Source organism: Glycine soja, chromosome 15, assembly GCF_004193775.1.
Source record: "Glycine soja cultivar W05 chromosome 15, ASM419377v2, whole genome shotgun sequence".
NCBI classification, from domain to species: Eukaryota; Viridiplantae; Streptophyta; class Magnoliopsida; order Fabales; family Fabaceae; genus Glycine; species Glycine soja.
Window position 1 is genome coordinate 34,258,647 of NC_041016.1, and position 72,089 is coordinate 34,330,735.

Consider the following 72,089-nt stretch of genomic DNA (forward strand, 5'->3'; position numbering starts at 1 on the left):
TCATAATACAAGCTTTAGTTAGGAGAGACCAACTACAAAAGAGAAGAAAAGAAGATCTCCTCTAAATTTTTTAAAGTATAGATGGATCAAATGATAGTTCTAGAGAATCCATAGGTGATGAAGTGATTCTCATGTCCATAAAGTTCAAGCAAATGATGAAAGAGGAAGGAGAGTTCTAGCATTCCTCAAGAAGGAAGGACATAAGATTCAAGAAGAAGTACAAGGAGGAAAGCAACGAGATCACCTGCTTTGAATGTGGGAAACCTGGACATATCAAGGATAAGTGTCCCCAACTGAAGAAAATTGATGCTCTAGTTACAAGAAAAAAGAAAAGTCTGATGGTCACCTAGGACGACTCAAACAATGAGAAAAGTAGTAACTCAAACAATGAGCAAGTCAAGATCTGTCTTATGGAAGATACAAACAAAAAAGTTGTTCTGAATCTAATACCTTTTATAGTGCTTCATTAGATGATGAAAAAGATATGCTTTATAATGTTCTTCTTCAAAACTGTCATATGATTTCTTTTTAGTGCAAAAAATACAAAGAAAAATATAAAAAATTTATTCTTTAAAACACTGAGATGAAGAAATCAAATAAAGATCTAAAAAAGAATATCCAAACTCTAGTAGAGAGTTTGAGTAAGGCTAGTAAGACAAATGAATCCTTTATAATTGAAAACTAAGAAAGGAAGTAACATGTCTTAAAAAAGACATTGGGAAGTTTTCAGAAATTCCAAATACCTTAACTATGCTTTTAAAATTCCATCAACATCCCCATGATAAGTCTAACCTAGGCTTAGAAAAACTGGCATCATCCTCCAAGTCACAGTCTAATCCAGACAAATGTGACTTTTATGGTAAGTCTGGACATTCTAAGTTCAGATCCATTCATAAGAAGAAGTATATGTCTAAGGGTACAAATTCTACTAGACCCAAAATGATTTGGGTACCAAAATCTCATATTGTTCCTATTTCAAATATCCTTGGTAGGAAAAGGCTAGGGTTTAAGCTGGTATTTGGATAGTGGCTGCTTACAATACATGACATGGGAAAGATCTATGTTCCTCGACCTAAAGTCATTTGAAGGAGGAAATGTTGTCTTTGGAGGCCATGTATGGTAAAAAAACAAGCACCTCATGCTTGTATGGTATACTGAGTTCTTTTCTTTTAGAAACTAGTTTTATGAGAGACAAAGTAGATATAAGTCTTTTCAGAAGAGAAGTTGGCAAGGATTTCATTATAGTTTAAATATATGTAGATGATATTATTTTTGGAGCTACTAGAATTTTGTTCAAGGATTTCTCTTATCTGATGAAGAGTGCATTTGAAATAAGCATAATAGGAGAACTCAAGTTCTTTCTAGGGCTTCAGGTCAAGCAAGATAGCAAAGGTATATTCATCAACAGAAATACACTAAAGAACCATTGAAGAAGTTCAAGACGGAAGGTGCTAAACCAATGAAAACACCTATGCATGCTTCCAAACACTTGAGCAAAGCCGAATTAGGTGAGCTAGTAGATCAAACGATCTACAAAGGTATGATTGGCTCACTTTTGTATTTGATTGCTAGTAGACATGATATTATGTATAATGTATGTCTATGTGCTAGAGTTTTTGTCTAATCCTCGAGAGTCACATCTCAAAGTTATTAAGAGGATCTTATGTTATCTAGTAGGATATTGTGATGCAGATTTTGTAGGAGATAGAGTTGAATGAAAAAGAACAAGTGGTGGATGTCATTATATTGGACCTTGTTTGATATCTTGGGCAAGAAAAAAACATAACTCCATCCCTCTATCTACAACAAAGGATGAGTATGTGTTTGCTACAAGTTGTTGCTCACAATTGCTGTGGGTAAAGTATCAATTAGAAGATTACTATAGTTTTGAGAACAACATACAAAAATATTGTGACAACATTAGTGCAATCAATCTGTCCAAAAATCTCATACAACATTCAAAGGCTAAGAATATTGAGATAAGATATCATTTCATTCATGATTATATGAAAAAAGTGTTTTTGATACAAAGTTTGTAGACACTATGACACCCTCTACCCCATACATATATGTACTAATAATAAAAGAAATAAAAATTCAAATATTAATTAACAATATTTAAAACATTTTTAAATACAAGTCTTTCAAAAAGGGTAAAAGGCTCACATTCACCTTTCTAATATCATAATAAAACTTGTCCAAATAAATAATAAATACAAACTTTGGCTCAAAACAAGGTTGTCCAAAACTTCATACAATTAATATAGAACCTATACCCTAATGTCACATCCTATCAGAGCATTGTGTTCCCGTGTCCTCTAACATCATGTTCTTCATAGTCATCCACCTATTCATCTGCTCCCACGAACACAAGGTTCGAGATCATCACAGGATCCAAACACAAATAGCACACCGGGAGTGAGTTATCACATTCATAGCTAATGAAGAGTAACGAGACAACATGTAGGCATAAATATCATAAAAACAAAATAAAACTTACTTAAACATAGCTCACATCATTTCACCACTTTGTCACCCAACAGCACATCATAACACAACACATCTCATTCATTTTCACAACATTCACGTACTCGAGGATCAACACAAAATATCACCAAGTCAATCAATATTGATCAATACACAAGCGTTATGCAACACATACACTAAGACTCAATCCTATATGCAATGTGGTACCAAGTCAATGAAAAATCATGTTGGGTGCCTAGGAGTACATGACAAGACAAACCACACACTAGCAAGTCAGGTCACTCTCACTAGGTAAGATCATAGGGAGACCAGTCAAGGACACCGTGTTTTGCGAGAATGCTCCAACCATATGGGATCAACATAGGCTTAAAGCAGCACTCAAACCGGGTGACCTCCAAGGCCTACACTCCAAAGAGTCTGTCAAGGCCTCTTCCTCCTGATTCAGGTCCAACCCTGAAAATATTTTAACACACAGACTCTATTTATGAACTGTACAAAACACAAAGTAACTTAACATTAACTCATCTCCTTTAAAGGGTCTTATAGTCGTGTGATTGTACAATTCATAGTTCATAACTCAATGCACACAACATCTCAATGCACATATATATCTCAATCACATACATACTCAATTTATCACATACACTCGATCTCAATCACAATGGTATAATCTCAATTTAACATGTCATCACACTTCATGAATCATATACACTTTACCTATGAACTATGCAATACACACAACTACTCAATTGCTTAAGGCTTGGATAGTTACAATTTGTGTTTGCTTATGCTCAATTATCTTGAATAAAACAATTCAAGAGAGCTTAAGACTTATTTTGATTCACAAATCCAGCCACAACTCAGCACCACAACTCAACTTCATCATAGGCATCATGTAGGAAACTTAGAAAACAAAAAAAAGTTCAACAACAAGACTACTTCTAGGAATTGATTTAGAACATGTTATGAACTAAATAACATGCATGAATTAGACTTAAAATTCAAAAGATAGGCTAAGAATGACAAGAATACATGAACAAATGTATCTAGAATTCAATCAAAACAATAAAAATTCAACACAAACTTAGAACATAATGTGACAATTACTATGACTAAACATGACTCTAAGACAACATGGATTAAGTGATTTACACTTAGATTTTTGTGTTTTTTTTCTAATCAATTATTTGGAAGAAAATTTAGATCTAAGGTTCAGCACAAGAATATTATGAATGAAAAATGATAGAACCTAAAATCAACACAAAAACATGATTCAAGAGTAAATCTAAAAATTTGAACCATAGATATGCAAGAACAAGTGTAGATCTGAGATTTAATCGGTTTATTTTTTTTAATCTACTCTAAACAACACCAAACCACAAGACAATGGAGGATATACATGGAAAATAAGATGACGAACAAGGAATTAAAGAGAATTCACCGAACAAAAAGATAAAGGAAGCAAAAGAACATTACCTAGATGAAGATGCTCTTGATACCACATGATGTAGCTCCATTGGAGCTTGTAGGCCTCTGATCTTCTTCATCAATGAAGTCCTTTGCTTCTTGAATTTTAATGGCAGCGGAATGGAGAAGAAGAATAGTTGAGAGGAGACGCCACTTCAAGGAGAAGATGAGTCTAGAAGAAGCTCACCACCATAGGAAGCCATGGATAAGAGCTTGAAGGTAAGAGAAGATGAATGAAGACAGAGGAAGAGAAGAGCACGAAATTTAGTGCCTCTAAAGAAGTCCAAACTTTGAAGTTTAATTCTCAAATTATCAAAGTTGAAAAAAATGCACACACATGACCTATATTTATAGCCTAAGTGTCACACAATTGGAGGGAAATTTGAATTTCTATTCAAATTTCACTTGGATTTGAAATTGAAGTTGTGGAGTCAAAATTTCACTAATTATGATTAGTAAATTTTAGTTATGGTTCAGCCCACTAATCCAAGATCAAGTCCAAGATTCTCTACAAAGTTTGCTTAGGTGTCATGAGGCATGTAAAGCGTGAAGGACATGCACAAAGTGTGACTATATGATGTGGTAATGGGGTATAACAAGCAAATGCTCACCCCCATCTAAAATTTAATTGGATTGGGCTTCTTCAAATTCAATTAAATTTATTTTTCAACACACACATCAAATATTCACTTAATGCATGTGAAATTAAAAAACTAACCCTAATACAAAAACTAGTCTAGGTGCCCTAAAATATAAGGGCTGAAAAATCATACATTTCTAGGATACCCTACCTATATTATGGAGCCCTAAATACAAGGCCCAAAAATAATGAAACCTTAATCTAATATGTACAAAGATAAGTGGGCTCATACTTAGCCCATGGGCCCGAAATCTGCCCTAAGGCTCATGAGAACCCTAGAGCCTTCTGTTGCATCTCTGGCCCAATCTACTTGGAGTCTTCTATCCAATGCCCTTGTGGGGTAGGATTGCATCACGCCACTTCTAGTGAAGGAAGATAAGTCAGGGTAGACACCACAAGGATTACCTTGATAAGTCTAAAATTGGTTCAACAAGAAACCCAAAGAGAAGCTCTCACAAAATTTTATCAAATGCCAAAAATGATTCTATTGAAAATGAAATCCATACATATAGTGTATCTGAATGAAAAAATAGAAATAGACATGGGCCTTCAAAACAGTTTGGGCCAAAATTACAATGAAAAAATTATAAATAAAAAAAGAACATATTTGGCGTGGGACTTCAAATTAGTCTTGGCCTTCAGCAACAATTGATATTCTTAGTAGTGTCTCTGCCTTTGAGCTTTCATCGTTCTCCATTTGAGCCTCGTTAAGTATTTCTGCTACCATTTGTTGGAGGGTATTCACTGACTGTTTGGTCCTACTCCTGGTCATAGGTCTCTGTATTTGGGTAGTTTTAGGATTCTCATCAAACTTGCACTCTAACTTCTTTAATTTCCACATCTCATGAAACTTTACTCCCACTAATTTCATAATTTTCAATGAACCTTGCATTTTCAATTTCGACAATTCTCATACTATGATTAGGACAATAAAACATATACCCCTTTGACTTTTATGGATAACAAATGAAATATCCATTGATTGTTCTTACATCCAATTTTCTTTCTTGTGGATTAAAAATCCTTATTTCTAACTGACAACCCCAAACATGTAAGGGCCTTATACTATGATGCAATCCTACCTCCCAAGGGCATTAGATAGAAGACTCCAAGAAGATTGGGCTAGAGATGCAAGAGAAGGTCATAGGGTTCTCATGAGCCTTAGGGTAGATTTTGGACCCATGTGCTAAGTATAAACCCACTTATATTTGTACATATTAGATTAGGATTTCATTATTTTTGGGCCTTTTATTTAGGGCTCCATAATGTAGGTAGGGTACCCTAGAAATGTAGAATTTTTCAGCCCTTGTATTTAGGGCACCTAGACTAGTTTTTGTATTAGGGGCAGTTTTGTAATTTCACATGCATTAAGTGAATATTTGATGTGTGTGTTGAGAAATAAATTTAATTGAATTGTGAGAAGCCCAATCCAATTAAATTTTAGAGGGGGGGAGGTGAGCATTTGCTTGCTACACCCCATTGGCACATCATATAGTCACACTTTGTGCATGTCCTTCATGTTTTACATGTCTCATGACACCTAAGCACACTTAGTGGAGAATCTTGGAATTGATCTTGGATAAGTGGGTTGAACCATAGCTAAAATTCACTAATCATAATTAGTAAAATTTTGGCTCCAAAATTTGGCTCTACAAATTCAATTTCAAATTCAAGTGAAATTTGAATAGAAATTCAAATTTTCCTCTAATTTTGTGTGACACTTAGAGGCTATAAATAGAGGTCATGTGAGTGCATTTTTTCAACTTTGATCATTTAAGAATTACACTTCAAAATTCAGACCTCATTTGATGCATAAAACTTCGTGCTCCTTCTCTCCTTCTCCCTCCACTCATCTTCTCCTACCTTCAAGCTCTTATCTATGGCTTCGTATGGTGGTGAGCTTGTTCTTGACTCATCTTCTCCTTGAAGTGGCATCTCCAATCATCTTTCTTCCTTCTCCATTTTGTTGTCATTGATCTTTAAGAAGAAAAAGACTTCATTAATGAAGAAGATCCAAGGCCTACAAGCTCCACAAGGAGCTACATCATACTAGGTGCCCTATTCATCCACAGTTCAAAAGGTGTCTTTGGAACTGCTTTACTAGGAACCCTATTCAGTAAAACATGGCATTTTTCAAGGCATACATCCACAAAGATACAGGTAATGTTGAATTGCTTATCATAGTTCTAACCATATCGATTAAAGTTCTACTGTGTCTTTCCAATACACCATTTTGTTGTGGTGTACTGAGCATTGTGTATTGCGCACAAATGCCACGTTTTTGAAGAGTATAGCAAATGAACTTGGGTGTTGCCCAATTTCATTGTATCTTTTGTAATACTCTAACAAATTTCATATTTTTGTCTAATTGTCTTTCTACTTCATTCATGTAAATTTCTAAGGCATCCATTGCTTGAGATTTCTCATACAATAAGTACACATAAACCTAACATGAATAGTCATCAATGAATTAACATCAAAAGGTTCACAAATATTAGTATGCATAATTTCAAGAAGTTGAATGCTTATTGTAGCTTCTTTCTTTGTATATTTTGTTTGTTTTCCCTAAATACAATCCACACAAACATTTAGATCCATAAAATCTAGATTAGGAAGAATTTCATTCTTTGTTAATCTTTCCATTTTTTTCTCTAGAAATGTGACCTAAATGTTTATGCCAAAAGAAAGCTGATCGTTCATTCACTAAACTACGTTTAATGCCAACATTATGATGTGGAGTTCAAAGGCGTCAATATACAAACCATCTAATTTCAATTTATATAAATCATCACAAAGAACACATGTACCAATGAGATTATTATGCTTAAATAAATTGAAACATCCATTACTAAAACTAAAAGAGTATCCAATAATATCAAGTTTAGATAATGAAACTAAATTCCTTGATAAACTAGGTACATAAAGAGTTTCCAGTAAATCTAAATGTTCAGTGTTGAGTTTTAAACGATAAATCTCGACTGCTTCCGCTGGAGCTTTCACTCTATTCCCCATGAAGATGAACTTCTCGTTTGGGCTTATGGTTTGGATTGTAAGGAATTCCTGCATAATATTAGAAACATGAGTCATACATCCAGAATCAATCCACCATGTATTATGGGGAGCTATAGTTAAGTTTGATTCAAAACATACAAGAGCATTAAACTCACTTTTCTTTTCGAACCAAGACTTACACTTTAGGCAATCCTTATGGAAGTGTCCAGATTTCTCACAAAAATTGGCAATTATTGCCCTTTGGTATCTTCTTCTGGATTTGCAAAGAGTTATTTTTTTTATCTTTAATGAACCTTTGGCCTTTATCATGCTTCTTCATAAATTTCTTTTCAGCTCCTTGATTCCCTTGGTAGCTTACATAATGAACTGAGTGACTTCCTTGATTCTTAAGCCCTGTTTCTTCCTGAACTAACTCACTATGCAATTCATGCTCATTCCATTTATCTTTCATGATATTATAGCTTATTTGGAATAGGTCATACTCAGACGATAATGAGTTCAAAATAAATTGAACAAGGAAGTTTTCATTCACAGTCATTTCCAAGGTTTTAAGTCTTGCTACAATGTTTATCGTCTCATTAATATCCCAGCAAGAGACTTAGCAGTTGTTTGATAGCGCTCTCCCACTAACCCCATAAACTCTTTAGCATTATCGGTCTTGGAAGAGTTATCTTAATATTGTATGCTATAGTCATTCTCATGAACATTAGGTTGAGTCTATTAGATCTTTTCTAAGCTTTATAATGGAATTTCTCTTCATAATAAAATCCACATAAGTGTTTTGAGACATAAAACACATGTATATTGATGCTCTCCTTTGGGTGATACACCAACACACAACATACAAACATGATGATACTAATAAAAATCTTAGCATTATTTGGCAATTAAATATGCACCAATTAGTAGTACCTATTATCTTTGGGTATATAAATAAAACAAATGATATACATAAATCGCTTATAATTATATTCATTAATTACAAGAACAACTAATCAACCTTTGGACGATCCATAAATGCCTTATAACAATGAATTTCAATTATCCATAAATTAATAATCATATAATTTAACATTCATTATTTATGAGTAATTGAAATAATCATTAATTTAGAATTAAATTATAAATTTGGCCACTTTGATGACTAACAAATTTACCATACATTTAATTTCAACCAAATATATGGTCTACACATACTTATTGTTATTAACAATTCATAATCACTTTATTAATTTCATTCCAGACCATAAAATAATATTCATATTTATTTGTCTTTTTCATTCAAGCACGTTCAAACAAATATGTAGCATATACATATTTATTGTTACTGAAAATTTCAAAGCATTCACGTTAATTTAATTCCAAGACATAAACTTTCAATCATTTAATGACATTCAACGATAATATTCAAAATAAATGAGCATGTGGGATTGAGAATAACAAAAAGGGGTTGGAATAGCAATTCCAAGAATTCCTAAAACTAACGTGTTGCTTCGGCTTTCTTTCAATTACCATAAAATGCAGGGCACTACTACGCAGACCCAACAAAATTGATGGTACACCCAACAATTTCGCAAATTTCCCATTTTGCCCTTTTGTAAAAGGATGCGGAACAACTAATCTGTAAGCCTTATACGGATCAGCCGATCCGTATAAGCCCAATCCGAAAGTTTTTTTTTAATTTTTTTTCAAAAATATGTGTTACTAATTAATTTAAAATTAATGGTCCGAGCAAGAATCGGACCTATAACTTTCAGGTTATTAGCACAACACTCTAACTAACTGAGCTAATAAGCCAATTATGATGGATTCCATATATGCAGCAGAAATTGGTGAGGCAATTTTAACAATAATAAAATTTCATACTTGTAGCAGAAAAAAAAAATCGATAAATTTATAATTAGGGTTTATGCATAATTGGGAGAAAATAAATCGTTCTTGGATAATCATAAATTTCATAACACATGCTCTGATACTATGTGTAAAATTTTAAGGGTTTCCTAGATTAACAATTATAGGAAACCATCAGGATCTTGAAACCTATGATTCTCACAAATAATAAATAAACAAGGCGTACCTTTCTCTATAATGGGGTTTTTCTCTTATGTACTTTAATTTCTTGGAAGAGGAGAGAAACAAGATTTCACTTCCTTGACTATTCTTTCTATCTCTCTATGTTTGTGATGGCTAGAGATTAGAGTGAATATTTTTCTATCAGGAATGAGACCTTATTTAATATTATTGGGTATTAACCCCTTTTATAACCACTACTCTTATCAAATAGTAATTACTTTTAGAAACTTCTCTTATTCTAACCTCATCCGCAACCTCATGTTATCACTCTTCTTCTTCGCCTTCGTCAATGCACTATTGCTGACAGTGACAATGAGACGCGACAATGAGACAATTGTTGTCGTTAGAAAGGTTGCAAGGGAGACAAAAGTGAGGGCAAGACAACGTTCTTTTTGGGTCGGTGATGGAAGGAGAAAGGGCCCTTATCCATTATGATTGAGAATAATTGGTGAATGAAATTATTATCATTATTAAATGATTAAATTGAGTGAAGAGAATAATAATAATAATAATAATAATAATAATAATAATAATAATAATAATAATAATAATAATAATAATAATAATAATAATAATAATAATAATAATAAGAGAATGAAGGTTGTTGTTGTTCATGGTTTCAAATTCATCTTTTCTTCATTTACTTAATGATTTTATTTTTTAAATAAAAAAGATAGTGACGGTCTTTAGGTGCATCTATGTTAACTATACTATTTTGAAATTTAAAACACTAGCGGACACTAACATTTCTAACAAAAAATTGAAAAAAGGACCAAAAAGATATGTTTCAATAACATAAAGGATTATAATGAAATTTTTAAAATATAATATACCAAAGTGAAACAACTGCGAAACACAATGCACAAAAAATGACAACAAACAATTTTAAAATTTAGAAGTTAACAAAACACTAATGTTTCTGACGGAAAATTGAAAAAATGATCAAAATGATACATTTAAAAAATATAAAGGATCAGAGTGAAACGAAACAACTGTAAAACTTAATGAAATAAAAGTATCATTAAACTTAAATTTATTGTAATCAGTGAATTAATCCAAATCTTAATTGTAATAAATTTTCTTACTAACTCCGTCTAACCTAAGACCATAGATAATTATTTTGCTTTCAGTTTTAATATTTATATTATTGTACAATAAAATGAATAAATCAAACCTTGAACCACAATAATAAATTATCTTCGTTCTGTCAAAAAATAAATAAATTATCATCGTTAGATTAAAAATATCATATATTATCTCCATTCTTATTTATAAAGCCCAACTTTAAAGTGGTGCTTGTTCTTTTTTATAAGACTTAATCTATTATGTCTCTTTCATTAATTATTTTTAGACTAAAATATCCTTAACTAAATAAGAGAAGGATTATATTGACATGCATTTCATTTACAAGAGAGAAAAATATTAATGACAATGATATTTTTTTAAAAAAAATATAAATTTAAGACAAATTTATTGATAAAAACTAAATTAACTATTTTTCTTAATTTTGTTGAATAATTAGATAATTGAGTCTTACAAATAGAAACAGAGGTAATAATACATGCATGTGCTCGGTTGTAGGAGTCATATCTTTTAAGTTTTAACTGTGAACCAAGCAAACAATACTTTCTCTAGTCCTTGTTACAAGGACCAATTAACTAATTTATTAGGATAAGAAAAATTAATTATTTAGTTGAGAGCATTAAATTTTTCTCTAATTAGGTTTTTTTTTTCAAAACTACTCTCATATTCTCACGAACAAAACTAACAAACATAATGTATTGTGTTTCTCTCACTACCACACCATTATGGGAATAATGACTTTAAGAACATTTTTGTGGGGGAAAAAATTAATGCAATGGGTATTTTAAATTAAACCTTATAAATGGACCAAGCCTTTGACCTTATAAAAAGAACTAAATCACATTTTAATGTAGCCCTTATAATGGGGATAATATATAGATTTAACTACTCTTTTGGTTCATAAGGTTACAACAACTTTTCCCTTGCGGATTTTCTTCCTGCACTCAGTATTTTTCCAATACACCTAACCGTGAGATAGAAAAACCAACAATACCCTTACATATAACCTCATACGAATTGTCAATCCGTATGACTTATATTATATTACAAATATGTTTTACAAAATAATTTAAAATTAATGTCTCATGCAAGTCTCAAACCTGTGACTTTAACATTATTAACACAATGTTTTAACCAGTTGAGTTAATAAATCAATTGTGTTGAAAAATAATTAATGCTACTACATATAACACTAAAATTTGTAATGTATATCTAATACACATATAAGTTTATATAATAAATTTTGTAATAATAAGTTTTAATTTAATAATGTATTTTTTACATATATAAATTTTCATTAAACCTATAATTTTTATTTAAAATTTATATATGTAAAAAAACATTATTAGATCAAAAATAATTGTTACAAAATTTATTATGTAAATTAAATATACATTAAAAATTTTAATGTTATATATAGCGACGCTAATTATTTTTTAACATAATTGACCTATTCATTGAGTTGATTAGAGTGTTATGATAATAACATGAAAGTCACACAGGTTTGAGACCTGTATGGATCATTAATTTTAAATTATTTTCTAAAACATATTTTTAACAATCCGTATAAGTCATAAAGACTAACCTTACGGATTGTCAATCAGTGTAAGCTTTACGAAGGGAAAAAAAAGGAAGGAAGAAGTAAAAAGGATAAAATTGATTTTCTTTTATAAATATGTTAGGTGTAGAAGAAATTTGAATGGTGTAGGAAGAATAACCCTCCCCTTTAGTCTCCTATAGTTCAAAATACCCCATTGTGGTTCCTATAGTTGCAATTTTTTTTTACCCTTTTGGTTCTAGTTGTCTAAAATTGTCTAATGTCATTATATCTAGATGTTTTAAAACTGCTACAAAATTGAAATATTCGAAATTTTTTGGTGGCTTTTCACTACTAGTTTCATATTTGTAACGATTTTAAAGGATCTGGATGCAACAGTATTAAGTGATTTTAGACAACGAGTGTCAAGAGTTAAAAAAATTGCAACGATTTAAGAAAAAAGTTTATGCAACTATAATCTACGAGGGATCAAAAGCTAATTAAACCTACAACATATACACCATGACAGAGATACTATAACACAACAAGGATACTTCTCCATTTAATAAGTTTGAAAAAAGGTATGGGTATTTACTAGCTAAGATATATGGGAATATATGAAGATAGATACTACCTTCGGCTGTATGTAAGAAATAAACACAAGTTTTAAGTATTTTCAGCATTTTAACAGCTAATTTGATTTTTAAAAAACTGAGTCAAATACAAATTATAACGCTCTTTATTTGATCATTAGGTGCGCAAATAGTCACACATGACCATTGCCCTCTTAATATGCATCGTTAAAGTTATCCGAAAAATCATAAAACCTTAACAATATAAACCCTATTGAAGTTTAACCACTTGTCTACTGTAGTAGTTAGTACATAAAGTTTCCCTTCTTATGAACTACACTACTACACATCCCATATAACGCGAATATAGCTGCGTTAGTTAAGTCAAACACCATTTTAACAATTAGCTGAACATGAAAACTTAACTGTGCTGTTGTGCACGGAATATGAAAACAAGTTTTCTGAAGCTATGTAAAAATAATTAAATATGTTCTAAGTAGTAAATGTAGAATACTTCAAAAACCTTGTTCTAAAACATATCAATATCTTGCTCCACCAGAAAAATTGAAGCAAAAGGGACATACAAGATAGCCGTTCAAAGGTTCTGTGCTTAGCATTAGGATATAGTGACACCAATAATCATCTCCTGTCATGTCCACGTTCTTCCCTTCTATGTCTGTAATCTCCATCATCCCTTCTGCGTTTGTAATCTGCATCCTCCCTTCTACGTTTGTAGCCATCATCCGCTTCAATATCTTGGCTTTTATGCACACGTTCTTCCTTTCTATTTCTGTAATCCTCATCCTTCATTTTACGTTCGTAATCCTCATGATCCCTTCCATTTTTGTAATCCTCATCACCTGGACTTCCTTTTCTTTGTCCGGAGTCAATCTTCATATCTTGCGTTCCACTGTCTTCAGGTTTCTTCCTATAATCTCTGCTATTCCTTCTCTCCAAATGGCTAGAATCTGTGTTTCTCCTATCATATCGACTAGTTTGTATTTCTCTATACTCATCATCTTCATCTCTTTTTCTTGAGTCTCGCTTGTCTTTCCACTTGTAGACATAATCTTCGTCTCTTTTTCTGGAATCATGCTCATCCTTCCGCTTGTAATCATCATCTCCATGTCTTCCCATGTGCCTATCTCTGTCTTTCTTATCAGCATTGGAATCCAAATCTATTACACCTCTTTCAGACCGTGCTTTGTTCTCACCATTTCCCCCATGCCCTCTGCTTCTATCACCATACCTATCTCTGTTGTTTGAGTCTATCATATCCTGATCTCTGCGGCTTCTATGATCTTTTCTTTCGACTGGGTCATCCCTGTCATGCCTTTGGTGTTTTACATCTTGCCTTGGATGTTGTGAATTATCTTCATCAAACACCATTTCATATCTGCACCATGAAATTGCCATCACTCACTTATACAGACATAATCAGACAGAAAGTAAAAGACAGGTACACACAATCAGAAGTTCATACCTCGCACTATCTCCACCACGTTGGACATTATCATCCTTTAAGATGTATTTTGCTTGTGGTTGTTTCATTGTAGCCTCTCCCGTACAATCCTTAGCAATATGATCTGTAGAACCACATTTGAAGCAACCACCACCTGCGGCAATAAAATTATTGTATTTAAGATTACAGAGGCAAGGTAGCAACTGTTTACAACCAAACGTGGGCTTTCAGCACAATGCTGTAAAAATGAAACAAGTATAAAACAATTGCTTATAGGTTGTGACAATAATAAGAACCTTGGGAGAACCACACCACAAATGTTAGCTGTTGCAGTTGGAGATCACAAGGTTTTAGAAACCTCACAATAGAATCTCATATTTCCAATGTGAGACTCAAGTCATACCTAGCTCTTAAATCCTAATAGATATCTTTATCCTTACCTTTACCCTTTTGATCTTTCTGCCTGTATTGTGACCACAGTTTTGCCACACTTTGACTAAAATCCACGTGTATCCTTCGATCATCAATCAAAGCATTATCCATCTGCATTTCAGGGGGCAATAAAAGAGAAAAAGTACAGGATGTGTTTTCTTTTCATACCAAAGCAATTTTTTTATGTATATAGACTTATAAATGCTTGTCTAAACTCAGAATTGCAAAAGAAAATAACAACTTTGCAACCCAGTACATCAAAAAGTCCAACAAAAATTGAAACAGAGGATAACACATAAGCAAATAAAACAGGTAAGCAAGCACTTGAAACAATAATAAAATCATTATCAATATCTTTTTTGTAGATAAAATGCAAGACTCCGTAATATAACAGACACCCTCCAGCAGCTGCACCTAGTGTATCTTTAGTATATTTAAGCCAACCAAGGATACAAGGAAAAAATAAATAAATAAACAAAAAGAAACACAATGCCCATTAGCAAAAGATCATTTACTGCCCAGAAAAAGAAACACAATGCCCATTAGCAAAAGATGCTTCAAAACCTTCATCATACCTTAAAATATGCCTGCTCACATGACCGTTTGTCCTCAAACTCTGTCAAAACAAGTAAATATAAGATACCATTAATTATATCAACACAAAAAGAGACCATTCATTTTCCAATTACAAAGTGGAATTTTACAATATCAACTAAAAACTAACCATCCTTAATATTAGCAATTACCACTTATAAATAAATTTGATAATGTGTTTGAAGGAAACCAATAAGAAATCTTGATAATGATTTCTCAAAAGGTCAGAAGCACAATTTCAATTGTACAAAAACATGTTTCTATTTATTCATTAGAAGCTACAAGTTGAATCTTCTCCAAAGCTCAAGCCTTTTTTTTGTTCAGATAATGGAACATAACATGATCGAAACTAATGATAGGTTAAATCTTCAGTATTCACACTAAACAAAGCTCCCTAAAAGTTTGCTTTTATGGCTGAGAAAGAGTTGCTTACTTGTACTTGATAGGAATAAATTGATTGGAGTTTTTAATGAATTTCTGGATACGATTTTAAATTTGGAAGAATTCTTAATGATTAATTTTACAGGTTTACGAAGGTATAAGAAAGGAAAGATATATGGTTAGCTGTTTCAGCAGTTCTTTAGTGTATTGGATGGAGTGGAATTTTGTCCCGGGCTTCTTAAGGGGACACCATTATCAATGTGCAAAGAGAATGGGTAGAGATACCTAAATCATCTGTTTTATTTTTTATTTTTTACTTATTCATTCCTAAGCAGAATTTTTTACCCTTCATTTTTTTGGTCCTTTTCTAATAATTTGTTATCAAGAAATAATTCATGTTAATAATAAACCACCATTTCTTTCCAAATACGCATACGTGGGCTATGTATGCATTTAGCCAATAAATGTCTAAACTGCTGACACTGAATATCAACCAGACACCAACAAAAACTGATTAAATAGGATTTAAGTGGATCAGAAGAGCTTGACATAATTTTTAGAAATGGTCCTAAGATGCCTTAGAAAAGATAAACAGTCAATAACTAAACTATTATTTATATAACCAAATAGAAGCTAAATACCTAATCTTATCCAAAGCCAAGTGTTGTGCAATGGGAGGTACACTCCAGCCAAAAGCACCATATTACCAAAGTGTTGCACCAATCTATTAGATTTCATATAATATGTTTGTGTTTGCATGTGTATATATACAAACACACAAAAAGGGACAATGAAAAAGAAACAAGGAAATATTTACAGACACAAGGAAACTTTGGTTCAGAAACAGAAGTTTTATTTGTTGAACACATGTTAAGCATATTGACAATTTAGAAATAGGAAAAAAAATTCAGGATGTCTATATTATAGCATTTTCAACCAGGAATGACACGAGAATAAAAGGAAGATTATAGATAGATAAAAATAAGAACCACTTAAACGCAAATAAAGATGCACAAATTTTACACAAATGACAAAGTGGATATGCATACTGACCTATGAAAGCATAGCATAAACTGTCACCGGTCTTTTGATCACGGATGATTTCAGCCCTATCATTAAAAATATTAGGCGAGAACAGTATATACAAAATGATATCACTATTAGTAAATGTCCGGAAAAGTCGACTGTTTAATAATACTCACATTGATACAGTTCCAAAGCGTGAAAATATTGTATGCAAGTCCTCATCCTAAAATTTAAAGAAAAAAATTACTAACAGCTATGGGGGGGGGGGGGGGGGGGGGGTGACGACATGATACTTACACAGATCCATAAACCACAGAGAAAAGGATTACTCACCTCAGTAACTGGGTTCAATTTACAGACAAACAATACATTGTCTGGAGGCTTAATCTCAGCATCAGGAATATCCCCAATCTAAAACAGGAAAGAAACAGGAGTTCGCATGGGATCACATTCACAAATGAAGTACTAAAATTTTTATGTATCATACTTACACTCTCAAGTACAACTGCTCTAGAATGTGCTTCCTTTGATCTAATAACCTCCTCAAGTTCTGCCGGATTTAATTGTTCATCCATGGGAACCCAATCATCTTCAAGTCGCACTTCATCATCAACCTAGTAAAATTGTATTAAGTCGTGACTTAGAAGTTTGACAAGCATGCTTACTGAAGACTGTATAATTGAATTTTTTATTATAATGCTTGAATTTATTTGTAAAGTCACAATAATCCAATCATCCATCTATAGCCATACAGTTACAGCCAGAAACTTCTTTTTTACCATGAATGCGGAACAAATATACTAATGCATGACAAGTAAAATCCAATATAATCATCCATCTCTAGCCATAGAGTCACAGCCAGAAAATAAAATCAATTTGTAAAATCACAAGAATTAAATCATCAGGTAATCAATTTTTTTATTCATTGTTATAACTTACAAAAAGTAGGAAGCAAATCTCAGTCTTCACCCCACTCACTTTCATAGAAAAATAAATTTTATATAGGAAAAACCACAAAAAATAGCGGATGAGATATTCTACTGGACTAAGAGAGAGAGAGAGAAATAAAGCACTGAAATTTTTTAGAATTTGGGTTTGAATCTAACTCAACCCTAAAAAATTGGTTTTTAAGGTGAGGGTTGTCCCCCACTTATATACTTTTCTTGGTACTATCAAGCCTATAATTCTGCAACTTCTTCTCTCCTTGGCTGTCACCTATCACTGGCCAATTCAGCAACTTGATGTCACCAATGCCTTTCTTAATGGCATCTTGGAGGAAGAGGTCTATGTAGGAATTAATAGAAGATATTGCAGTTTCCTATATTAGATGAATCAGAGATTTGATTTCCTTTGTTTTAAAATAAGATCTTTATCATTATTAGCTATTATTTGTTTCCTTTATTATTCCTTGAATCAAGGAATAGACTTTATTGTAATATTTCTATATAAGCAGTACTTTTACTGCTTGAATAAAATAAGAAAGTCTTCCCTTTTACTTTCTACATGGCATCAGAGCTCTAGGTTTACCAATCTAGGGTTTTTCTGTCTCTTCCATGTTGAACAAGCCAACCCTTGTTTTAGAAGCACAAGGTTCTGCCCTTGCTGCAAAGAACCTAAGAAGAAGGGAAAAGAGATGAAAAAAAATCTGACAGACCATGGTGCAATCATTGCAAGCGCCCATGTCATACACGCGAAACTTGTTGGGAGATTAATGCGAAGCCTCCAAACTGGAGAAAGAAAGGAGGAAGTGACGGCCGTGCACTTCAAGCTAGTACGTCTAACCAAGAGAAGCAATCTCCCTCAAGTCCACTTCCTTTCACTAAGGAACAACTCGACCAACTGTACAAACTTCTTGAGTCTCAAACCTCTTCTTGCTCTGTAGCTCAAAAGGGTAGCTTTTTAACATCTGCTTTCCTTAGTGTCAATTCCAATTATACTTGGATTGTTGATTCCGGTGCTTCCGATCATATGACGGGAGAGTCCAGCTTCTTTGTTTCATATAGTCGTTGTGAAGGTAACCAAAAAATTAAGATTGCAGATGGCTCTTTTTCAGCCATTGCAGGAAAAGGCTGTGTTGTCATATCCCCAACACTCATTCTCCAAAATGTCTTGCATGTTCCTAACTTATCTTGTAACCTATTGTATGTGAGTAAATTAGTACAAGATAAAAATTATCAAGCTAATTTCTTTCATTCTCATTGTGTGTTTAAGGATTTGAACTCGGGGAGGACGATTGACAGTGCTAAGGAGAGTGGGGGACTCTACCTCCTTGAAGATGTAAGTGGATCAAGACAACAATCATAATCAATGAGTTCCTGTTTTGAATCTGTTTTTGTTTCAAATAATAATAAGGATTTCATGTTATGGCATTTTCGGTTAGGCCACCCAAGTTTTAGATATTTAAACACCTATTTCCCAAGTTGTTTGTTAATAAAGAACCTTCAATGCTTCATTGTGTAATCTGCGAATTTGCAAAGCATCATCGTACTTCTTTTCCCGTGCAGTCTTATAATCCATCAAAACCACTTGCTATTATTTACAGTGATGTTTGGGGGTCCAAATAAAATAAGGACACTTTCCAACAAAAAATGGTTCATCACTTTTACAGATGAGCACACTAGACTTTGTCGGGTGTACTTATTAAAAGAAAAATCTGAAGTTGAACAAGCTGTCAGAAATTTCTTTAAAATGGTGCAAAATCAAATTTCAAACTAATATACAAGTCTTCATAAGTGATAATGGGAGAGAATATTTTAACACAATCCTAGGAAATTTTTTTCTTCAAAATGGAATTGTCCATCATAGTTCTTGTGCTAATACACCCCAACAAAATGGGATTGCAGAGAGAAAAAATAAACACCTTTTAGAGGTGGCCAGGGCTTTACTCTTTTCTACTAAAGTTCCCAAATATCTATGGGGTGAGGCTGTTTTGACTGTTGCATATTTAATTAATCGCATGCCTTCCAAAGTTTTACAATTTCAAACTCCTTTGCATGTTTTTAAAGAGTATTTCCCTATGGCACGCATTTCAACTGATTTACCATTAAAAATATTAGGTTGTCCTGCTTTTGTTCATGAACATAAGCAGATCGGAAAACTTGACCCACGTGCTATAAAGTGTATTTTCATTGGTTACTCTCCTACCCAAAAAGGATATAAATGTTTTGATCCAAAATCAAAAGCTTTTTTTTGTAAGTATTGATGTTACTTTCTTTGAGAATCAATCATCTTGGGGGGGGGGGGGGGAGATCAAAGGAAGATTATTTTGAAAATATAATTCTTTCAAATGATGTCCTAATTTCACAAGATTTTGAAACTTGCATTTGTAATACCCTATTTTTTGTAAAATAAATTAAAAATAATTTTTATTTAAAAATAAATAGAGTTTTAGAAAAATAATGAGATTTTTATAATTAAATAAATAAAGAGAAATAAATTTATTAGTTAAAATAATGGTTTGAAAAAAAATAAAAAAGATATTTTATTTATTCATTTGATAGCAAATAAAATAAAGTTCTTTTTATATAAAACAAATAAATAGAGTAAATAATAGATTAAGAGTACCCTAACTATAAATAGAGACATATTAGGTCAATTTTCAGACTAACGATACATCTCTACGCTTTCTCTTACTCTCAAATTCGTTTTCCCTTTTCCCCCTCCCAAAATCCTCACTTTTCCCGCATACACCCAAACCTGTCTCAATAAAACGACGATCTCGGACTCGTTAACCGTTGGATTGTTGTTAAATTTGAACACGAGGTTTGAAACTTATTTCCGCACACACCCACCATTGGGATTTTGAAGATAATGTCTGTGGTGGAAGAAATGTCTCTCGCACTGAGCTTTCTCTTTTCCCGCATACACCTAAACCTGTTCCAGTAAAACTACGATCTCGGACGCATTAACCGTTGAATCGTCGTGAAATTTGGACACCACCTTCGTAATTAATTTTCAAGCAGTCTCACCATTAGGATTTGGAAAATAATGTTCTTAGAGAGAGAAATTAGTCTCGCACGTTGACAGTGAAATGGAGGCTACAATCTCTTTCTCTTCTCTCTATCGCAATTGGGATTAGAATGAACATATGTAGAGATTTTTAGAGGATTAAATTGGAGTTTATTTTGAAATGTTTATTGAATTATAATTTTCCTTTACGATTATAAATACAATATTGTTGTGTTTGACGGACCAATTGATGTTCTGATGCGAATTGGTTGATGAACTTGAGTGCTCTTGGTGTTTTCATATTTTTGACCTATGATTTTGATTTATTGATTTTAATATGATTGTGTGAAATTGTTTGAGGGGTCTTACTCCCCATGCTATGAGAAACATTTTGTATAAATTGTTATATTGAGATTATGAAATGGTGATTCAAATTGTGAGTAAGCATCAAACTGAACCTGTGATGAATGGTGAGATACATGTGTATTGAGATGTTGTATTGAGTTGTGAATTATGAACTATGCAATCACACAATTGTAAAACCCTTTTAAGGGCAACGAGTTTTTGCGCGACGAGTATTATGATGGGATCCACTGTGGGAACCCGACGAGTTGAATATCTTTGAGGCGCGACGAGTTAAAATGATTTTGAAAACAATTGAGTAGTTGTGTGTATTGCATAGTTCATAGGTAAATTATATATTGATTCATGAGATGTGATAACATGTTAAATTGGGATTATGTCATTGTGATTGAGACCGAGTATATCTGATAAATTGAGTATGTATTAAATTGTAATATATATGTGCATTGAGATGTTTGCATTCATAGCGGGCAGACATATGATGCACAGTGTAATCATAGCTAATGAGGTGGTCGAAGAGGCTCACTGAAATTAGAAGCCATGCCTGATTTTCAAAGTGGATTATGAGAAGGCTTATGATTCAGCATCGTGGAATTTCCTGATATACATGTTGAGGCGCATGGGATTCTGTTCCAGATGGATACAATGGATCGAGGGGTGCTTAAGATCTTCCTCTGTATCAGTGTTGGTGAATGGTAGTCCCACGACGGAGTTCATTCCCCAAAGAGGGCTCAGACAGGGGGACTCACTGGCCCCTCTCCTGTATAATATTATGGCTGAAGGTTTGAATGGCCTGATGCGAGCAGCTACTCAGAAAAATCTGTTTAGAGGTGTTCAGGTGGGTGCCAATAGAGTGGAAATCAGCATTTTACAATATGCTGATGACACAATATTTTTTGGTGAGGCGACAATGGAGAATGTCAAGGCAATCAAGGTCATTCTAAGGAGCTTTGAACTCGTTGCGAGTCTCAAAATAAATTTTGCGAAGAGTAGTGTTACTGCAATTCGAATGCCTGATCAATGGAGCCAACAAGCTGCTTCCCTCTTGAATTGTAGTCTGCTATCTATTCCTTTTGTTTACTTGGGTATACCAATTGGGGCAAACCCAAGGTGATGCCAGCTATGGGATCCTATTATCAGCAAGTGTGAGAGAAAGTTATCAAAGTGGAAACAAAAACACTTGTCATTTGGGGGGAGGGTCACACTGATACAGTCCATCTTAACATCTATTCCTATTTATCTTTTCTCTTTTTTCAAGGTCCCTAGCAAAGTGGTGGACAAGCTGGTTAGATTACAAAGACGATTCTTATGGGGTGGCGAAGCTGATCATAATAAGATTGCTTGGATCAAGTGGGAAACAGTGTGCCGTTCAAAGGATGAAGGGGGACTGGGCATCAAAGATATCAGAAACTTCAATCTTGCACTGTTGGGAAAATGGAAATGGAGCCTATTCTACCACAATGGAGATATATGGGCAAAGGTGCTAGAGTCAAAATATGGAGGTTGGAGGAGCCTAAATGTAGCATATTGGGACCATACTGATTCCATTTGGTGGCGGGACCTAAAACAGGCCCTCCACCACCAACAGCTTGCAAGCACTTTTCAGAATGGATTATCGTGGAGGGTTGGCTGCGGTGATAAGATAAAATTTTGGGAGGATATTTGGATTAATGATGACATATCTCTAGTAGCAAAGTATCCAAGACTATATTCTATTTCCAATCAGCAAAACCATCTTATACAGCAAGTGGGAGCGCACACGGATTCTGGGTGGGAATGGGACTTTAGGTGGAGGAGATCATTATTTGACAGTGAGGTTATCATTGCTGACAGCTTTTTAAATGATATTGAGGGCAAGACAGTTCACCCATGTAGAAGAGATGAGTGGGTTTGGAAAGCGGAGCCCAGCGGCATCTATTCGACACAAAGTGCGTATAATCTGCAGCAAGGGGAAATCATAGAGGCCAGCGATGATGGAGTTTTTGCGGAGCTATGGAAATTAAAGGTCTCAAAGAAAATTTCAGTTTTTGCTTGGAGATTAATTCGAGATAGATTGCCAACAAAGACGAATCTGAGAAGACGATAGGTTGAAATGAGTGATTGCTTGTGCCCATTCTGCAGGACCAGTGAGGAAACTGCAGGGCACTTATTCTTCCAGTGCAATAAAATTATTCATATTTGGTGGGAGTCATTATCTTGGGTTGACACCATCGCGGCTCTACCAGAAAATCCCAGGATACATTTCCTTCAACATACACTTGGCAGGGCTGCTAGAATAGGGGCTACTAGATGGAGGTGTTGGTGGCTGGCTTTGACTTGGACAATTTGGAAGCAGAGGAACAACTTACTTTTCTCTAATGGCACACTCAATGCCAACAAATTGTTGGACGATGCACTGTTTCTGTTGTGGTCATGGCTCAGAAATTTCAAGCCACATTTTGTAATACATTATAATCAATGGTCTTCTAATCTTAGAGTATGCTTTCGATAGGATATAGTATATCTATGGCTGTCAATTCATGGCCATTTACTCAGTTTGGTTCCCTTTCAGACCGTCTTTAGTCTGATTTGGAACCATATGCTTGACAACTCTTACTTGTAATGTTTGTACCTCTGATACTTCTTTATATATATATAATTATCTTTGTTGATAAAAAAAAATATATATATATATATATATATATATATATATATATATATAAGGAGTACCAGTGGTCCAAATAGTACAATATGTTAGGAGCCAGCTGGTTCCTAAGGTTATTACCAGGACCCGAGTCAGCTCCACAGCACTCTGCTACATAACACCCTGCTACAAAAATCCAGCCCCTATCCTCCCAAGCTAGTTACAGAAACCTACTCTTAGATTAGTAGCCCAATGGTTAAAATGTACTGCAAAATCTTTCTCGTTGGATTTAAGCCATGTCCAAATTAGTAGTACTGCATCATCCATCACTTTGCTGCTATTGAAACATTGATTTTGAAAAACTATCTTATTTCTTTGTTGCCAAATGGTCCACGTTACTGCAACCCACCAGCATTTCCACCTTGTAGACTTTGTATCACCAACAATCTGATATCCATGCTGCATAAAGTGTTCCCTAGGATTTTGTAGGAGTGCAGTCACTATGCCGATCCAAGATAATGACTCTCACTATATAGGTAGGATTTTGCTGCATTTGAAGAACAAGTGGACAGCGCCCTCCTCGTAATTACAGCAGAATGGGCATAGCGTGTCACTCACCTCCACTTGTCTCCTTCTGAGATTCAGCTTTGTTGGTAATCTATCCTTGATTAGCCGCCATGCAAACACAGATGTTTTAGGTGAAATTTTGAGTTTCCATAGATCCTTAAAAACAGCCTCCTGATTTGCCCCCGTTAGTTCTCCCCATAGCAGTCCATACACACTTTTTGATGAGTATTGTCCTCCTAGGTCAGGTTTCCAACAGCAGGAATCAGATCTATGGGGAAGGATTTCTTTCTATGCTATCTCCCCGATAAAATCATCAGCCATTGCAATCTCACAGTCGAACAAAGGTCTCCTCCAATTGAGCTGCTAGTCCCATACTGCACCTAAATTGCTCCCCATCTGCATAATAGTCTACTGTTGCTAACATGATATCTGGTATAACCTTGGGTATTTTAACATTAATGGTACGTCATTGTCAACCCAACGGTCCTTCCAAAACCAACACTTGTCGCCGCGTCCCAACCTCCATTTAGTTTCCCTTTTAAGTGCAGTATTGTCTTGCAGGTTGTGAGTGCTAATCAGGTCCTTCCACCAGGGAATCATGGCGACCTCTTTTTCCTTCTTCCAAAGACCTCCAGCCACCGTATTTAGAGTCTAATATCTTGGCCCACGGTTCCCCAGACTGCTGGAACAGGTCCCACCTACATTTTCCTAACAAAGCTGTGTTGAAGGTCTTGATATCTTTTATACCGAGGCCCCCTTTGTCTTTTGGTAAGCACACCGTTTTCCATTTAACCCATGCAATCTTCCTTTTCTCTAATCCACCACCCCAGAACCTACGTTGAATGGTGACCAGTTTATCAACTACTTTTGAGGGTACCCTGAAAAAAAAGAGAAAATATATAGGAATAGATGTTAGGACTGCATTAATGAGTGTCACTCTCCCCCCAAAGGATATGTGTCTCTATTTCCATCTAGCTAATTTTCTCTTACATTTCCTAACTATAGGATCCCAGACCTCGCTGAGCCTTGGATTTGCCCCAATGGGGATACCCAGATACAAAAATGGCATGGACAACATATTACAATTAAGGTATTCAGCCGCCTCCTTCTGCCAAAGTTCTGATTTCCCAATTGCTCCAAAGCAGCTTTTAGCAATTGGTCATAGCGATAGTGACAATGAGAAGCTACGTGACCGTACTTCAAACAAACTTGACATTGAAAATTAGCAAACTGTCTGCCACAGCTGCAACCACCACCATGTCGACCACTGCGATTGAAGTTACCTCCGCGACCAAAACCACCACGAGAGTTAGACAAAAAATTCTCAGAATTAGGTTGCGATGCTTTGTTTGGCACATTGTAGCCATCATATCCATGTGCAGACGAAAAAACTAGGATTAGCCTACATGTAGTTGATTGACAATGAGTCAAAGAAAGCATGCTTTTGAAACCTTTGAAGACGAGCTTCATGAGCTAAGAGCAACACTTCAACGTCTTCAATCGGAAGAGGTCCAAACTTGCTTTCAATAACAGAAATCAGAGTGATAATCTTGAGGAAGACCTTTGACGATCGCATTGATGTGCTCCTTAGGAAAGATCGAACTTCCAATAGAGGCTAGAGAATCAGAAATAGTCTTGATTTTGAGAAGAAATTCGCACATCAGCTTGTCCGCAAGCACTGTTGCGCGTAGTTCAGTTCGCAATTGACGAGCTCTTGCTCGTGATTGTTAGTGAAAATAGTCATGGATTTTCTCCCAGACTTGATAAGAGAAAATGCCTCCAAGCAGTCGAGAAAGGATCGACTTCGAAAGAGTCAACTGCAGCCATGTGAGCAGCACCTGATCCTGCTGCTCCCAATCTTCATATGCAGGATTTTCACGTCTGATTGAACAATCTTAATTAGAGAGGAACCTCGGAGGAATTATCGATTTGCTACAAACCGTTGAAGATGATGAGATTTGATCACCAGTTCCACCTGTTGTTGCCACATCAAAAAATTGGAATCATCGAGCTTTTCAGCAATGGTTTTGGAAATGCGGAAGAGGAGGAGAACGAATTGTTCGAAGAAGACATAGTCGATTGCACTAGGCTCTAGATACCATAATAGAATTTGAGAGAAGATATTTTGATAACAGAAAAGAAAGAGGAGAGAAACTTTAGTTTCACTAACCCAAAGCTGTTAGTTATGAAAGCTGTAATTAGTTGTCGCTAACTAACTAACTATCTTAGTGAACTAACTCACTAAGACTTAGCTAATCTTAACTACCCGTGACTGCAGTTGAATAACTGCAGTTCTCTTACAATACTCCAATAATGGAAGTTCTCTTACAATACTCCAATACACTGATATGCTCTAGTTGAGAAAAATAAGGTCAATGAAATAGCTTCATTTTTTTATCAATTCGACTAATTTTTATATTAAATAGTTTTAAGATAAAGGACCATAGCAATGCTAACATATATCTGATGACAATTTTTTGTAGTTTCAAGTAATGAAATTTAGTGTTGCAAAAAACCATTACCTCATCTTTAGGTTTTCCTTCTGGAGAAGCATCAGGAATGAAATCAGATAGCTGAGAAGGATCATCGTAAGGATCCTCCAGGATGTATGTGTGCTTGATTCTACTCAAGTAATTCAAAAAGAATACATTTTATTTATCTCAAAAAGACATTCAAAAACATCATTTTTAATCCACATTTTGCAGTAGAGAAGAATGACTATAAACCTTATATTTTTATAGGGTCTTCCTTTCTCATCCACATAAGCCTCATTTATTCTAGTTAAAGTCTCGAATCCTTCAGCTAGCTCACCAAAAACCTGTAACAAGGAACAAATCTCAGAAAACAACGAAGTAATTTCCACGGTATAAAAGTCAAATGTGAGTAAATATTTATAGTAGCATTTCCATATCAATGTCTATGTCTAATAGAATTAGGTAATACTTCCTGCTTGATAACCTCGTCAAACTGGGGGTTTGCAAAAAAAAGCCGAACTGAATTATGAAAAATGAACTGAACCACTTTAAATATTTACTCGTCAAACCCATATATGTGTGAAATGGATAAACAAATTGAACTGAACTGGAAAAAAAATAGTAAAAAAACTGAACCAATCCACTTTACAAAAACGGTTCAGTTAACCAAACCATGGGTCAAATTTTTTAAAAATCCAAACCAATTCAGTCTTGCCTCAGACTCTTGACAATTTCTTTTCTTTCATTTTGCTTTCTCTTGGCCTAGAAAACGCACCAAGCTTTTTAAATAACCATTAGCTAGAAAAAGAACAGAACTAAAATGCTTTCCATCGTCATCACACACATTAGTCCCTCCTCCCAACCCACAGAAAAAACTGACAATGCCTCAGATCTTTTTATTCAAAAAGCAATAAGGATCATAACAGTCAATCCTGAATAGTAGTGCATAGCAACTGCTACCAAAAATGCAATAATGGTATACCAAATAGCAGAGTGCCTGCTATACAAAAGATAGATGAATGCAAATAATTTATATAATGCACTCACATAAATGCTCATAACTAAAAAATGTTCAATGTTAAAGGCATATATGACTGTGTTGTTGATGACCTACTTTAAACTTAGCTGCGAGACAAAACCTATCTCCTCTACTCATAGTTGTCACAACACGACAATACCTATGTCCTATACTCATAGTTGTACAGCTTGGACCACTCAACTGATTCAAACAGATAACCTGTGAACCAACTTGTTGGCTGGTCGAATCAGGAGATTAATGTTTCTTTTAATCAAAAAAACTCAAACCTGGTATGACCCACTCAGATTTCAGTGACCCAGTCTGGTGTAAAAAATTGAGCACCAAAAGAATAACAAAAAAATAGACAGTATGCAGGCTTTAGATAGTAAAGAGTTAAGCGTGCCATCCACTTTTGACCTGTTATCATTTATTTTGGCTGCTTTTCTTTCTTTGGAATGAAGCCATCTTCTGTCAATATTATTATCTCGTCTTTGTACATATCCAAATTAAGTAAAGGGGAAAATGCAAAATAATCACCTTGAATGGATGAAGAATGAAAAGTGAAGAATGAAAAGTGAAGAATAACCAGTTAAAAGGAAAGGAAAACCAGAGGATGTAAGGGTGAAACTATGAATCACTCAAGCTTGAAAACCATTGACTGGTCCTTTAGATGGTCCAAAATCAGGGCTGTTATTTCAATGCCAATGCCACACCTAAAATATTTTATGAGAACTTCAAGATTCCAGGCCATCTAAAATCTAATTGCATTAATCAATTAATAAAGAACAAACAGACAATCCAGTGCTTGACTTGCAACACAACAAAGGAAACAGGTCCAGAACACCTTGCTAAGCACCAATAACAAAGTGAGCAACAGGGGGGACTCTGGGCAACAAGGAAATAGATGAAAGAATTACCTTGTTCTCCAGATACCTGACTGAGCAAAAAATTGGAGACAGGGAACATGGCTTGGATATGGTCTGAAATTTGGGAGATAGAGGGGAGGCAAAAAATGAGGTAGTATCAGGGGAAAGCACTGATGGCTCTTCTGATTACTTTGGCTATGAAGTTTGAATGAAGAGGAAGAAATACAATCCTAAAAGCTGAATACAATGCGGTGGAATCCTATTTTCTCTCTCATTAACCAAACAATACGTCAATTTTAGTGGCTGCTATGATGTCATAGTTGTCAATACCGGCGTAGCAGAGCGTTGCGGCCGACCCCAAAAGTGGGATAGCGGTATAACGGATAGCGGGATGACCGCTATTCTAATGTTTTTTTTATATATGTTAAATAATTAATAATATGTATATATATAAGTTCAAAAACAGAAAATAACTGAGTTACTTAAACAAAAGTTACAAAACATAAAGTAGAAAGTTAAGTAAATAAAGGGCTTAAAGCCTTAATCCCTTTAAGCTAAAGCCTAAAGTAACTATAAATCTATAATGATAGAGAGCACGGCAACCAAATAAAAAATTACATTCTCTTTCCTGCACTCAATTATCACAAAAGTCCAAAAAAAAAAAATCATTCGTGATTGTATGATAGAGAGCTCATTTTATCATCTAAAGTAACCAATTAAATACAAAAAAAGCTCCTGTCATTTTATCATCTAACTTAACCAATTAAAATGAATAAAAATTGAAACCAACAAAAATTGAAAAATTAAACAAAAGTTCCTATATTCATCAGAACTAGGTACAAAAAGATTAAATGGACCACATACCCTAGAATGGTAATGACATACCCATTTCATCCCAGAAAACAAATAACACACCATCGAAAAATAATAATAATACACAAATACTTCGTTATTTTAAATGCTTCAACATTTCATATTTCTTTTTATCTTTTTTTATCACATTATAAATCCTATCCTATTTATATTTTTCTCATTTTTCTGTTCTGTTTAGGTGTCAACTAGCTCATAGGATATTCATATAACATTTTTCAAAAAACAAAAAAAAAAAAAATCACACGCATTAATGCAGGCTTACAGCTAGCATTAATACTCGCATTAATCACACGCATCATTTCATTCAATTTTCATTTTCTCTCTGATTTTGCATACACACACTGGTACATATCGCACGTCTTCCTCACCATACAAAAATTGAAACCAACAGCTCATGGCACCCACAGTCCCACACTGAAAAAAAGGGCAATTAAATAATTAGGAAAACAAAAAATAGGAAACCTCAAGCAAGGTGGCGGCGCAGACTCAACAGTGTTGAAGACTCGCGTTCTCCTGGGCGTGGAGGAGGTGGCGGCGCTCGCCGGTGTCGCAGCGTCGTCGGGATCGCAGCCTCGCCGGGGTATCGCAGCCTCGCAGGTCTGGGAGAGCAGCAACTCTAGGGTTTTTGAATTTCGACTTCCAGCAACGCTGGGTCTGGAGAGCCAGGTAATACCAAAAATACCCTCACTTTCCCACATTAAGTGAGGGCATTTTCAGATTTTCCACGGCTTCAGTGTAGCAGCACGAAAATCCGGTCCAGATCCCACACCCCTCCGCCACACTCCGCCGCGATAGCAGCCGCTCCAACCGCGACGTTGAACCGTGCCGCTACGTCTGTCCCCGTCGCGGATGAGGGCCGCGCCGCTCCGCTCCGCCGCAATAGCGGCCCGCGATTGACAACATAGTATGATGCTTTCTTAGCCATGATTGCTGTTACATAAAAATGATCCAAGGCAGAGCTTCCTTGGTACCTACAGGTTGCTCCACCACCAAATGACCCATTTGCATACTTTAATGTGGACCCACTTCCATTTTAATTGAGTCATCTAGCAAAAAACCATTGCACAACTAACTTGCTTAATGCTTTCTAGGGTAGGAGAAACAATTAACAGAAGGAAAGATATGAAATTAGTTCATATGCTTATGTTTTAGAATGAACAGTCAATATTGTTTTTGAAGATATGATTTGATTACTATAATTAGGGAATTACCATTAGCTGATAATTAGGGATTATTGTCATTGATAGTCTTGATTATGTTTCCCTAAACTGTACTGTTATTCAATTATAAATAAGAGTATACATGTGTGATACAACACACAATTACAGTAAACCCTTTCTGTAATTATCATTTTCTTTGCTCTTGAAGTTTTGCAAAGAAACACATTTCAGAATCAACAGCCATACCATTGGAGAAAAGGTGATACTAATAAATAGCTTATCTGCTTTGTAGAAACAAAGGTAGGAGGTACTAAAACTTCAATGTTTATTCTATCTAAGCTTGTTCTGAAAGCACTGACTTCAGCTTTGTGAAATTAACATAAAGCAGCTTATACAATTGATGAAATCCAAATAATCTATTGCTATTATTGATAATAATTCACAATTGGGTTTAAAATGCACTAAAACTAATTACCACTCTTATACTTATTATGCCAAAATTCAGAACCTTCTAGAGATTCCCCATTTAGTGCAAGAAAGATGGCATATAAATATTACAAAACAAGATATAATCCATGATTCCACAAACAAGAAAGATGGCAAAAGGATCTGATGTTATATTTTGAGTGGACTTACCCTTGCCCAGATTTTATTTTTACTGTTCTTTTATATAAGTAAAAGATAAGTATGTTAACTTTGCATAAGACAAACTGCTTAGAAATTAAAAGTAATCATCGAATATTATCATTATTAAATATTAAAATACAATCCTCCCTTTGTAGTGACTACAAAAAATTAAACTATTTTGCGCAGGAGAACTGGAATTACCTAAGGTCAATTATATCTAAATCCATAAAAAGGTAAATATTTTCGTGTCCTTACTCAACATAAGGATGCACACATACACCGTGAAAAAAGTAAAGCAAAGATGCATAGAATACTTACTGTGTGCTTTCCATCAAGGTAATCAAGGTCATCACGCAGAGTGATATAAAACTGCAAACAGAAACAAACAAAACAATAGTAACTGAAAATTTATTTTACGTATCAACTATTCCAAAATAACAGGAAAGGAACCATCAACCTGCCCTGCCACTAAACATGCCATACCTGTGATGCATTCAGATTCTCTCCAGCACTTGCCATGGAAACTGTTCCAGTCTTGGAATGCTTCAGATCAATATGAATTTCATCACTGAAAAACCGAGCTTGATCACCATAAAGAAACCTGAAAAAGAGAAAGCCATTGCATAAATGAGAACTCAATGTCAGAAACTTCATATTAAAAAAAAAAAGGATCAGTAAATGTTAGACACTAACTAAATGCACAAGTAGTTCCAGTTACGTACTTGTAAACAGAATCACCACCAGTTCCCGTGCCAGTTGGATCGCCAGTTTGGGCAGTAAAATCCTTTTGAACAGTGTGAAATAGACACCCGTTATAGTACTTAATCCTGGATCAACAATTACAAACCAAAGCTCATTATGATTTGAACACAGATCCACATATACAAATATCAAAACAATTCATTTTTAAAAAAATAAAATAATAACAATAAGGACCCATTTGACTAAACTTAATTAAGGACTTATTGAATAAGTATATAATATATAAGCACTTTTACATAAGTTATTTTTCATAATCAAATAGAAAATAAGGTTAATTCGTTTTCATATAAGCTGTAAGTTGTTTTCATAAGCTATCCTGTAAAACATATTAAAATAAGCTGAAAACAACTTATGAGTTTTGACACAACATAAGCTTATTAAGCTATTTTCATAGGCTCTCTCAAACACTTACAAGTTCTTATGTTAAAAGACAATTTCAAATAAGTTATAAACAAACTCTTCCTAATGGACCTTAAGTCTATCACTCTATCGCTAAGCTGAAAACATCTAATGAGTTATGACACGTCATAAGCTTATTAAGGCCCAGTTCGGGGCATTTGGGAGCATGATGCGGCTAAGTATTTGAACTGCAGTTGTTTGATTCTTCCTTTTGTGTATCTCGGCATACCTATAGGGGCTAATCCGAGGCGACGACAAATATGGGATACCATTATCCACAAATGTGAGAGGAAATTGGCAAAATGGAAACAACGACATTGTTATAATTATGTGTATCTTTTGATAGATTTTCTGTTTTTAGCTTCCTTAGTCTCTTGCTTAGCTTGTGGTAGAAGACACCAGTATGGCTTGTCATGTCAAGCTGTCTCTATCCCTTTTGGTGTATATATATATATGTATTATTTGAATGTAATAAAGTAAGCTAGTGAGTGAACAGTTTTCTTCCTCACATAATCAAAGCTTCAAGTTGGCATCAGAGCTGGTTCTCCGGCCACCATCGTCGCCGCCGTCCGCAGCCGCCGTCCGCCACCGTCGTTCGCCGCCGCCGCCGTCAAATTTGCCGGCGAGTTCAGGGTTTTGTGCGCCTCGAGGAGCGCAACACAACCCCGCAAACCGCGTGGCCAGATTCGCCACCACGCGCCGCTCTACAGCAGCGCCTCTTCCTGGCACATGAAGCCCACGCGCCGGCCTCCGGCCACCGGAATCGCACCAGACTTGTCTCAAACGGAGCGTCGTCTTCCCCTGTCTTCGTTCCAGCCTCGGGTGCAGTGTTTGCGTGTCATTTTGTGCTTCCTCCTCTCTACTCCGTTAGGTTTTTTGTTTTTCCTTGACAAAAATGGCTTCTTCCGGTTCTGTTTTTTCATTCTCTGAAACTCCCACCATTACTACTGCCAAACTCAACTGGAAAAACTATATGTCTTGGTCTGCTTCCGTGGAGTTATGGTTTCTCGACCAAGGATATCATGATCACTTGGAAAAGGGAGTTGATGTTGTTCCGAATGACAAGAGAGCTGAATGGGAAAAGCTGGATTTTCAGTTGTTTGCAGTGCTATGGCAATCTGTTGAACCGGATGTTTTGGAGATCCTTAGATCATCCAAAACATGTTGCTCTTTTTGGAAAAAGGCACAAGAGATATTTGCCAACGACATTCAAAGTTTATTTGATGCAACCCAGAAAGTTGCTGCTCTCAAACAAACCAGTCATGATATGATTGCGCATGTAGGTAAAGCTAGAGCAGCAGTGGAAGAACTGAAGAGATTTCTTGCAGCAAAATCATTGGAGGAAGTGAATAGGAAGCTGTACAAGTTCTACTTGGTCCTTATCTTTAGAAGTCTACATTCAGATTTTGATCATGTGCGTAATCAAATTCTTGCAGGTGACCAAGTCCCGTCAATGGACTCCCTCATTACTAGACTTCTTCGCGTGCCTCAAGCCTTGAAAGAAGAAAATTTAGCTGAAATTGTGGAAACATCAGCTATGGCTGCATCTCGTGGAAGAGGGGGAGGTTGCAACAATAGAGGAGGCCGTGGTGGAAGGAGTGGACATCCTCAATGCACATATTGCAAGAGGATGGGCCACACTCAAGAGAATTGTTACTCCCTGCATGGCTTCCCTGACAAAGTAGCTCAGGTAGCTCAGACCGAAAAATCAGAGCCTAAGTTCTCTGATACAGAGTATCAGAAGTATCTGAAGCTAAAATCCGAGAAATCCAGCAGCCAGGCTTCATCTTCCTCTATACCATGTTATTCAACAGCATGTATTTCTCAATCTATTGACGGTCCCAGTCCTTGGATACTTGATTCAGGTGTCTCTAATCATATTTCTGGTAATAAGTCCTCTTTTACATCCATTTCTTTTTCAAAAATTCCTCATCTTGTCACTGTAGCTAATGGTTCCAAAGTTGCAGCTCAAGGGAGTGGTCAAGTATCTTTATCTTCCTCATTGAAGTTGGACTCTGTTTTGTTTATTCCATAATGTCCCTATAATTTAATTTCATTGAGTCAGTTAACTCGTTCATTAAATTGCTCAGTAACCTTTACCGCTAATTCTTTTGTTATCCAGAAACATGGCACAGGTCGACTGATTGGAGAAGGACATGAATCACGAGGACTTTACTACTTGAAGTTCAACTTGCCTGTCTCCTATTCAGCAACTTCAAATCCCAAACTTTTGCATGATCGTCTAGGTCACCCAAGTCTACCAAAACTAAAATTGATGATCCCTAATCTGAAGAATCTTCGAGTCTTAGAATGTGAATCTTGTCAACTAGGAAAACATGTTAGGTCATCATTTTCACAAACTGGTCAAAGATGTAATTCAGCTTTCTCTACCATTCATTCTGATATTTGGGGACCAAGCCGTGTTACATCTTTTGATTTTCGATATTTTGTAACTTTTATTGATGAATTCTCTAGATGTACTTGGGTCTATTTAATGAAAGACAGATCTAAACTTTTGTCTATCTTCATGTCCTTTCTCAATGAAATTGAAAACCAATTTGGAAAAACAATTAAGATTTTCAGAAGTGATAATGCCAAAGAGTATTTCTCTCATGATTTCTCTTCTTTTTTATCTTCAAAAGGCATTTTACATCAATCTACATGTCCCCATACACCACAACAAAATGGTATAGCATAAAGGAAAAATCGTCATCTCCTTGACACCGCACGATCACTAATGTTAGCCTCTCATGTTCCTTCACACCATTGGGGGGATGCGGTGCTTACTGCTTGTTTCTTAATTAACAGAATGCCTTCCTCTTCCCTTGAGAATCAAATTCCTCACTCAATCATTTTTCCTCATGACCACTTATTCCATGTTCCACCTAAAGTGTTTGGTTGTACTTGATTTGTCCATGATCTCTCCCCTGGTTTAGATAAACTTTCTGCCCAAGCAATCAAGTGTGCCTTTTTAGGTTATTCTCGTCTTCAAAAGGGTTACAAATGCTACTCTCCATCTACCAGGCAATACTATATGTCTGCAGATGTAACCTTCTTTGAAGACACACCTTTCTTTCCATCATCTACGGACCACTCTTCTTCCATCCAAAATGTTCTTCCGATTCCCTCTCCATGTCCTCTAGGTACCTTAAACCAAGATGTCAATGAAGTTCCATCTTCTCCACCACATCCACCTGAAGTTGCTCCTCCACTTCTTCTTACATATCAACGCAGGACACAGCCAGTTGGTTCTACAGTATCTAAAGCTTCTCCTCCTGATTCTCATCCTTCTTCAATCAATCCTCAAGCCATGGATCCTGCTACTTCTCATCCCTCTGATTCAGATTGGCCCATTGCCATCCGCAAAGGTACTAGATCCTCTCGTAATCCTCATCCTATCTATAACTTTCTAAGCTATCATCGTTTGTCTCCTTCATATTCTTCCTTTGTTTTCTCTCTATCTTCGCATTCTGTCCCTTCTAATATTCATGAGGCACTGAGTCATCCTAGATGGCGACAGGCTATGATTGATGAAATGCAGGCTCTTGAACATAGTGGTACTTGGGAACTTGTTCCCCTTCCTCCTGGCAAGAAGGTTGTGGGTTGCAGATGGGTTTATGCAGTTAAAGTTGGGCCTAATGGTGAGATTGATCAACTTAAGGCTCGCTTAGTGGCTAAAGGTTATACTCAGGTATATGGCCTTGATTATTGTGACACTTTCTCCCCAGTCACTAAGATCACTACTGTCCGTCTGTTTCTTGCTATGGCTGTCATGCGTCATTGGCCTCTCCATCAGCTTGATATTAAAAATGCATTTCTTCATGGTGACCTTGAGGAAGAGATCTACATGGAGCAACCTCCTGGGTTTGTTGCTCAAGGGGAGTATGGTCTTGTGTGTAAGCTGCGTCGATCCCTCTATGGGTTGAAGCAATCCCCTCGGGCTTGGTTTGGTAAATTCAGTCATATTGTTCAACTCTTTGGGTTGAAACGAAGTGAAACTGATCATTCTGTTTTTTATTGTCATTCATCCCCTGGGAAATGTGTTTATTTGATAGTATATGTTGATGATATAGTGATTACAGAGAATGATGCTACTAAGATTGTCCAGCTAAAGGAGCACTTATTCAGTCATTTCCAGACCAAAGACCTAGGATATTTGAAGTACTTCCTTGGTATTGAGGTGGCTCAATCAGGAGATGATGTTGTGATCTCACAGAGAAAGTATGCTCTTGACATTTTGGAGGAGACAAGCATGCAGAATTGTAGACCTGTTGATAGCCTTATGGATCTGAATCTGAAGCTCATGGCAGATCAAAGTGAAATCTATCATGACCCCGAAAGATATAGGAGACTTGTGGGAAAACTAATTTATCTCACCATTACAAGACCTGATATTTCCTTTGTTGTTGGAGTAGTGAGCCAATTTATGCAAAATCCCCATGCTGATCATTGGAATGTTGTTACACGTATTCTTAGATATATAAAGAGAGCTTCGGGACAAGGACTACTTTATGAAGACAAAGGTAACACACAAATATCTGGGTATTGTGATGCAGATTGGGCTGGCTGTCCCATGGATAGGAGATCCGCATCAGGATACTGCGTCTCTATTGGAGGAAATGTTATCTCTTGGAAAAGTAAGAAGCAAGATGTTGTTGCTCGATCTAGTGCAGAGGCTGAATACAGATCTATGGCAATGGTTACATGTGAACTTATGTGGGTTAAACAAATTCTTGAAGAGTTGAAATTCTGCAAAATGGTGCAAATGAAGTTATATTGTGATAATCAGGCTACTCTTCACATTGCTTCAAACCCAGTCTTCCATGAGAGGACCAAGCACATAGAGATTGACTGTCACTTTATTCGGGAGAAGCTACTGTCCAAAGAGATTGCCACTGAGTTCATTAATTCTAATGATCAGCCAGCTGATATTTTGACTAAGTCCTTAAGGGGGCTTAGGATTCAGTTTATATGTTCCAAGCTTAGAGCATATGATTTATATGCTCCAGCTTGAGGGGGAATGTTATAATAATGTGTATCTTTTGATAGATTTTTTGTTTTTAGCTTCCTTAGTCTCCTGCTTAGCTTGTGGTAGAAGACAGTAGTATGGCTTGTCTTGTCAAGCTGTCTCTATCCCTTTTGGTGTATATATATATGTATTATTTGAATGTAATAAAGTAAGCTAGTGAGTGAACAGTTTTCTTCCTCACATAATCAAAGCTTCAAGTGACATATATCATGGGAGGGGAGAGTGACACTCATACAGGCTGTGCTAACATCAATTCCAATTTATCTTTTCTCTTTTTTCAGGGTGCCAAAATCAGTGGTGGACAAATTCTTAAGGTTGCAGCGAAGATTCTTGTGGGGTGGTGGACCAGACCACAAAAAGATTGCGTGGATTAAATGGGAGTCAGTATGCTTACCAAAAGAAAAGGGAGGCTTGGGCATCAAGGATATTGACACATTTAACCTTGCACTAGTTGGAAAATGGAAGTGGCAATTAATGCAAGAAAAAGGAGAGCTGTGGACCAGAGTTTTGGAATCCAAATATGGTGGATGGAGGAATCTTGATGAACAAGGGAGCACAGGAAATCAATCTGTTTGGTGGAGGGATCTAAAACAAGCTTTTAATCAATCACAACAGGGAGTGGTCATTCAAAATAACATGAGATGGAAGGTGGGAGGTGGAGATAAAATTAGGTTCTGGAAAGACAAGTGGATTCACCAAGAGGAAACACTAGCAGAAAGGTATCCCAGGTTGTTTCTCATATCATCATGGCAGAATCACACTATTAGACAGATGGGATATTACAAGGACATGGGCAGGGAGTGGAATTTCTTATAGAGAAGACCGTTGTTCGACAATGTGCAGCCATCAATTTTCTTAGGGAGGTAGGAGGAAAAAGCATACAGCAACAGCAAACTGATGTTTGGAAGTGGCTAGGAGATTCATCAGGCAATTATTCTACTCACAATGCTTACAATCTGATATGGGAGGAAATTGCAGGAGGTCAGCAGGAGGAATGGAGTGTGGAACTATGGAAGACAAAGATCCCTAGCAAAATTGTGATATTTGCTTGAAGATTATGCAGGGACAGATTGCCGACAAAAGAGAATTTATGTAGGAGACAATTGCAGATCCAAGATGTGCTTTGCCCTTTTTGCAGAGGAGCTATGGAGGACGAATCTCACCTATTTATCCACAGTATAAAAATCCAACCAATTTGGTGGGAATCGATGTCATGGATGAATATCAAAGGTGCTTTCCTTTTCAGCCCAAAACAGCACTTCATCCAGCACATTTCTATCCAAATCGAAGGAATAAGGGCTAAGCGATGGAGGTATTGGTGGTTGGCGATAACATGGTCTATTTGGAAGCTCAGAAACAGAATTCTGTTTGCAAATGCAAAATTTGACACTAATCGGCTTTTTGAAGATGCTATTTTTATCTGGACTTGGCTTAGACACTTTGAGAAGGATTTTACAATCCACTTTAATCAGTGGTCAAGCAATATTAGACAAGGTTTTTTGTTTATGTAGAGGGTAGTACACACAGCACAACAATAGATGTACATCACACAAGTAGTTCTATTTGACTACTTCTGCACTACATATAATACTCTATACTCTTTGTAATTAGTACCTCTGGTACTCTATTTCATATTAATACAATTAACTTTGCTGATAAAAAAAAAGGCCCAGTTCGGGGTAGTTTCTCGCTTTTAGTTTTGAAATTTTTAAAAATCAAAATCAATTTTGAGTTTTGAGGGTTTATTCTTTTTTTTTAGTTTTTAAAATGTTACAAATTGAAGATAAATAAAATGAGTCAACCGTTTCATCTTATCTTGCTCTACTATGAAATAATGGTAGTGGTAGAGATAGCGGGGCAGGAGTTGCAGTGGTGACGGTGGTGCTATAGTATTGGTGGTGGTGGTGACGACGGTGGTGGGGGTAGAATAGTGGCGGCGACGATGGTGATGGAATGGTGATGGTGATGGTAGTTGCAGTGGAATGGTGATGACAGTGTTTCAAAACCTGGACTAACCCAACCGGTCTAACTGGTTTGACTGCGACTTGGAGGCCTAGGTGGGTCGAGTTGCCTATCAGATCAACCATGCATTGACCCTGGTGCAACCTAGTACGACCAGGTCGAGTTTGCGATTAGACCAATAACCCACTTACCAGAGCTAGGCCACACTCAAGGGAGGAAACACGCTAGGTCATGGGGGTCAATTAGTGACCTACTGGTTCAACCATTGACCTAGTCCCCCAATGCCTAGACTAGGTCAATCATTAGTTCGGCTTTTAAAATTATGGGCGGTGGTGGGGTGGAATAGTGGCAATGGCGGGGACAACGATGATGAAGGCAATGGAATGGTGGCGGTGAAGACAGTAGTAGCGATGGAATAGTGGTGGTGGCGGCGGCCATGACACCAGTGGTGGTAGTGGCAATAACAGTGGTAGAACGGTGGTGGAAGCAACGACAACAAGGGTGGGGTGAAATAGTGGTAACGACAGCAACAACGACAATGGAGGCGTCGGAATGGTAGCAACGACAATGGCGATGATGGTGGCAGCAGCAATATGGTGATGGTGTAGGCGGCAAAGGCAAGGTGCAGTGATGATTGCGATGCAGTGTTGAAAACCGAAAACCAGAAAGTTGCAATCACCCTGAACAGAGCCTAAGCTATTCTCATAGGCTCTCTCATAGAAGTTCTTATGCTAAAATATAAATTTCAAAAAAGTTGTAAACAAACTCTTCCTATTGAACTTTGAGTCTATCACCCCATCTCAACAGAGAGCAACTTATGACCCTGTAGAAAAAATCCATGTATCCAGCTAGCATCACAGTAGTGCATAAAATAACACACTCAACCAGAGTACATAACAAACTCATAGCAACAGAAAGCATGTTGTGATTTCGAACAACCACCCACATATGCAAGTACCATACCGGTGCATTAAAAAATTAAATAATACAAAGAACAAAGGAAAACCAAGCTCAGTGTTTCTTCTGAATAAACATACTCATATTAATAAATAAAAAAAGAGGGGTACTAGGGGTACCCGTACCCAACCAGAATACAACATAGTTCTGTGTTTACAATCACCACGAAACAAAGATTCACCCCTACATTATATAACCTACACCTAATAAATCCTCTAATCGACATACACCTAATAAATGACATATCAGTCAAAAAAATGCTGTATAGAGTATAGACGGCAGAACAGGAAGACCCACAAAAATGTGATGTGCTCTCCAGGCCATCCAGACACATCGGCTTCGGATCCCAATTCCCAGCCACTTCCATGATAGCAATGAGGTCACGGTTTCCAGCTAGCATATTTACCTCCTTGAGCTTTTATGATTGTACATGAACTTGTTACCTACTTCTCTTACCTTTTAACACTGAGACCCATCACATAAATGTAACATAACAATAAGAAAAACACCCTATCCTCTCTTATTTTCTAATTCTTAAACGACACATTTCAGTGACCTTAAACGCTTAAAATGCTACCAAATATTGCTTCCCAAACCACACATTCCTTGAGCAATAAGGGTTTTTGTTTCAGAAGCACCCAAAAAATTATCGAATAATAATAAGGAATGAAGACCCGATAATAAAATTGAAAAAGAGTTTAGGGTTATGGAAAGAGGAATTAGGAGCACTTACTTGCAAAGCTTCAAGAAATTTTTGCAGGTCAAGGGGCATTTGTTGGTGTGCAAATCAACGACAAGGTCCCCTAAGCTTGTCACGATCAGCACCGACATTTTCGTGTTGTTTCTTCGAAGACGCTCGCAAAGAAGAAGAAGAAGAAGCAGTGCACGAACTCACGAGTTTAAGCTTTCTCTCCTTCGTTTGTTTGATTTCTGTTCTAGTCGCAAGGAGTGAGGAGATTTATGAGCATTCAAATTTCGGTGTAATGTAAAAGAACAGAAAAAGAAAACTCGATCAATTTTAGGGTCATTCTACTTTTAAATTACTTTCTTCCCTGTTTAAAAAATATTACATTTCTGCCTAAAAAAAATTAAAAGTACAAAAAGAGCATGGTACAGTTATTTCGGAAACAAAAAGGAGAAAAAAGGGGTCATTCTACTTTTAAATTACTTTCTTCCCTGTTTAAGAGCTTCACAAATTTTGTTGAGAGGGGACAAAATAATTAGTGATATCATATATTCAAAATTTACATATAATTGTATTATTTTATACTCGTATATTATTGTTGTCATTAATATAATAAAAGTACACAATGTAATACTGTTATCAATATATATAAAAATTTCCATCTATTTAAAGTATTGATGTCGGTTCTTTCAAATGCTTGAATTCATCAATATTTGAATCAAAATAAAAAAAATAATTATTTATTTTTTAATATAAATGATGATATTGTTTACAAGAAATTCATTTTTAATCTTATGCAATCTTGTTTTTTATAATCTTCATAGTTAAAAATTATTTTTTTTTAACTTTGAGAACAAAAAGAGTTAATATATATAAGAAAACTTAATCAATCAATAAAATAAAATGTATTTTACTTTTTTATTCTTGTCATCAAAAGTTTTTAAAAAAATCTAGATGATTAAGGTTGTGTTTTGATGGGAGATTTTAGAATTCTAAGAAATTTTAAATTTCATGAATTTCATTGCTTCAATTTAAATTTTGTTGTTTGAATAAGAAAATTAAATTCCTTCGTATTAAAAATCTTGTGTTTGGATAAAATAATTAAATTTCTTTATTTTTAAAATTTCTTATTTTGATAAAATGATAAAAATCTTTCTACAAATTTGTATTTGAATAAAACAATTAAATTTTTTCATTTATAAAATGTTTTACTCATACTAAAATAATTAATTTTTTCTCTTACAAATTATATATATATATATATATATATATATATATATATATATATATATTCTTCTCCAATTACAAATTAAAAATAAAAACTTAGAACTACAACACACAAAAAATGTGTACTTTCCAACAAGAGAAAACATTTTTCCAGCATTAGTTTCATTTTAAAAATCATAAATGAAAAAATGCTTAGATATGTGAGCATGAGATCCAACTCATTTATAATATTCATTCTTCATAAACTTCCATATAACTACAATTTCATGATAGACAATTAAAAACTAGTTTGAATATCAATTATATAACCAAAATAAGATACAAATTTGAAAGCTAAACTAAAGTTGTGTCAATCGTGAAAATTGCACAAAATTGCACTTAATCCTCGAAAGGAATATATTTTTACAACAAATAGAGTAATTTTTGCTAAATGATTCCACTAAGAAATAAAATTTTAAATATGAGACATAGAATTCATTCTTGATTGTAAGTTCTTTTTAATCAAACAAGTAAGTTCACAGTTTTCAACTTATTAGAGAATTGTTTAATACATAATACATATAACAATAGTAATTTTGATAAAGATATCCATAGATAATTATAGTAGTATCGTATCACGGTTTGTAAGATAATTTGTAAGTATGTTTTATGATAGTTGTGATGTCCTCCAAGGTTCACAAAATACATGTATCATGCTACGTGACACTCCAAGACACACATCAAGCCCTGGCAGAGGAGTTCAAACGTCCAACCCTTAGCAGTTGGGCTCTTCAATGGACAAGTTATCTCTACCCATCTAATTATTCGAATATATTATCATTTTTTATCTCTTGGTAGGTATTCAATTATATACAAGGCTACACATTATCTATAAGTAACAATTAGCTACTAGCTTTTATCTCTAAGCTATACATTACCTCTAACGTTATCTATAAGTCACCGGCTATTATCTATAAGCCGATAATCATCTGCAAAGGTTGTTACGTCACCGTAACAAACCCTATCAACAAGGACTTGTAGATCCCTCTCCACACTATACATACCAAGTGTTCTCTACTATCTCAAGACACTTATGCTCACAACAGCAACACACACATCAAACACATACACATACTCACAAACTCATGTATTTTCATACTTACTATCCTAACTCATATACTTAATTGAGCATCAGAGTCCTTTGTGTTATAGGTCCCCCCTTTTGCCCTCCTAACAAAAGCTACTCTCGGTCCAACATGCGAAGTCTAGGAGCCCACCTTAGCCACATCCACCCTAATGTGCGCCAGTTTTGAATTTTGGTAAGTATAATGGTGTTTTTGATTAAAAAGTTAATTTCGATAATTATTATACTTCGATAGTAATTTCAATAGTAACCAGAAATAGAAATTGGAAAAGTAAAAGTATTAAGAAGAAATGGAGATTGGAAAAGTAAAGGGTTTAGAAAGATGCAATAAAGTAAAGAGACATGAATTCATAAAAGGCGAGAATGAATACATACATGATGACCTTCTGAACCAGTAGTCAGTTTAGATGTGAGGTGTTGCCGGTGTTTGAGGAGTTAAGTGATACGATTCAATCCACCGAAAACTGGCAATCATAAGTCTTATTTATAAACTTCTAATACTAACGATCGAATTCTATGATTTTGACGCATGTGCAACAATATTCCTAGGTACATAGATCTAAATGTTATTTGATGTCTTCGTGTAACTTCTTTGTAATTGCTTCAACTAATATTTCAAATTTTCGAAAAGATTTTACTTCTGAGCGCTTTCCAATCCCATGTGCCCTAATGAAGTCATCGAAAACGTCAATTTCGATCAAAATAAATTGATTTGATGGTGCATTCAACTTCTTGAATTTTAGTTCACCTTTTGATCACTTTTGAATATACTTTTTTGTTTCTCTTGAGACAATTCCATTGAAACTACACATAAGTTCTATAACATAGAAAAATTGTACATAATAGAGGTAACAAGTTGTTATCTATGCATTGATATATATAGATGTCATACAGACCTTTACAATAACACAATTGTAGAATGGAGAAGAGCAAATAGGGAGAATGTTGAGTCATTGTAGTTTGAGTTAAAATTATTGTTGTCTTAGTGCAATATAGTTGTCTTAGTGGAAACACACTCACGGTGCATGTTTGCACCCATGATTATGCATTAAACTCATTTTTACCATGTGTTGCACCCATGACTTGAGCCAACTTGGCAAAATCTACTTTACCACTGAAGATTCAAGAAGCAACTCAAAAGTAGTGTCTTCTTTGCTCTTAAAAAAAAGCATATAATGGATTGGCATAATCCATACATCTCATTTTTATATATTTTCCATAAATTTTCTTTTACACACATATTATTCATGTTATCATGAATAGCTTGAGTTATAACTCGTATCCAATTTCACCTATCCTAGCTAATAAGATCTATTTAGGCTACAGAGAAGAAAGGTTTTGATTTAAAGTTCAATCACAGTCTATGATCATGTACACAAACCAAGATGAACAAGAACTTCAAGTCTGAACTCATGGACTTCCAGTATAGGGCTTAGGACTTGTATATTTAGTAAATTGCTCAAATGTGTTTAGACTATGTTGTGCTGCTAAACCATTTTACAATAGTTTAGAGAATTTTTCTAATCTTAATTGAATACATATCATTCTCTCGATCCTTTAAAGAGTAAGTCCTCTTGATTCTTAAAATAATCATTATATTAGTATATTAGTTTTTTGATTTTTTCCTTCTCTTTCATAGCGAACAAAGTCTATAATTTGTTAGCAACATGAGTATTTGTCATGAACTCATCATCACCCTTTTGCTAAGGTTCAATATCTATAAAAGATTATGTTTGAGCAGAATCCATTTGTTATTGAATTTTGTATCAAAAGGCTTTTCTAGAATATATTTATGCCTAAGACTCGCTTTCTATAACCTTTGTTACTTGAGACTCTAGAAGCCAAGATTTGTCTTGTGAGTATTGGTTATTTAGAAGCTTGAAATGGATGTTGAGAAAGTGGTGCATATTGGAGGCTGTCATTGTAAGAGCGTAAGGTGGAGGGTGGTCCACATAATTACTGGGTGGACTTATACGAGAAAACAACACGAACAAAAGTTCAGCAGAGCAAAATGTTCCTAGCAAGGCATGAAATTGGTTTGTTGACATAATGAAATGTGAAATTGCTTTAGCCAGAATTAAGAAGACACTTTCAATGGGAGGAGAGCAATGAAGGACTCAAACATGAATAAGAAGACAATTCATGAGCCATAGGCCATACTGCCACCCCAAGGATATCTATCACATCTTGCAGAAAATACAAAATTTTAAATTGATGGTAGGTCCATGAACGAATTCATACAATGTATATGATTTATCTTAACACACATCAAATGATCAAAACATATGAAAACAAAAAAATTGCTATTATCATTTGCCCTTTTCAGTTTTCATGATCAAGATAACAGTTCTAACAACCCCACCCCCCAAAAAGGAAAAAAAAAGTTCCTCTAGAGTAGAAATTAATAACTACAACAACATCAATATCTAATATATTGATCTCTCTGTCACACAGGGAAATGTCAATGAATACAAAACATTCAAACTTATCAAAAAAACCATAACTAGAGAAAAAACTAGAAACACGAAAAGTAAGAAATAAAAAGGCTAAAAAAATGCAAGTACAAGTTACCTTGAAAAATGGTGGTCTGATATGCGCCTTTTAATTTTCAACAACAACTAGCATGTAATCAACAATGTTAGTTTTGTAGGCTGCAAAAACAATGTAGAAGTGCAATGAAGTTCAACATGCATAAACATTTTCCTTTCTTAATCTGGAGATGAATAAATAAGTTGTTAAAGTGAACATGTATGAGAAAAACTAATTTGAGATCGATCCAAAAAGCAATGATACATTTTTTTTCTATCTGACCAACAAAAAATTAAGTATAAATTATATATATAGTAATGAGCAATGACACAGAGCTAGAAAATGATCCATCGGTTGTAGATATATGCAAACAAGGGATCATGGTTATCAAACTTTCGAATTAACTCGCTAACTCTTACGAGTTTATGAGTCCACTTGTCTTCTGTGAATTAACTCTTGAGTAAACTCTTTTTTTAGTAGACTCTAAGCAAACTCTATAAACTCTAAGTAAACTCGGTAAACTCTCGAGTTTACCACCGAATCAACAAGTTAGCAAGTTAAAAAAATTAGACCAAAATTTAAGTCATTTTTTTATTGTTTTCTCTCTGTATAGCATTCAATATACCTTCATTTAGTGTGTTATTCTCAAATACAAAATTCTCACCTTTAATAATATCAAACATTTGTTCTCTAATAACATCAAACTCTCGATGAGAATGATCTACCAATACTATAATCTCTGCAAGTTATTATCTAGTAGTGATGTATTATTACTAGACTTGGTTAATTAAATATTCTGAACTTTATGATTTACTATTTTGTTTTATCATATTGTTGAAATATTTAATTAGTATGTTATTTATAGATATTTTGTTATTATTTTTATATGAAGTAGACTCTTACGAGTCTACGAGTTGAGTCACGAGTCGAGTTTATGGAACTCTCACGAGTTTGCGTAAACTCTCCAGTTTGATAACCTTGCAAGGGATTCTAAAGTATAATTGTATGCATACAGGTTTGGTTTAAAGAAAGGGAACAAAATTAGAACATGCCATCCCCAATAGTAGAATAGCAGAGGCACTCCAATAGTAGCAAAAGCATCACCACTTAATATAATTAGAACATGCCATCCCTTTATAATGAACTTCAATCCAACTCTACTCCTAGTAGCAAAATAGATTTTAAATAAATGGACTCCTTCCTACTTGTTTGGTCTTATCCCATGCAAACTTCCAGACAAACATAACTACCATCCTACATATTCTAATAAATAACTAACTAACTACCGATTGTTATTTTGTATACATAACTCCCTAGAGTCTTCTATAATTTGATGCACATAGCTATTATTACAAAATATAATTGAATAAATAAGCATGAGAAAGAACAAGAACAAAACCACCCTTGACCAACACAAGTATAACAAAATTAAGCATCCAAGTTCCAAGATATGATAGGAAATAAAATAAAATTTTAAGAGTACATTATTGTCATAAAACAACAATTATACCCTAAAAAATCACTGCACTAGATAAAGCTATGAAATTAAAGATACAAAAAGGAAAGCACAAGGTAGTGAGACAAGACAATATAAGTTACCATAGGGTTAGTGCCTCTTGGCATTTCAAAGTAATTCTCCATTTCTCCAGCACAACAATTACTTCAAAAATGCAAAAATGGAGATTCATCTACAAGACAATGAGTAATACCATGGAATTTTAAAAATTACCAGTAAATTAATTCTCCACACCTGTTCCAGCGAAACACAAAATAAAATAACTTGAAGATGCACAATTAATTGAGAAAAACAAGTGAGGGATATAATTTGCGATAACCTGAGAGTGATGAAAGAGAGAAAAAGAACCAAAGAAAGACAAAGGAACATCCCAAATCAAAACCTTGGAAGAACCCTAATCAAACCCTAAGAAAAAGAGATGACCGATAGAGAAAGAGAGTTCGAGTAAGAGAGAAGAACCAGAGAACAAAAACGAGTGATAGAGAGAGATGACCTACAAAGATCCACCATTGTGTGCATCCACTGTTAATGGTGTCACAATCACAACCTACGATGGCCTTTGTGACTTGTTGCAACGACGGTTGCACTAGAGCTTCTGTTGGCGAAGTTTCCCTTCATGAAATCGAGGCACCTCGTCAGAAATCAAAATGTTTGACCCATGTCCACTATGCAACTCTTTCTAAAATTTCATTGTATTTCAAAAAATCAATATTTTTTCATAAAAAATAAAATATGGTATTTTAAGCACATTTGTTAGTAAAAGTTTTTTTTATATATAATCATTAAGAATTTCAATATGTGTTTAATAAAAATTAGTTTGAAGAGAGATTAATTACATATATATTATTATATAAAAATATAGTTTTAACTATCATTATTATCACCATTGAAAATTACATATATTCATTGAAATACATCAAAACAAATTGACAATAATATATAAATATTTTTATAAAATATTGCTTTATTACTTTTATCTAAAACTTTATTACTTAAAAATATTAAAATATGAAATAAAATAAATATAATTGAAACAAATAAATGTTTTATATTTTAAATATAATTTACCAAAACTATTTTCAATATAGAATTCATGTAGACTCTATATGCAATTATAATAACTTTTATTTAAAACTTTTTCAATAGGTTAGTAGTCATCAATCTTTACCATTGAATTTTTAAATTAATATATCCATGGCTAATAACAATTTTGTCCATTATTGAGGAAGTTATTCACTTTACCTTGTTAGACATAATATTTTAAAGGAAAAAACAAATTTAGAATTTAGTTCCGTGTTCATGCTAAAGAACGCCATCACCTATGAAAGATACCTCAAGTGTGGATATCTCAAAATACACCTCTTAGTAGCTTGTGCCCTAATGTGAAACTTGAGGAAAATGTGTGGACTTCTCCTCTATTTATAGTCCTCATTCTCTTATGGCTGAGTGTGGTCCCTCTCCCTCCTCTTCCTAGGCTGCTAGGTAGTTACTGTTCATTGGGGGAGGACATTTGTTTGTGCGCAACTAGATTGTCCTTTCGTTTGAGGTTTTAGGATATCATCCCCTCCTTGTCTTGTTGCCACGCTTGTATTGTAAAGTCGTTTTGCCTCTGATGTGTCAGGGTGTACTAGCATCAAAGTGTACTAGTGTTGGACAGTGACTTTTATTATATGCTAGGTCATCCTTGGGGTTGTGTCGCTTCATGTATCTTCCTCTTGTTTGTCCTTGTGCCATGTGTTGGCCACCCCAAGAGGGAGGACAATCCATTGTCCCTTAAGTTTTAAAGCTGTTAAGGCGCAAGTACTTAAGTCATGAATGTGCCTTCCTTGCTTGTCCCTATGATACAAGTTGGCCTCCCAGAATGGGATAACGGTCCACAGACCTTAAAGTGCCAAACACTTAAGTCATGAATGTGTCTCCCTTGTCTGTCCCTATGAGTTAGCCTTCCAAGATGGGAGGATGATCCATAGTCCCTTAAGTGCTAAGGTTTTTAAGGCACAAGAACAAGTCATGAATGTTACTTCCTTGTTTGTCCCTATGATATGAGTTGTCCTCCTAGGATGGGAGAGCGATCCATAATCCCTCAAGTGTTAAGGCTGTTAAGGTGCAAGAACTTTAGTTGTGCATGGGATCTTTCTTGTTTATTATTTCTCCTTTCCTTCCTTTATATATAAATAAAGGAAGTGATCCTAGGAACTTTAGTTGTGCATGGGCTCTCTGATAAGGGCACTATTCATACCAGAGATCCAAGAAATTTAGTTACATATATGCATGTGTGTGTGTGTGTGTGTGTGTGTGTGTGTGTGTGTGTATATATATATATATATATATATATATATATATATATATATATATATATATATATATATATATATATATTTAAGAATGACGGTCTTCTTGTTGTCCCATCAATCGATGTTGGAAAGCTAAATGCCTCATGTGGAATGAGTGGTTGTTGTTGTTATTAATGAGCTTGGTAGTTGTGTTTGAAATTCAAAATGGGTGTAAATATGGGTCATTACATTATGCTCTTTTGATTATGGGAAATTATGGGAATCATTGGATTTCTCATTGCTCGTTCATTTACAAAAAGTCGTGTGGTTTCCATTTTTCTTTCTTTTTTATTTTTGTTTTGAACAGGGACTTGGAAAGGTGCTTCTATTTGACTTGTTGTGTACATTGTGAACTTTGGGATTTTTGTTGCTTCTATTGATGATGAAAGGTGCATGTTCCCTTCATTGTTTTATCTGTTGTTTATTTCTTTGGTGATTTTTTAGGCTTGTATTTTTTTGTTTTTTTGTGTGTTGATGATTGTTTATAGGCTAGGTTTTGTTTCAGGTTTATGTTCTTTCTTCTTCTTCGTTTCTATGTTTCCTTTTCTTCCTTTTAAGTTTTTGTACTCTATACTTTGGTTTTGAATGCCTTGGGTGGTGATGTTGGTTGGCACACGTTTCTAGGCAGATGGTGGTCCCATTCATAGTGGTGAGTCTGATGCAGAGTTCGTGATGCAGAATTCTACCATTGAGTAGGATGGGTCTTTGCATGACGTTGAAAGGGATATCGTAGATGAGGAAGTGGTGCCCTTGACTATGAATTTTCAAGAGGAGGAGGAAGAGAGTGAAGGGGAGAATAACATTGGTGAATACAAATGGGTGGACAAAGGTGTTTTGAAGATGCATACGATTTTCACTTCAAGGGGGTTATTATTAGGTATGGCAGAATGGATAAGTTAAGGTAGGGGTGTTGGTGTTGTGTGTGTGGAGTATTGCCGATAAGACGAGGTGATGAGTGAGGCGTCGTTGGAAGGTTTTGAAGATTATACGTACATATTTTAAACTTTAAGCAAAAAATTGGGCATTTTGCTTCCTTTCACGAAATTCCAATGCTCAAATTTGGAAGTGTTGAATGTTGTACCCATACAACTTCATTTGGATGCTTGGGCTTTTGTTTGTACCTTTTAAATTTTGTGTGAAAAGTTAGGCCAAATCCCTACAATCCACATGTTCTTCTATTGTTTTTGTGCTCAAAGATATGAGAAAGATTGGTTGGGTCTCCCTAAATAGTCGTCATGGGAGGGGGTTGTTGTCACCCTTTCAAAAGAGTTTTAAGGATAAATTTTTTAGAGTCGGGGGTGGAAGAAGATGTCCTAGATTGTTCACAGATGTTGTGGGCAAAGAAACTTTCCTTTGTATTGGACTCATGATCCTACAATTCACATGGATGTCAATTTGTGATTCTTTAAGGATAGCGAGAAGCAATTGATTTTTATATTAAAGAGTCATCCAATTCTGTCATGTCAAAAGTTTATTAAATGTGATGATGATGGTGAACCCTTTTCTTTTCTTGTGTATTATTGACTATGCCTTTATTTGTCTTGCCTTTTATAGGTTTGACATTGGTGGTTTTGTGTTATAGGTGTTGTTGCTCTAGTGACTAATGGTGCGAGATTGAGAGAATTGAGTAGAAGGAAGGAAAAAGTCATTACCACTAATGCAAGTGTTGTGTGAAACAACATTCGGTGATTGATATTTCCCTTTTCACACACTGAAGAGGAAGGGAATAAAAAGAGGAAACATGATGACTTTGTTGATTGTGAGGTGAATTCAAAGTCTGAGTTGCACCTGGTTCAAACACAATTTTCCTTCCTTGTTATGAATGGTGATGTAAGTTGGTGTAAAACTTTTGCTTTTGAAGAATTTGAAGGTAAGGAGGCTTTGTGCTCCATTTGGAGTAAGCCCTTTCCATTTCATGAAGTTTTGGGCCAGAATTTTTCTGGTGTTGGTGATTTGGCTAAGATGGAGAAGGTTGGATAAATTGGTGCACATGAAGTCCTCCAACATTATGGTGTTGGCATGGGGGTTGTGGCTCGTCTGATGGAGCATAAATATGGTTATATTGTAAATTAGAAGAAGATGGTAGCAACTCAAGTGAAAAAGTTGAATGGTGAGGTGTCAAGGTTGAAAGAGGAGGTTAAAAAGTATAAGGAAGAAGTTGGTTGTTTTTCAAATAAACTATCTGTTTATAAGAAGCATGTTGCTAGAGTTGAAGAATTGGAGCAATATTTGGTTGAGATACAGGTTAAGTTGGAGTCAAATATTAAAGCTTTCGAGAAGTATTTAGTGAAACAACTTCATCTCAAGGGGAAGGAAAAAAGCTTACTTGAAGAAGTAGAGAGGTGGAGGTCAGAGTGCAACCCAAAAGATGTTACTGCCATTGATGATCATGCAAAGGGATTTAATAAGGCCTTGGCACATGTTGTTGCCCTTTGTCCTGATATTGACCTTTCAGATATTACAGTGAAATTAAATTTCTATGCTAAGGATTTCTACACTTGATCTTCATGCTTTTGATCTTTGTTTATTGGGGTGAATGAATAACTCGTTGTAGCAAGTTTCTCTTATCTTCAAGGTTTTCAGCTTTGTAGATTCATTGTAGCAAAATGAAGCTTCCCTGTGGTGAATTTGTGTAAGTTCCAGCTAATCAATTGTCTTATTTCACTATGGTGAGATTATGTCTACAACTTCTCATTCTTTAATGATCAAAATCTTCAATTGTAACATCCAAATTTACACAAAAACATTAAAAAAAAACTATATTTTTTTAGTTTCTAAAATTAGTTTATACAAATTATTAACAAAAACAACAATTTTGAACAAAAATTCTAAAGAAAAACTAAGATAATTGCTCACATGATAAAGTGTGAAAAACAATTATCAGCTACCTTGTCTACGAGGAAGTGAAACTACCTTGAATGCATTCGACGAGACCCTAATTGGTGGTCCTACCAAAATTGTATTCGGCTAAATCACATTTGACTAAATTGAAGGTGTAGGATTTCCGAGTTGTGAAACCTCCATAGTGGAAACTTGCTAGATTTTATAACTTTGTTGCACATTTTGATTCAACTGTATATTCCATCCCTGAGTAGAGGATGTTGCAGAACTCTTAATTGATTTATATAATCTATTTCTACCTTCTTTGCACTTTGATATCCATTATGCATTTTAGGTCTAACAATATCGGAAGTTGTTTTGATACTTGCATAATATTGTGTATGACCAAGTCGATTTGTTTCCTAATAAATGATGTAGTCGTCACAATAGGTGACTTTGTTTAAACCTTTTAGGCATCAGTAGTCGAAATGACAAGTGGTGCAAACTCATTTGACACTGGTGTTGATGGTGTTGTTTGCATAAAAAATGTAGACATACCAAGTGTCACATATTTGGTGGTTTTCCTATCGTATGTCTTTTCTTGCATTGGTTCCATATCTCATGTAGTTTTACTAGAGTATGTAACATCCCAATTTTTGTAATCTAGATTAAAAAGGATTGTTATTTATAAATAAATAGAGTTTTAAAAAAATGATGAGATTTTATAAATAAATAAATAAGGAGATATAATTATTAATTAAAATAATGATTTTGGAGAAAATAAAAAGGGTATTTCATTTATTTGTTTGATAGAAAATAAAATAGAGTTTGTTTTTATAAAATAAAAAAATAAGTAAATATAGGGCAAATAATAGGCTGAATACCTTAAGTATAAATAGTTATGTTAAGTCACGTGCCTCTTTTTGGTCTCATTTTCGTTTTTCCCCTTCTCCTCTCAAAACTCTTTCTTTTTCCCGTAGCCCACCAAACCTATTTCAGAAAAAATGACGATCTCGGACTCGTTAACCGTTGGATCGTCGTGAAATTTGAGTACCGCGTTTGCAACCCAATTTCGAACATTCTCACCGTTGGGAATTTCAAAACCATCTCTGAGCTTAGAGGAAAACCCTTCGCATTGTAGCATTTTAATTTCCCACAGAAACCCAAAACTGTCTCGGTAAAACTACGATCTCGGTTTCGCTAACCGTTGGATTTTCATGAAATTTGGATATGTTGTTCAAAATTCCATTGCGCACACTTCCACCGTTGGGAATTTTGAGATGATATTTTTGGAGAGAGAAAAGGAATCGCATGAAGACAGTACAAGTGGAGGTTTCAATCTCTTCTCCGTCTCTCTGACGTTTGGGAATTCTATCGGAGCAGTCGGAGGAATAACTGAAGGAATCTCAGGGAACCGCTAGAGATGTTACTATCACTGGCTGAAGACACGTGAGTCTGCTCAGAGGTAAGGGATGAGTTATTCAAAATTGGGGGTTAGTGAGAACATGAGTAGGGATCCTTAGAGAACTAAATTTGGGTTTATTTTGGGATGTTTATTGAATTATAATTTTTCTTTATGATTATGAATGCAATATTATTGTGTTCTATGTACCAATTGATGTCCTGATAAGAATTGATTGATAAACTTGAGTGCTCTTGATGTCCTTGTGTTTAACCCATGATTTTGATTAATTGATTTTGATATAATTGTGAGAAACTATTTTAGAGGTTTTACATCCCATATTGTGATAAAATCTTTTGTATAAATTGTTATGTTGAGGATATGAAATGATGATTCAAACTGTGAGTATGTGATAAATTGAACATGTGACGAATGATGAAATACATGTGTATTGAGATGAGATGTGTGTATTGAGATATGAACTATGAACTGTGCAATCACACAATTGTAAGACCCTTTAAGGGCGACGAGTATTGTGATGGGATCCACTATGGGAACCTGACGAGTTAAAATGATTTTGAAAACAATTGAGTAAATGTGTGTATTGCATAGTTCATAGATAAAGTGTATATGATTCATGAGGTGTGATAACATTTTAAATTGAGATTATACCATTGTGATTGGGATTAAGTGTATGTGATAAATTGAGTATGTATATGATTGAGATATATATGTGCATTGAAGTGTTGTGTGCATTGAGTTGTGAACTATGAATTGTACAATCACACGATCATAAATCCCTTCAAGGGCGACGAGTTAATGCTAAGTCCCTTTTAGGGTGACGAGTTGATGTTAAGTCCCTTTTTGGGCGACGAGTTAATGTTAAGTCCCTTTAAGGGCAACGAGTTAATGATAAGACCCTTAAAGGGCGACGAGTTAAAATTATTTTGAGAACAATTGAGGAGTCGTGTGTTTTGTACAGTTCATAGATAGAGTCTGTGTGCTAAAATGTTTTCTGGGTTGGACCTGAATCAGGAGGGAGAGGCCCTGACGGACTCTTCGGAGTGTAGGCCTTGGGGGTCACACGGTTTGAGTGCTCCTTTAAGCCTATGTTGATCCCATATGGTTGGAGCATTCTCGCAAAACACTGTGACCCTGACTGGTCTCCCTATGATATTACCTAGTGAGAGTGATTTGACTTACTATTGTGTGGTTTGTCTTGTTATGTACTCCTAGGCGCCCGACGAGGTTTTTCACTGACATGGTACCACATTGCATATAGGCTTGAGTCTTAGCATAACTGTTGCATACGCTTGCTAATTGTTTATTATGAAATCGATGTGTTATTATGTCTTGATCGGAGTGTGTGATTCCTGTGTATTGTGATTGATGATTGAAAGGTGTGATTGATGGATGAAAAGTGTGATTGATGAATGACAAAGTGATGAAATAATGTGAGATATGCTAAGTAAATTGTATTTGGCTACTATATGTTGTGTTGTTTCTCTCTAGTAGTTAGAAATGTTATAACTCACTCCCGGTTTGCTGTTTGTGTTTGGATCCTGTGATGATCTTGAACTTTGTGTTCGGGGAGCAGATGAATAGGTGGATGACTATGAAGAACCTCATGCTAGAGGACACGGGAACACCACGCTCTGATAGGATGTGACATTAGGATATAAGTTCTATATTAATTGTATGAAACTTAGATGACCTTCTTTGAGCTGAGATGACTTTATCATTTATTTGGACAAGTTTGAATATGATGTAGAAGAAAGTGAATATGAGCCTTTTACCCATTTGAAAGACTTGTATTTAAAAATGTTTTAAAAATACTTTTAATTAATATTTGAATTTTCATTCCTTTATTAACATATATGTGAGGGGTAGAGGGTGTCACAGAGTACAAATGTGTAGGCCAAATTGACTCTACCTCTAATTCAAAATTGGCAAATAAGTCACCTTTTCTAGTCTCACCAGGCATGTCAATTTTGTTGTCACGTGAAAATCAACTGATTAGATTGGGTAGTTGCTTCAACACGATTCAAAAATTAAGATTAAGCAATTGATGTCAAAGAGGGAAATTTTCTCGTTAACAATGGATTCCCAAACTACTAAAGGAAGTGCTTGGTGTAGGTGAACATGGAAAACTTAAAGAATACAATAAAATTGAATTTAAATGACGAAGTAATATCAAACACGATAAATGCAAAGGATAAGTAATTTGATAAGAATTTGAGTTGAAGGTCTTTTTCGGTTGTTACATATCGAATATTTATGGGAAAAATCTATCTACAACAACTAAAGATCGCTATCAAACCCATAACTTGGCAGTTTAAACCTATGATCCTCAATTCCTTGTTTTTTAGCCCCATTCTCTTCCATCTTTGGTCCAATCAGAAACCATTTTTTCTTGGGGCTTCATTCAACTTCTATTATGGGTTACCGAAATTTTCATTTTTAGTTACCAACACTTATATGTTGTTTTATATTTTCATGAATCTTGAAACTTTTGTTTGTACTATTTCATTTGGTTCATATATCAAAACTAATAACATCTGTGATTATGGGTCAAATCAAACATGAACTTATAGAAATAATTGTTGGAGAGTCAAATAATTGATATACAAGTATAATAACTTATATTATAGTTGTTTTTATATTTCCATGAATCTTGGAACTTTTGTTTGTAGTATATCATTTGATCTACATCTTGGAATTAATAATATTTGAGATTATACACAAAACCTTTCAATTCGAAGCAATTAATACTAAGAAATGATGTCTAGCTACTTTCTTATTTTTTTCTTCGTTTTTCTTTAGCTTTTTTTAAGCCTTTGTTTTGTTTTGCTATCAACTTTTAGAATCAAATTTTGAAACTCACTTGCATAAATACCAAGAGTGTTCGCCAAGTTAGGATGAGAGAGAAGGAAAAGAGAGATAAGTATTTGTCTATTTTCGAGTCAGAATTTTGTTTTATATTATATATAATTTGATTTAATAAATTAGTGCCTTCTTTAATGAATAGAGCACATTATTGCCTAGAGTGACAATACTTCACATACAATAAACATTTTTGAGAGTTATATATGGGTTGTTGCATAGAGTATGCTTGGATAACAGTCAACATACTTTTGGACAACTTAGTTTACTATTACATTTGGTAACCTCAAAATAATTTTTTCACCAAAGTTTTACCTAAAACCAAGTTGCAATTGAAAGAAACATGTGGGTTACTTTTGAAAAATCATTTTTTGTTGGAAGTATTAATTTAACACCAACATCAGGTAAAAATACTTTTGATTAGTATTATTCAAACAAATTTCTTTTTATTAATATACTTTTAAACAAAAAAATATTCAAACATAACTTACTTTATAATATACTTTACAACCTATTTGCAAACTTTAATTGAAACATGCACATAATAGTTAAGGAAAACTCATTATAGCCAATCCCTATTGATTTAAGTAGAAAATAAGTAAATTCTTGGATTCAGATCTTGCATATAAAAAAAGGGTATTGGGAGAGTTTTACTCCCTTAAAAAAAATTCACTAAACTCAATTTAAATTAGTTGTTGTTCATGTAACTTTTGGAAACCAAATATCAAAGATAATAAAAAAGGGAATTGATCATATATTTTATGGAAGTCATTTTCTATGTTGACTGAAATAACAATAAACAAACTAAAATGGGGGTTGAATAATGTGTATATCTTGGTTTATACTAATTCACTCAACTTGAGCTATGTTCAGTTTTCTTTAACTCACTAGTAAGTGGCTCCATTAATCAAAACTTGATTACAAAACAAGTATATTAACTTGTCATTTTTGGCTTTATAAGTATTCTTAATACCACTTCTGACACTATCTTAGACTCCCCCTAAATTCAAGAAATTCAAGTATTATTTAATACTAAGCCACTCCTGGCTTTCACAAACTCATTACATCAATAACTTATACTTGTTATTCATCAAATCCAAGGTGGATGAGATGACTAGTCGTCCAAACCTAACATTGACTTCTCAAATTTAAATGTTGGACTCAATTTTTTTTTCTAACTTTTCTTACCCTTAAAATGGGAGGTTGAGCTCAAAAAACTCATAAAAAAAATAAGGGATTTCTTTTCTTTATTTAGTTTTTTTTGTAGAGACCACATTATCCTTCCAAGAGAGGTAACTTGTTTGAGATGAATAGGATTACTATACTTGTGTAGATCATGTTGAAGGGAGTTTCTTGAGTGAAGAAGAAGTGGTTCAGAGTTTGATAAAAACACTCAACTTCATGATGATAAGCATCAATAGGTGGTTTCTCCTTAGGTTCCAATCTAGAGGAGCATGCTTGTAGTCCATAGAACTTCTTAATGGCATATCCATCTAGGGATGGGAGCTCGAACTTGTGTTTGAGTGCTTCAAGCTCATGTTTGAACAAACGACCAGGTCGAGCTTTAACAAAATGAATATAATCAACATCTTCTTCATCTTCAATCAATATTTCTTTGGCATTGTAGCATTTTATCTTCTTATACAAGACTAGCTTATCAACAACAATCTGAAAGCGAGTTTCTAGATTGGTTAGGCAAGAAAATTGTGAGCCCAACATGAAAGACATGTGAGTGTTGAGCCTTTTGATTTACCGAATAGAAGCTTGCCTTAATCTAATCTCTTTTATGTAGGTAGATAGCTTCATTTTCATATCTAGCCCATAATCAAATAGTTCCCAGCATAAAAAATTTAGACTCGCTTTAGGTTCCTCCAACAAATTGTCTTCAGTTTGGAAGGTCACATCAGACTTAGAATGATCCCATGGAAGAACAACATTGAAGGTACCCATCAGCTGTTGTAAACCCAATGCCATCTTCTCTACTTCTTCTGATGCTGGCTTAAAGAGGATAAACCTTTCTATCTGTGGGCGGATGCTCGAAGATCAAACTATTAGAATTGGGAGCAATAGTCTGTCGTGGAGGGAATGTCTTGATGAGTGATTTGTTTTCACCATAGGCAACCAGAGTGTGTTTTTCTTCTTCAGGTAAGGTGTCCACTACTAGAAAATTGACATTTAACATAAGTTTTTTTGGACATTTAACATCGATTTTGAACTAATGTTGAAATTACTATAGTTAAAAGTAGGTCATTTATAATATTGATTATAAAAACCAATGTTGAAATCCACTATACAACATTGGGTCTCCCCAAAACTGATGTGGTCTAGTAGCAAATAGTCAGCAAAAGAAGCAAAAACAACATCGGTTTTGGAAAAACCGATGTTGTAATGTACCATACAACATCAGTTCTACTAAAATCAATGTTGTATGATGTATTACAACATCGGTTTCGGTCAAAATCGATGTTGTATAGCACCATACAACACTGGGTTTGACAAAATCGATGTTGTTTTTTGATTTTTTTTAATATTTTGTTTATTTATTAAATGAACCCAAACTTGCAAAATAAAAGCAGAACCAATCCAAACCATAATCAAACCAATCCAGACATTATATATTATATTCAAATTATTATTGAATATGTAACATCCCATTTTTCGTAAACAAATTTAAAAGGTTTTTTTAGTAAAAAAAATAGTTTTAGAAAATGGTGAGATTTTATAATTAAAAAATAAGGAGAAATAAATGTATTAAAATAATGGTTTGAAGGAAAAAAAAGATATTTGATTTATTCATTTGATAGGAAATAAAATAGAGTATTTGTTTTTAAAATAATAAAAAAATAGAGTAAATAATAGACTGTGAGTACCAAACTATAAATAGAGACATCTTAGGTCAATTTTGAGACTGACTATACTTCCTACGCCTCCTCTTCCTCTCAATTTCATTCTCCCTTTTTCTGCTCTCAAAACTCTCTCTTTTTCCTGTATACCACCAAACTTGTCTCAGAAAAATGATGATCTCAAACCGATTCACCATTGGATCGTCGTTAAATTTAAGCACCATGTTTGAGACTCATTTGCAATAATTCTCACCGTGGGGAATTGTGAAAAATGTCAGAGCTAAGAGAAATGTCCTTCGCATTGTAGCTTTTTCTTTTCCCATAGAAACCCATAATGGTCTTAGTAAAACTACGATCCCGGACATGTTAACCGTTGGATTGTTATGAAATTTTGGTATGTGGTTCACAATTTATTTACGCACATCTTCACTGTTGTGATTTAGAAAATAACATATGTGGAGGGATAAATACTCATCGCAAGTAGACAGTGGAATGAAGGCTTTAATCCCTTCTCATTCTCTCTAACGTTTGAGAATCCTATCAGAGTAGTCAGAGGAAAAACTCGAAGAATCCCAGGAAACCATTAGAGATATCACTATCACTATCACAATACACACGTGAGCCCGCTAAGAGGTAAGGGATGAGTTTATCGCTATTGGGGTTATAATGAACATGTGTAGGGATCCTTAGAGGATTAAATTGAGGTTTATTTTGGGATGTTTATTGAATTATATTTTTTCCTTTATGATTATAAATATAATATTGATGTCCTGATGCAAATTGGTTGATAAAATTGAGTGCTCTTGGTGTTTTCATTTTTTTTATACTTATGATTTTGATTAATTGATTATGATATAATTGTTTGAAATTATTTGAGGGATTTTACTCCCTATGTTGTGATAAACCTTTTGTATAAATTGTTATATTGAGATTATAAAATTGTGCTTCAAATTGTGAGTATGTGATAAATTGAACCTGTGATGAATGAAGAAATACATGTGCATTGAGATGTGTGTATTGAGTTGTAAGCTATGAACTGTGCAATCACACAAATGCAAGACCCTTTAGGGGCGACGAGTTTTTACAGGATGAGTATTATGATGGGATCCACTGTGGGGACCTGACGAGTTTAATCACAAGCGCGATGAGATAAAATTATTTTGAGAACAATTGTGGAGTCGTGTGTATTGCATAGTTCATAGGAAAAGTGTATATGATTCATGAGGTGTGATAACATGTTAAATTAGGATTATACCATTGTGATTGAGACCGAGTGTATGTGATAAATTGAGTATGTATTGACTTGTAATATATATGTGCATTGAGATGTTGTGTGCATTGAGTTGTGAGCTATGAATTATACAATCACACGACTATAAGACCCTTTAAGAGCGACAAGTTAATGCGCGACGAGTATTGTGATGGGAACCACTGTGGAGACTTGATGAGTTTAATCACAAGCGCAACAAGATAAAACTATTTTGAGAATAATTGAGGAGTCGTGTGTTTTGTACAGTTCATAGATAGAGTTTGTGTGCTAAAATGTTATTTGGGTTGGACCTGAATAAGGAGGGAGAGGCCTTGACGGACTCTTCGGAGTGTAGGCCTTGGGGGTAAATACACCCGGTTTGAGTGCTCCTTTAAGCCTATGTTGATCCCATGTGGTTGGAGCATTCTCACAAAACAGCGTGACCCTAACTGGTCTCCCTATGATTTTACCTAGTGAGAGTGACCTGACTTGCTAGTGTGTGGTTTGTCTTGTCATGTACTCCTAGGCATCCGATGAGTCTTAGTGAATCTATTGCATAACTGTTGGATTTCCCTTGCAGTTACTTTTTGTCCAATTTTTCTTCAACAAATATATTCAAGGGAAATCCGATTTGCCAGAAAGTGCACCGAATCGTCAAGTATTTAAAATTAAAATAGATGAATCCGGGTATCGAACTCAGGGAACTAGTGTTAGACAGAGTTATATTCAGAAATAAGGCATTGTTGAAACAAACATAGATGGTTGATGATTAAAAATAGAATTTAAAATAAAGTCTATGTTAAAAATAGTAAAATTGTAAGTAATTAAAGTTGACAGCCGTAGGTAAAAGTGTTGGGTCTTTCTAACAAACAAGCTGATGTATATGAAGATATTTCTCTAATCAATCATGCTTTTGTGTTCTATGTTGTAGCCTAAAATACTAAACCTCGATCCCTCGTAAGTTTAAACTAATTTAACCTAAGCTTCATCCGCAAATCCCTCTTATAAGACTAGGCTTAACTTAAACAGCATTATCGTAACAACATATTCAAAAAACCAAAACCCCAACAATCCATCCCTGATAACATGGTTATTCAGTCTTGCTTTTATCAAGTTTTAAGGCAAAAATACATTTCCCAATGCTAAAGTCACCTAACTATACACACAAATGGTGATCAGACCAAGAGCATGCAGAAATTAAGCATTGAAAGAAGCATTGAACACATAAAACACAATTAATTAGATATTAAAGTAATTACATCAGTTGTTCCTTAGAAATCCCCAACAAGGGAGTTTAGCTAGCCATTACAGAAAAACCCTAACACAAATTAAATTGAGAGTACAAAATAATTGTTCCTTACACAAGAAGGGGGATCCCTCCTCCTCTTCTCAGCACCTCACAATCACTCTACAGCTCACTAATCTCTCTCTAATTGAAGAACCCTAGGCTTCTCTGCAAAGCTGCTCCTCTTGCTGCCTCCAGAGCTTCTATCTCGAAATTAGCACTGTGGTGTACTTGCTCTGGAATTCTGTACTGCTTGCTAAAATTGTATACCCTAATTCTGCACAAGACAAGCTTTAAATAGGCTTTGAATCTGCGACGTTGCGCTTAGCGCCACCCTTGCGCTTAGCGTGACTTAGTGGATTTGAGCTTAGCGCCAGTCATGCGCTGAGCCTGGCTAAAGACAACCGTCACGCTTAGCGCACGGTCTTGATATTTATGCTCTGCCAGATTCTTCTATTGCACTAAGCGCGCTGAGCCCAAATGGATAGCTGAGCACAACTACCACTTTTAGCATTTCAAGACTTAGCCTCATTTAACTTGAAATTGAACAAATTTCATCATTAAATCCAATCGAAAATATTCTAGAGACAGCTATAACAATAAAACAAGATTTATTTACAAATCCCTACAAAATAACTATAAATTGGGGAAACTATACAAGTTTTGGAAAATGTTTTCTATACAAAAGTTAGTTGTATAAGACGACTAACAATAACGCTTGTGTATTGATCGATATTGATTGATTTAGTGATATTGTGTTTTGATCATTGAGTATGTGAATGTTGTGAAAACGAATGAGACGTGTGGCGTTGTGATGTGATGTGATGTTGTGCGACAAAGTGGTGAAATAACATGAGCTATGCTTAAGTAAGTTGTATTTTGTTTATATGATATTTATACCTACATGTTGTCTTGTTTCTCTCTATTAGTATGAATGTGATAACTCACTCCCCGTGTGTTATTTGTGTTTGGATTCTGTGATAATCTCGAACCTTGTGTTCGTGGGAGTAGATTATTAGGTGGATGACTATGAAGAGTCTCATGCTAAAGGACACGGGAACACAATGCTCTGATAGGATGTGACATTGGAGTATAGGTTTCTATATTAATTGCATGAAGACTTGGACGACCCTGTTTTGAGCCAAGATGATTTATTATTTATTTGGACAAGTTTTATTATGATATTAGAAATGTGAATGTGAGCCTTTTACCCTTTTAAAAAATTTGTATTTAAATGTGTTTTAAAAACTTTTAATTAATTCTAATTTCTTATTCTTTTATTATTATTACATATATGTGAGGGATAGATGATGTCACAAAATAAATACTAATAAATACATAAATATCATTTATAACCTAAGCTAAAGATAACTTTAACAATTCTAAAATTACTTAAACACTTGCTAAAATAAGATTATGCATATTAATAGACTCAATAAAAAAACAAGATTATAACTCCCCTACCTCTATACCTCATGCTTTAAGTAAAAATCTCAATTTAAGTGAAGGCCTAAGTAGAGAGGACAAGCATATGCATGGCAGCTAAGAGATGGATATAATGAAGTCACAAAAACTAGATAATTACAAGTAAATAAATTTCAAGTTGATCGTCGAGTAATGTATGCACTATGAGATCCTTGTTAAAGATATTTTCAAAGTATAATAATGAACAGAAAATTGCATAGTAATCTTTTGCCAAAATGAATTAGGTGCAATCCCTTCATTTTGACAATTCAATGAATTTGTACGATAAACAACTCAATAAAATATTACTTGAGACATCTCAGGCTTTGATGTAGTAGTCTTCAGACCATGTGATTTGGGACTGGAGGGCATCAAAGTTGATATAATATAGGCTCGTGTGGCAAAATGATTCATTGTAGAGTAATAGGCTCAAAGCAAGGATCAATTAGGCTCGTTCAGTTGTTTGGGGCTCCTTATGATTTTGAAATTAAGGAAAACCAAAAGAAATCAACCATCAAATTGAAAGGAAAACCAAGAATTCATGTGCATAAAGTCCTTTTTTGTGTGTACTTTGTGCATAGAGTCTAGTTACATACATAAGTCAAATTGACCTTAACCATGAGCATTTTTATTGCTGAAAGCTTGAAACAGTTGCCTATCTTCTCTTAGGTCAGCCAATTTTTTTCCTTAATTTGAATCACACAAACAGTATTACTAGCTAGCTCGTAGTATGGATGAAACAATATCTTAATTAATTTTTCTAATATATCCCTCATGCCTTATCATTGGAGGGTAAAATAAGGGTCTAACAGAGCTCTAATACTATCAGTGTTATTGGAAAAAAAAATTTCTTTTATTGTTGACATGTCAATCAAAGTTTGATGAAAATATAAGGTTTGATCTATAGTGTGGGAAAAAAATGAAAGTGAATTGAGCTGAGATGAAAGTTTTAAATTAAGGTAGAATACAAGAGTGTCGATCCTACCTTATTTTACTATTCATTTTTCTTCTTTTTCACTCTCTTTCAACTTAAACGAATCGACCTATAACTTAATTATAGCATGGCATTTGAGTTTGACCCAGTTAAAAAAGCGCTAAAAAAAATTTAGGTTGAAACAAAAAGCCAAGAAAGAAATTAACAATTCAAGGGAAAGGAATAATCTTCCCCACATAATAAGCAGGGCACTTGATGAAAATCTGATTCTGTTATGTTGACTCACAATCTTCCTCCCCAAGAAAGAGAATTGAGCCACATACCCACTCTACTAGACAATAATTGGTGAAAAGCATAATATGGGAATTGCGAAACAAGCTTTGGAGCATGCATAGATCTTGAATTGGACGCAATTGACCATGAGTTTGTTAGCACTAAGTTAGTTTGAGTTCATAAATCATCTACAATGAATCTTTTGGTTCTTCTAACCTCTCAGATCAAGGATTGTTGCCTATTGGTCCAAAACCTCACTAGATATAGCATTGGCAATCCATGTTATGTAAATTTCAATCCTCAGAATATATATTATCTACTTAATTCTTAGGTACCAGAGTATGCATCCATCAATTTCACTGGTGAAAACATTGACAGGCTTTGAGTATTGCGACAGTTTCCAATCCCACTATTTCACGCATTTAAAAAACCAAGCAAAATAATCAAATAATAGGGTAAAATAATAATAAAAAGCATCAGTTGTCATTGATTTATTTCACATAGAATATGTCAAGCAAACATGATGAAATCTTTTGAAGGAATAGCACATTATATTATACTTTTGGCATTTTAAGAAGAAATCTAGACCTAACTCAACCCTAAAAGCTAGCTCATAAAGTGAGGGTTGCCCTCACCTTATATGCTCTATCTTGACACTATCTCTAGTCAATGTGGGACTTGAGTTTTTTTTTTTTTGCTAATTCACCCCCTCACGCCCAGCACTCTTTGGGCTTGGTGTGTGGTCCTTTTGAATAGATCTAGGATAGGCTCTGATACCAAGAAGAAATCTGAGCCTAACTCAATCTTAAAAATTAGCTCATAAGGTAAGGGTTACTCTCACCTTATAAACTCTATCTTGAGACTATCTCTAACCAATGTAGGACTTGTGTTTTTTTTTCTAATTTTTTACACGTCTAGTAATTTTGTTATAGCCACATAAAAGCCAAACCCATTTCAAGAACCTACAAACATTAGTTTTGTTAACTAGTGCACTAGAACTAATTCAACACACTAATATTGAGTTAGGAACAGAGCTACTTATATTGAGTTGTGAGTTAGGAACAAAGCTACTAACCTGGGGAGGAAACGCTGCCGACAAAGATTAGAAGTTGCGAGATAGCTCGAGGTTAAGAGTGGTGAGACCTATTTGGGCATAAATCGTAAACAAGATCAGCACCAGAACTTTGATATATAGTAGTATTAAATTAGAGATGAACAACAACAATGCATGGTATTTAAATGAAGAATAGTGCTATATAATTTTAAAGAGCGGCAAAATCTTGTCAGAATTTTTTATATTTAATGATAGTTGTATGATAAATAAATGCAACTGTAAAATGATCACTCAAGTAAGATTCAAAGGATCAATCAATAAAATTGGTCAATATAAAGCAGGACACACAGGTCAATTCAATAAGCATCGAGTGCCACGTAGAATGCAATTTGTCTCGGTGCGCCCAAGTTAGTTTAGCTCCAGGTTTTTGTTACACATTAATAAGTGTTCCTGGCTGGAATTTATCACTTTTAGATATATAAAAGAAAAGGGCTAATCACTCGATGACGATGTACCAAGCCTCTCAACCATAAAGTTCACTTAAACCATATGCAGTTTTACATAGAAACCAATTTAAATGGGTCTTATAGGAAAAATTACTATAAATTATTAGATTGCCTAAATTAAGTGAGACCAAAAGAATTTGAAAGATAGGACAAAAATCTATAGAATATTAACGGGAATTAGATTGAATCTATGTGGCTCGATTGGATAGCCATTATGAAGACAGATTTGGAATATGTCTAATTTTCATAATATATGCTTCACATATTGTTCTCTAATGTTCTAATTTTGTAGCCATGACCAATTAACTTAAATACACTTTCTTAACTTACTATAAAAAGATTGAAAATGGTGGAATAAGCATAGTAACCATCTCTTAAAGCTCATCAAATTAGATTCAGAAATCACAGAACTACAAGTATAGTTATGAACTAAAACATGGCATATAAGCACATTTTCATTTTGTTGAAATGCCTATCTTAAGTTTAGTCATTTTCAACTTAGATTAAAAGCAATTAAAACATGAGTAACATCACAAATGGGGTATGAACTAGGCAAATTAGGAAACTCAGAACATCCATTTCCGTCATACACATAGGTGCACATATAATAGGATACACATAGGTGGTATTCATAATACACTTTGCCAATAGGAACAATAGGCTCCCCGATTAACTTCACTGATACGTATTCGATAACATCAATATGAAGGATTTATTTCACTGTCCACATCATTCCATTGTCTAAATACTTATTCAAGAAATGTTTGTTTTTTTAAAGAAGAAATGTTTGATTAAGTTGTTTACTAAATGATTGATTACATAAAAAGCAAGGTTTTGCCTTAATTAAAACCTGAAAAATATTTTATGAGAAATCAATCAACGACATTAGTACTTACTTTATTAAACTCTTTGCTAAACTAATTTCAAATCTTTTATTCATCATTCAACTTCATTTGTCTTAATATTCATAAACTGAGATATTGATTGGTTAAAAGAATCGCCTTACATAATTCTACAATTTATACAAAAAAAGAAATTAAAAAATAGAAAATTGATACATTAAGCAAGAAAAAGTTAAGTAGGAATTGACACATAACACTATGTAATAAAACCTTATTTTATATAATTAATTAATGATTTATCCAAATAAATTTCTTTTACTTTGTTTGGAAAGTTTCATAATCAAATTCATAAATAAGTTTAAATTTAATAAGAGCTTATTTAGTGTTTGACTAAACTATTTATCTATACACACCCTCTATGTTAGATAAATGAAGTTATTGATAAGCAAGTCTATGTTAACAGGTATTGATAAGTAGGTATCATAAAATGTCAATTCTTATAGAAAAGACAATATTATATTGCACATTGAATAAATAAAAATAAAATACACTAACAGACTAAAATGATTTTATTTAGTTATTCATTTATAAATCAGTTTGTTGACTTTTACAAAACAACTACTAATTTACCCACACCGCTGCCAAAAAATTGTGAAAATATCATACAGACATAACATGCTCCAGCACAACACACTCGAGCCAAAAAGGCAAAAGCAGAATTCAATATATAATTGGAATTTCAAACTCATTTTACAAGTTATTATTAAACGTAAAGAAAACTACACATTTGCAGCTCCAATCTATGTTAGTTAAGCAAAAAAGTAATAAGTTATTATTAATCACATCTGAATTACTACAGCAGCTGCCTCTCTCAATATGCTCCACAACTAACATTCATACAGACATAACATGCTCCAACACAACTCACTCGAGCCAACGTACATTCCACCTTGTCGACAATACCAAAAAATAGGTACATACAGAATCTATTATTGATCCATCACAGACACAAGAAACGAATTGCATCACGAGAACACTACCACTCAATCACATACACTACACACGTAACACCCACACTCTTCCCATGATGCTTTATTATATTTCCTTTACATCCAACCCCCTCATTCTAATCACTTTGAAAACCTGTTGACTCTGTAAACTTCTTTTTCTCTGTGTTTTTTGAAAAAATCTGGTCTGAGCTTCTCCCCTAACTTCCAGCTTTTACGTTTTCTCATTACACCCACCCAAGTTTTTGTTCCATCAACCACTTCCCATCCTCCTCCCCAGCCACGCAACCCACCCACTTAACATCAGAATAGCATTCATTGTTCCTGTCCACTGCCACTTCTATATTCCTTATCCCTCAATTACCACAACACTTATAATGCAGACATTCAGGGCATTTGCATTTGCATTTTTCTTAACCTTTCTCTTCACTACAAACTCACTCACTCTTCAAACCCAATCCACTCCAATCCCATGTAACAAAGACCCCTACAAGGAACTAAACCTTATCCCTAAACTCTCATTTTCATTAATGCAAAACAGAAAACTGAAAACACTTTCAACCCAAAACGGAAAACACTGAACACTTCAACTACATCAGATTGACCATGAGTTATGTGCTAAGTAAAAGAAGAACACACCATGGATGGCTGACGGAAGACTTAGACTTTCCACACCATTGCAGCAGCAGCATTGCCAGTAACATAGTGAGACTGAGCACAATTGCGACTAAGAGTGAGAGTGGTGAGGGTGAGGACAACAAAAGCGTCCGAAGGGTTTGTGAAGCACAAAGTGGTGTGAATGTGACGCCCCCCTCCTCACATATATTGATAATAAAAGGAATAAGAAATCAAAATTAATTAAAAAAGTTTTTAAAATACATTTAAATACAAGTCTTTCAAAAGGGTAAAAGGTTCAAATTCACTTTTCTAACAACAACAACAACAACAACGCCTTATCCCATTAGGTGGGGTCGGCTACATGGATCAACTTCCGCCATAATGTTCTATCAAGTATCATACTTCTATCCAAATCATTAAGTTCGAGATCCTTTTTGATAACCTCTCTTATAGTCTTTTTGGGTCTTCCTCTGCCTCAAATTGTTTGCCTTCTCTCCATCTGGTCTACTCTCCTCACTACAGAGTCTACCGATCTTCTCTCTACATGCCCAAACCACCTAAGTCTATTTTCCACCATCTTCTCTACAATAGGCGCTACTCCAACCCTCTCTCTAATATCTTCGTTTCTAATTTTATCCTGTCGAGTCTTACCACACATCCACCGCAACATCCTCATCTCCGCTACACCTACTTTATTCTCATGTTGGCTCTTGACCGCCCAACATTCTGTTCCGTACAAAATCGCCGATCTTACCGCAGTCCGATAAAACTTTCCCTTTAGCTTGATCGGTACCTTTGCATCACATAACACCCACGATGCTTTTCTCCATATCATCCATCCTGCTTGAATGCGATGATTCACATCCCCTTCAATTTCTCCATCATCCTGTATTACAGACCCAAGATATTTAAACCGTGTGACTTGAGGGATAATATGGTCTCCTATTTTCACCTCTGAGTTAGAAACCCTCCTTCTTTTGTTGAACTTACATTCCATATACTCCGATTTGCTTCTGCTTAGGCGAAAGCCATGTGTTTCTAGAGCTCGTCTCCAAGTTTCCAACCTCTCATTCAACTCCTCCCTCGACTCTCCAAGGAGGACTATGTCATCTGCAAAAAGCATGCATCTCGGCGCTAGCTCTTGGATTTGTTCCGTGAGGACATCCAGAATTAAGGTAAAAAGGTAGGGGCTAAGGGTTGACCCTTGATGCAAACCAATTGTGATGGGAAAATCGTCTGACTCTCCATCCTGTGTCCTAACACTAGTCGATACCCTATCATACATATCTTGGATAGCTCGAATATATGCAACCCTAACCCCTTTCTTCTCTAGAGCTTTCCACAAAATCTCTCTAGGCACTCTATCATACGCTTTCTCCAAGTCAATAAAAATCAAGTGCAAGTCTTGTTGGTCCATGCAATAAAAATTCACTTTTCTAACATCATAATAAAATTTGTCCAAATAAATAATAAAGGTTAAATTACTCGTTTGGTCTCTATAGTTTCATAATTCTTACTTTTTTAGTTCTTATAGTTTGAAAGTGATATTTTTAGTCCCTATAGTTTACATTTTAATTCTCTTTTAATCCCTATAGTTTTGAAAGTGGTCTTTTTAATCCCTATAGTTTCATAATTCTTACATTTTTAGTTCCTATAGTTTGAAAATTATAAGGACTAAAAGAGAATTAAAATACAAACTATAAGGACTAAAAAGAACACTTTTAAACTACAGGGACTAAAAGAGAATTAAAATATAAATTATAGGGACTAAAAATATCATTTTTAAATTATAGGGACTAAAAAGGTAAAAACCATGAAACTATAGGGACCAAATGAGTAATTTAACCAATAATAAATTATCTCGGCTCAAAACAAGGTAGTCCAAGACTTCATGCAATTAATATAGAAACCTATATCCCAATGTCACATCTTATCAGAACATTGTGTTCCCGTGTCCTCTAGCATGAGGTTCTTCATAGTCATCCACCTAACCATCTGCTCTCACGAACACAAAATTCGAGATCATCAAAGAATCCAAACACAAATAGCACACGAGGAGTGAATTATCACATTCCTAACTAATAGAGAGAAACAAGACAACATGTAGGTATAAATATCATATAAGCAAAGTTATCACATTTCTAACTAATAGAGAGAAACAAGACAACATGTAGGTATAAATATCATATAAACAAAATACAACTTACTTAAGCATAGCTCACGTTATTTCACCACTTTATCGCATAACATCACATCACAACACCACACGTCTCATTCGTTTTCACAACATTCACGACTCAATGATCAAAACACAATATCACTAAATCAATCAATATCGATCAATACACAAGCGTTATGCAACAGATACACTAAGACTCAATCATATATGCAATGTGGTACCATGTTAGTGAAAAACCTTGTCGGGCGCCTAGGAGTACATGACAAGACAAACCACACACTAGTAAGTCAGGTCACTCTCACTAGGTAAAATCATAGGGAGACCAGTCAGAGTCGCGCTGTTTTGCAAGAATGCTCCAACCATGTGGGATCGACACATGCTTAAAGGATCACTCAAACCAGGTGTATTTACCCTAAGGCCTACACTCCGAAGAGTCCGTCAGGGCCTCTCCCTCCTGATTTAGGTCCAACCCAGAAAACATTTTAGCACATAGACTCTATCTATAAACTGTACAAAACACATGACTCATCAATTGTTCTCAAAATAGTTTTATCTCATCGCGCTTGTGATTAAACTCGTCAGGTCCCCACAGTGGTTCTCATCACAATACTCATCGCTGTTGGATTTCCCCTGTAGTTACTTTTTGGTCCACTTTTTCTCTATACAAATATGTTCAAGGGAAATACGGTTTGCTGGAAAGCGCACCAAATCGTCAAGTATTTAAAATTAAAACGGATGAATCCGAGTATCGAACTCAAGGAACTAGTCTAAGGCAGGGTTAAATTCAGAAATAAGGCGTTGTTGAAAGAAACATTGATAATTGATGATTTAGAACAGGATTAAACGAAGTCTAGGCTAAAACAGTAAAAATACAAGTAAGTAAAATTGATAGCAGTAGGTAAAGATGTTGGGTCTTTCTAACA

General features: G+C 34.8%; 1 protein-coding gene across 1 annotated transcript; it reads right to left on the reverse strand.

The window, feature by feature from the left end:
- Positions 1–13,145: 13,145 nt before the first annotated feature.
- On the reverse strand, positions 13,146–41,402 carry LOC114387946 (peptidyl-prolyl cis-trans isomerase CYP59-like). Its single transcript, XM_028348244.1, has 14 exons — positions 41,128–41,402; positions 32,008–32,112; positions 31,769–31,886; positions 31,604–31,654; positions 26,994–27,085; positions 26,790–26,889; positions 17,258–17,380; positions 17,100–17,177; positions 16,943–16,989; positions 16,794–16,849; positions 15,341–15,381; positions 14,774–14,876; positions 14,355–14,487; positions 13,146–14,267 (listed from the first exon to the last, which is right to left on the reverse strand). The coding sequence occupies exons 1-14, from the start codon at positions 41,223–41,225 to the stop codon at positions 13,511–13,513; spliced, it is 1,902 nt and encodes a 633-aa protein (XP_028204045.1). The 5' UTR covers positions 41,226–41,402; the 3' UTR covers positions 13,146–13,510.
- Between the last annotated feature and the right edge of the window lie 30,687 nt (positions 41,403–72,089).

What these genes read in the sequence shown, in the direction of transcription:
- LOC114387946 (XM_028348244.1), bottom strand. Translation starts at nt 41,225, where the DNA reads ATGTCGGTGCTGATCGTGACAAGCTTAGGGGACCTTGTCGTTGATTTG. An exon ending in AATTTCTTGAAGCTTTGCAA is followed by an intron (nt 32,113 to 41,127) that starts GTAAGTGCTCCT and finishes TTGTTGATCCAG; the next exon opens with GATTAAGTACTATAACGGGT. An exon ending in GAAAGATCAAAAGGGTAAAG is followed by an intron (nt 14,488 to 14,773) that starts GTAAGGATAAAG and finishes TTATTGCCGCAG; the next exon opens with GTGGTGGTTGCTTCAAATGT.